The following is a 72,089-nucleotide window of genomic DNA, read 5'->3' on the forward strand; positions in this document are numbered from 1 at the left end:
AGTACTATTATCACTATGGTTCTAGCAAGGACAGTAAGTCTTTGAAATGTTAAGCAATTATCTAAAGTTACAGAGTTAGAAAAGTGGCTTAGCCACTATGCAACTTGAGTCTGACTTCAAAGCTTATGTTCATCCACCACATTGCCGGAGTTGCCTAATCAATGTGGCTGCCTGAATGAGTACGTGTATTTGAAGCTAGTTTCATAAACAATGGGCACAAAATTGAGTAAAATATGCATATGTTAAGTGTTTGCGTTTCACTGTGCCAGGCATTCTTTTACATACTGAGTTCTGATATGCAGATAAATCAGATTATGCCTTCAAGAAGCTTCCTTCCATTTAGTAAGATAAAATATATACATGAAAATTGTAAGACAAGGTAGAAAAAGGGATGTCACGAAGAAATTGAAAAGGGAGTCACATATTTTCTCCTTTAAAAAGGCACGAGAGGGTTGCTTGGGTGGATCACTCGGTTGAGTGTCCAACTCTTGGTTTCAGCTCAAGTCACAATCTCACGGGTCAGGAGATCCAGCCCAGCTTAAGCTCCATGCACAGCAGGGCGTCTGCTTGAGGATTCCCTCCCTCTGCCCCTCTCCCCCAATAAATAAATCTTTTTTTTTTTTAAGCATAAAAACCACAATATTACAGGTAAGTTTTATCAAACTCCTGTGACAAGTTTTTCTTCCTAAAATCTGTTCTAAAGCATTGAAAAAAATTTCAAAAAGGAAATGGGTACTTTGAGCTACAATTGACACAAAATTACAAGTTATACTAATGTTCTATTGCTGCTATAACAAATTGCCACAAACTTACCGGCTTAAAAAAAATACATTATCTTACCGTTTTGTAGGTCAGAACTCTGACAGGGGTCTCACTGGACTAAAGTCAAGGTGGTGTGTTCCTGCTGGAGGTTCCAAGGAAGAATCCATTTCCTTGCCATTTCCGGCCAGAGACTACCTGAACGCCTTGGCTCGTAACTCTCTCCTTCCGTCTTTAGAACCAGCAATGTCAGATTAAGTCCTGCTCATATCATAACTCTGAACCTCCTTCCACCACCAGCGTACCTCTCTCTGTGACTAACTGCAGCTGGAAAAGGTTTTCTCCTTTTAAGGCCTCGTGATTAGATCTGGCCAATGAGAATCCAGGATAATCACTCTATCAGGTCTTTCACCTGAAGCACTTGTGCAAAGTTCCTTTTACCAAGTGAAGTTGTTTGTTCACAGGGTTCCATGAAATGGAAAATCTTTGGAAGGCCATTATTCTGCCAACCTCACAGGCCATTTCAGCTATGAGTGCAAAACTAGTAAATAAAATACTGAGGAAAAAAACAATTAAAAGTCATATATTGACACCATTCAGTAATATCAGAGAGAGTTCTTTTTCTTCCAAGAATGAGTTCAGGCAAGGAATAATGTAAGTCACTCTATCCGCCAATTTAAGAGAGAAACCCTGTGATCATCTGGATGCTGAGAAAACCATTTATTAAATCCAATACCCCTTCATAAATAAGTTCTTAGATTAATAGAAGAAAGTCTTCTTAACATGACAAAAGAATTTACCAGAAGCCTATAGGAAACCTCATAATGAAGAAACACTAGAAGCCTTTCATTAAGGGCAAAAAGAGTAACAATGACGCATGCACCATGTTGTACCATGACGTACAGATTTAATGTAGTAAAATGAGATAAATAAATGAGGTATAATACTGGAGAGGAAGAGATAAAGCTCATTATCCATACTAACCATTGACTAAAAAGCATAAGAGAAATGACCAAAAAACTCGACTTAATAACAAAGTTTGGTAGGTTAGCTCTCCTATACATCATCAAAAACCAATTAGCAAATACCATGGAAAAAAAATACCCCATTCACGGTTGCAAAAATAAACAGCACAAAAAACTATGACAAATACTTAGCAATAAACTAAACATAAAAAGATATATTGAGACGTATATCAAGAATATACCAAAACTGTACCAAAGAACATAAGACAATAGCTACAGACGCTGCCAGGTCCCTGACGGGAAGACTAAATTTCAGAGATAAGTCTGTGATTTGGGGAGACGCCAAGATTTGGAAAGTCAAATCTCCCCCAAATTAATCAATAATCCACTGCAATCTCAATCAATTTCCAGATAAGATCTTTGTATTGATTTAATAAGCTGAAAAAATTTCATATGAAACAGAAAAGGGAGAAGAAATATTTAGAAAAAGAATAGAGAAGATATTGGTATAAAAAACACACAACCTTTACTAATATAAACAGTAAGGCATAGGTGCAAAAAAGATTAACAGAGCAGAATAAAAAGTCAGAAACTCACCAGTGTACTTGTAGATACTCAGTGCAGGACAAACGTGACATTTCAAATCAGCAGAGAAGAAAGGGCAATTCAATTGTGCTGGTAATAGACAATTCAATAAATAACATGAATAAAAAAGAGCAACAGTTAACATAAGGGAAAACATAAAATGACAAGCTCAACTTACTAGTAATGAGTAAAAACAACAAATTAAAGCAATAAATACAATTTTTCACCCATCAGCCTAAGAGAAATAAAAAATGATAATATGCACGATTGATAACAGGTATGGGCATAAGAATATTCTCTTTCACTATTGGAAGAAATTTGTTATATTCAGTCTTTTTGGTGAACAATACAGCAATATCAACATTCTGAATATGCACTTAATCCAGCAATTTCTAATCCATAAACATATCACAATGTTTTCAAACTTTACATATTCACTGAAGCATAGATCTAATAAAAAACTGGGAAGTCTAAAAGACCTTCAAAAGAAAAAATAGCATGAAACTTAGTACATCCATCCCATACCATTTAAAAACTTTTAGGGGTGCCTGGGTGGCTCAGTTGGTTAAGCATCTGCCTTCGGCTCAGGTTATGATCCCAGGGTCCTGGGACTGAGCCCCACCTTGGGCTCCCTGCTCAGCGGGGAGCCTGCTTCTGCCTCTGCCTCTCCTCCCCACCCCCATGCTTGCTCTCACACTCTCTCTCTACCTTTCTCTAATAAATAAAATCTTTAAAAAAAATTTTTTTAAACCAAACCCCACAAGGATCTCTGTGACCTGTCTTGAAAACATCTCCAAGATAATTGCTAAAAACAAAAAAACAAGTTGAATAACAGCAGAAGAAACATAACCGAATGAAAAACAAAATTACACATTTGCGTAAGAAGTCCTATTGACACATGGAAAGAGGATAAAACCAATGACTCACAAAACTTAGTAGGATTAAGAATAACCAAAGGGCAGCTTCCTAGGTGACCCTTCTCTGAGACTGTGATTCGGTAGGTCTGGGCTGAGGCACCGACACCTCCCTCTTTAACAAGCTCCCACATGATTTGAGTTAGAGAGTCTATGGCCAGCACCTTGAGAAATCCTGACTTAAAGAGATATAGTTTGATTATCAAAAAGTGACGGTATTTGCCTGAGCGACTTTGGCAAAGGACTGAAGGGGAACTTCTAAACTATACTACTCTGTATAATTTGTTTGCATTGTGTAAATTAGTATAGTTTGTACATTTTTTAAAAAAGATTTATTTTAGAGAGAGAAAGAGCATGAGTGGACGGGGCAGAGGGAGAGGATCTTAAGCAGACTCCACCCTAAACGCGGAGCCTGCGTCAGGCTAGATCCCACAGCCCTGAGGTCCAGACGAGAGCCGAAATCAAGAGTCGGTTGTTCAACCGACTGTGCTACGCAGGTGCCCTAGTTTGTACATTTTAAAGCAATTAAAACAACAACAAGGAAAGGAAAATACAAAAAAGAAAGTGAAGTGTCTTTAGTCACCTCACATAAAAGCTAGGAGAGTTCAAAGGAAGAAAATATTGGCACCTGGGCAATCAAGGAAAGTTCCTAGAGGAAGTGTCATTTAAAATGAGCTTTGAAGGAAAAGCTAAGATTAGAACAAGTAAAACAGGGAGAAGTATTCTAGGTAGAGGAGTGAGATAAGAACCCATAAGGGGAAATAAGGACTTTGAATTAGGAAATATTTCCATTTCATAGAATTTTGGGCACTGAAGAGAAATGGTTAGGAATTAAGAGTTTCATAGGTAAGGCAGTATTTTTGGAGAATCTTGGTTATCGGGCTAAAGATTTTGACTCGACAAATAGTCAAAAATCATGTAATAGACTAATATTCTAGGAGGGTTCGTTGGATACCAGGATGCACTGAAGGGCAGAAACTGGAAGCTGGAGGCTATAGCCCTTTGCAAAAGAAATGAGCACAAATCGTGGCGGACACATGGAGACAGAGGCAGAAGGAGGCAGGGCTCTGAGCAGAGAATACACGAGGGAGAGGTGAGGAAAGAGGAGTCCGCTCTGGGAGGTTCTGCATTTAGGGAAGTAAAAAATGTGGCCAGATTTCAGGAGAGCTTAAGGATAGGCTTGGGGTTTGGCAGCAGAGAAGTCAAAATTAACATCAAGATCTAGCTAAGAAAGAGGACCCAAATGGACTTCAGAGAAAAATCTATTTGGGAGGTAGTAGGCCAGTTTTTAAAACAATGCAAACACAGCAAAGAAAAAGTAGTCAGAACGGAGGATGAGAAGTAGAACATTGGTCTTGGTCAAGCACACCACCACCTCTCCACCACTACCCGCACTGGTCTGGAAATTTTAGTTTCATTTTTCTATTGGCTAGAAAAGTGGTTCCCAAACATTGCAGTTAATTAGAATCACCTGGGAATGAGGACGTTAAATTAAAGAACACTAGGATGGAGGGAGCAGCCCTACAACTTATTATTCAGTAGGTTTTATGTGGCATCTCAAAATCTGTATATTTAAATAGTTCCCTTACAGTTCGGGGGCCACTAAGCCAGATATAATTTGGGGTATAGTATGAAAGGAAAGGGAGCGAACACTGAAACCAAGTGAACCCACATAAATAAAGAGTAAATAACTTCCATAAAAGTTGTTACACATTTCAAAGAAAACTATTATATTCTTAGGATATGTGGGAAAGTAATAACTGGAGGAGAAAGGCAAAGATGAGCTATATTTCTTCACTTAAAAAAGTCAAAAGTTATTGTTTTGTCTTTGTTTTTACAATTAGATGTGACAAAGTTAAAAGAAAGGATATTATATTTTCATATAATATATACAATATATAATATAATATGATATATTCTATCCCCCTCCTTTTTCCCTGTTTCCTAACGAGGTTTCTGGCCCCATGCTGAGCTCGGGGTATTAATTAAGCAGCTTATCTGACAAATCAGAGAAGTGGAAAACTAAATGAAGCCCTGAAAGGCTATATTGATCTGTATAAAAATGAAAATGGCTTAGCAACTTACCCTACTCAGTGTTGGGCGTTGTTCCAAATACTCGACATATATTAACTCATTTAATTCTCACCACAACCCCATGAATAGATACTACTTTTATTTTACACATGGGGCTAGTCAGAGTTTCAAACGGAACGAAATTCAGACAGTGGAGCTCGAGAGCACTGTCTTAAACACTACCTTGTACTGCTTCTCATAAGAAATACCAAACGGCTAAGCCAAGGAGTGAGGCTGAGAGGACAAGAAACCAGCGCAACACTTGGGACAAGACATTTTGGAAAAGTGTATGGGGAAGGGAAAAATAAAAGGTATCAAATAAGTTCTCAGAAATTGAATTTATAAATGAAATATGTGAAGTGACAGGGGATATTTTTTAAACTACCAAATTAGGAAATCTTAATGAAATGGTCAATATTCTGAAAACATATCCATTACTAAAACAAACTCAAGGAGGAATAAAAATCTGAAAGACCAATGAGCACAGCGTATGTTATAGTAACAAAGAATTATCTCTCAAAAAGACATCTCTAGATCCACAGGCTTCAGGATTTAGTTCCTCCAAACTTAAAGAAAAGATGATTTACATACCAAGTAATCTGTTGCAGAAAATAGAAAAAAGGGGAAAGCTACCCAGTTTGTTCAACAGAACAAATATACCACTTATACCAAAACCTAAAAAGATAATACTAGAAAATAAAACCATGTACACTTCTCACTTAAAAACTTATTGATACCAAAAATAAAATCTTGAATACTTAACTTAACAATTCACTAAAAGACCAATGAGGATTTATTTCGGAATCACGAGGCTAGATCCATCATAGTAGTTAGCATGAGAAGTTAACCTATCAGTGCATCAACGAGGGAAAACCATATGAACATCTCAAAAGATCCTTAAAAAGAATTTGAATTCAAAACCAATATCTGAAACAAAACACAATGAAAAATTTCTTAGGAATGAAAAAAATATATTCTTTAAATATTCCCTTTAAATTAACCATCAAGATTATGTTTAACGATGAAAATACTAGAAGTGTTTCCATTTACATCAGGAACATGCCAAGACCTGCTTTTACCACTTACTTATACAAAAATTATTAAACAATGCTTTAAATCTGGCTTTAAAAAGTAGAGGCATAGCAAATGAAAGCAAATAAGTGATTATTATTTTTAGAAAAAACGTGCTTAACATTAAAAAATTTAGTGAGATGGCCAAATGTTTTGAAATCTAATATATTTTCTATAAAGTAATACTCAGAAAATATAAAACTCAAGAAGGCAAAATAAGCATATGCAATAATAGCCCCTTCCTATACTGACTCCAGAAGAGAATATGTTTTAAATCATCTGATATAAATATAGCTGCACTGAAAATTAGAAGGTAAGTCTCCAGAGAACCATGAGCCCTCTTTAAGAACGGAAAGCAAGCAACACTTTTTCAGTCTAAAAGACTAAAACAGGAAGACTCAGGGACCAGAGCTGCTGGGAACCTGCAATGGCAAAGCGAGAAGCTCCTAATACCTGAAGAAAGTCACCACCATGAAAGATGACAAATCCAACAAATGGAAGAACTTGGAAGCTGATGAAATGGAATAAAAGGAGCATTTAGAACACAAGTTAAAACATGTATGTTTAGTATCCTCAAAGGAGGAAAATGCCGTAAAATAACAGAGATAATTAAAGTGTAGCAGATACTTCAAGGAGAAAGAAAGGAAGGAAGGAGAGAAGGAGGGAGGGAGGGAAGGAGGGAAGAAAGAAAGAAAAAGAAAAAAGAAAGTAGAAGCCTAGGGAAAAATTTTTTTAAATAGCCTAAGAAATAAATTACTGCCGTAAGATTAGACTGAGGAATTCTTCCAGAAAAGAGCACAAATAAAGAGGTAAAAAATATGAAAGAAACGAAGATTAGATACATTTCCAACATATCTTAGAAATCGGAGTTCCTGATAAGAGAACAGAGAAAAGAGAAGAAAGGAAATGCTGGAAAAAATAATGCCAACATTTTCCCAGAATTTAAGAATGATTAAAATCCTTCAATAAAAAAGGATTGCTAAATAAAAATATAGGGTTTTTCTAAACTTATGAAAGTTTAAACATATGATACATATGAAATTTCAGAAGATTTAGGATAAAGACCGTTTTCTAAAAGCTAAGAGAGAGAAAAGACATATTACCTTCAAAGAAATGGGAATCAAACTGGCACCAGACTTTTTATCGGCATCTTTAGATTGCAAGAATCTATGCAATAAAAATGCATTATTTTTAAAATGTGAAATATTAGCAAAAAACTAAAATTTAAAGACAACACTTTCTGCTGCCAAAAATGTAGTTAATTGACGGCAGAACCACAGAATGTTTTCTTTCTGGTAAGAAAATCAGCAGTATGAGTTAAGAGCTTTAAAAATGTTCATATTTTTTAACCTATTAAGTATCTATTCCAAAAGGATGGTCAGAAATGTAACATATCACAAGTGCAATCAATGAGCCAAAGTTGTAGAATTTGATAACAAAAATCAAAAACATCCTAAATTTTCCAAATTAAGGGAAAGGTTAACCAAATCATGGCTGAGCCAGATGCTGCAATATTTGTTATTGTTAATACAAAGTAAATGCTAATGAGATAAGATGCATTAGTTGAAAGTGCAAGTCAGAAGTGTTTCAAACAATACTAACATCTATTATCTGACTTAAGAATTTGGGATGTAAGGAAAAATTGTAGTAAAGCTTTGGCAAACACAGCTTGCTGCCATCATTATTTCTTCTTCCTTCTTTCTCAGAAAGAGAACTCTGATTTTTTTAAAGATTTTATTTATTGATTTGAGAGGGAGAGTGTGAGCATGAGTGGGGGAGGGGCGGAGGGAGAGGGACAAGCAGACTCCCCACTGAGCGCTTAGCGAAGAGCCATCCCAGGACCCTGGGATCATGACCTGAGCTGAAGTCAGACGCTTAACTGACTGAGCCACCCCGGCACCCCAAGAACTCTGATTCTTAGATGGGCATACAGCTACCCCCAAACTTAGCACTTTCCCCAGATTCTATAAATACTAAATACCAGTCAAAGTGATGTAAGCTGAAGTGTTTCATGTAAGTTCCAAGAAGTGTCATTAAAGTAGGGGTGAGGGGAGTACATTTGCCTTTTGTACTTCCTCCTTTCTCTTGATTGGAATTCAGAAGTGATGCTGGAAATTAAGCAGACATCTTACACTATGAGGAGGAAGCCATGTTCTGAGTGGAAGGGGAACAAGAGAGAAGGAATCAGGATCTTTAAAACGGAGAAGCACCACATCTGCTCTAGAATACCTACCTCTAGACATTTTAGGTGAGAAATAAACTAGTATTAAGCCACAGTTGTTGAGCTTTTTGATATACACACCTGCACATAATCCTAAGATCTGGGCTCTACCCTTAGAGTTTCTGATTCAGTAGATCTGGGGGTGGGGCTGATAATTTGCATTTCTAACTAGTTCCCAGATGTTGCTGCTACCTCTGGTCTAGGGACCACACTTGTAGAACCACTGCACTGAAGAAGATAATAACCCAGTTGTTTTCAACACCTGCTTTACATTAGAATCACGGGGGGGGGGGGGAGGCAAGGAGGGGGCAGGAAGAGTATTTAATAAAGCACACCATCTACCTGGGACTCACTCCAGAGGAGACTGATTTAATTGATCCGCGCTGGGCCTGGGTATGGGTGTAGGTTAAACATCTTCGAGATGATTCTAAGGAGTATGCCAGGACTGAATACTGTAACCCTTTCCTGCTTCCCGTTTACAGCAATAATGAGACAGAAATACCTGTGTTCCCCCACAGAGGGAAATAGTATTTAGAAAGCTGCACTTGATGACCTAGAACCTGAAGCCAAAAGACTGAGGTTTAAGCCACTGCTCAGGACAGTGTAGTTTCTCTGGACCTTGGTTATTTTACCTGTAAAATGATGACGATATTGACATCATCAGATTTTGTAGAGATTGAATGATAGGACACAGGTGAAAGCACTTTGTAATCTCAAAGTATTGCACAGAAATAACAAGGGAGTAGACCCAGGAGATCACCTATGAGAGCCTGAGTTGGTTCAGCTCTGGAACAGGATTGAAGAATTGAAAGAAAGGGAGGAAAAACAAGAGAGAAGATAGGAAGAAATAATGCAGGACTCCTCTGTGACTCCCTGCCACAGAGGACTGAAATAGATATGATCATCCATTTCTCCTGCCACACGTGCTGCCTTCCCTCCTTCCCTTGATTTTTAAAAATGATATTTCCACAGGTGTTTCTAGTCTGAAATAATTCCTCTGCGTGAACTATTGGCCAGGAGCACACAGACCTTGCCTGCATAGCAGCCAGTGCTGAAGAATGCATGTTCCTGCTATTAGGACCATGACACGGCCCTCGCTAACTGCAGCTTGACATCTCCTGTCGCTGAGGTGGTTCCCAAGTGGCTCCGGGTGTTTGGCTGAGGATGTGCCGGATGTCAGGAACTGACCCTAATACTTTAGTTTCAGGATAAACGTTCCCAGGCAGAGGGGGGTTTAGTTCATCTCTGGAGAGCCTCGGGTGCCAGGCTAAGGGGTTTGGACTTGATTCTGTAGCCTGTAGAAGTCATTGGTTTTAATGTAAAAAGTGACACAGAACGGTGCTCCAAGACTATCAGTCAGTGTGATGGATTAGACGGGGGTGAGGCTGACATCAAAATGACAAACCACAGAAGTTACTGAGGTAATTCAGGGGTTAGGACCTCCACTAGGGTATTGGCAATGGAATTTGAAAAGAAATGATAAATGCAAGAAATGTAGTGAATGAAGACAACACTTGGCCTTCACAACTGGCAGGTTCTTTTAGTAAACGCTGGCAGCCTTCAACTACAGATCGATGGGAGCTACCCTCTCCCTTTACTATTAGGTCATGTCCTACAGTGAAAGCAAGTCTCAGACTTCATGCAACAACACAGATAAATATTTATCAACAAGCAGGCACAAAAAAACACTCCCCACACACAAAAAATTGGTGCCAAAGTACTAAACAGCATTCTAGACTCAGAGAGCCATTCTGAAGGCCGTCAGTATGCCATATTCAGAAGCTTCTTACACATACTCCATTTAGGCAAGAACAGAAGTGCCTGTACAATATTCTAGCCAGCCATATATCTTGAACACCTGTTATTTCCACAATGAAAAATTATTTATAATCTTTTATGTTAATTAACATACCTCTAGTGCAGATCAACAGTGATAGTGGAAGCACTTGTGCATCCAACTTCATAGTGAAGATTCCTGATTAGTCTTTCAAATGTTAATTATCCACCCTGGAGTGCGCAGATGAAAGTGAACTCTCAAACACATACACATCTCGCTGAAGTATTCTAAAGTATACTGACAAGATAACCAGCATCAAAGATAGTTTCAAGGTCACAAGGCTGTGGATCATGTTTGAGGAAGATGAAAAAGCACTATTCTAATGAGAGACCTTTGTGCTAAGGAACAGGAAACAGCTGTAGCTGATTGAAGCAGAAAAGAAATTTATAGGAGGATACTGGGTAGCTCTGAGGACGGCTGGAAACGGAGCTTGGACCTGCATGCTCAGAGAGTACAACCAGTAACAACACGCACTGAACTGATGGGAGGGGGCTCTAGGGTTGCTGCAGGCACGCACAGGCATCTTGAGTCACTGACACCGCTAAGCCTGGATGCTGGATGCCAACTGCTGGAACCACTCTCACTCTTGCCCCATGAATCTACCTTCCTATATTCCTGCAGTTACCCAGGAAGCATGGCTTGCTTTGTTTGCTTTTTTGAGTCGACAGCTCCCAGCCGGTGTACGTGATTGGTAGAACAAGAATATGGCGTTTCAGATTTAGCCACTAGACTCCTAACGTGGATTGGAGTTCTCCAAACACAGGATGGTGGTTCAGATGGTGGGAATGCAAAATCAACCTACAAAAAATATACATATATGTGTAAATGTCTATTAAAGGTAAGTTTAATTAGAAGCGATGGCAATGTATTCAAGTAGAAACATCTAGCAGGCAGTTGGAAATGTGACACGTGTTCCCCAAAGGGCCGGAGTTACAGATTTGGGAGTTGGGTAGTAACTGCTTTTGGAGTTAAGACAGAAGTCTGGACAGAATCTCACACTTTTAAATTACGTAGGAGGAATCGGAGTTTGAGAGTGTCTTATCACTATTGATCAGCTGCCCACCCCAACCCCAATGCACATTCTATCATCAAAGATAGGGAAAGTATAGATGATACAGACAATAAATGGGAGAGAACTAGTGATTGCTGAAGGCTTATTGTGTACTATCACTTTATTCAACAAATATTTAAGTACCAACTATCCTACTACCCCAGGCCTCATTAATGGTGAGCAAAACTGGACATGTCCTGGCATTTGAGGAAATGAAAACAGACTGGGGTGCAGACAACTGGGGGAGTGTTGTGGGAGGTTAAGCTGGAGGTAAAAATGGCCAGACTACAGAACTTGTCCATACCTGTTGAAGGATTTTGAGCTTTATCCCAAAGGGGATAAAACATCTAAAGGTTTTAAGGTATTTGTTTACATACATGATCTCACTTAATCCCTACAACAACCCTGTGAGGTGGGTGGTATTAGTATCCCATTAACACATGAGGAAACTGGGGTTCAGAGAAATTAACTGACCTAAGAGCTACAAGGAGCAGAAAATGATGGGAGGGATAGAAGGCAGAAGGGCAAGGCTTCTTAGGGGAAAGACATTCATACTTTTTGAAGGCCTACCTTCTGCCAGAAAAAAAAAAATATATTGTTACACAGTATCTTTGCAAGGAAGGTTTAGTTACCTTTTCTTTTTTTTTTTTTTTTTTTTGGACAGAGAAACACAGGTTGCACGTAGAAAAGAGGAGGAACCAGGATCCAGACTCCCTATGAAAGGCTGCCTCCCCCTACGTTTATTCAGTGAGTTCAGAGTACAAATGAGAATCAGGCCTGGGCGACTGATGAATCACGGACCCGTACCCCTGACGCAAATAATACATTATATGTTCATTTAAAAAATAAAAATCTTTTTTTTAAAAAAGAAGAAGGCTGGTGGACGTGCAAAGGATAGGTGGAAGAAGGGGAATGGAACCGGCCAAGCCTAAGGAGCTCTGGTGCTGTCGGTGGAGTAAAGACCCGGGCAGTGATTTAAAAGGAGTCTTAATTAGAAAAGGAGGCGAGACGGGCTTTGAAGGCGAGCCGAAGGAGCCTGGGCTTCTGCTGGTCAGCGGACACAAAGCCATGCATTATGCCATAGATACTAAAGAACAGCAACGCCTCCTGCGGTATTTACAGCCCACGTGTGGACCGTCCCGCCTGTCTTGCCCCAGTTTCGGTCCAGCCCGAGGCGGCGGCCTAGAGGCTCCATGGGCAAGGTCTGCGGGATCCTTCGTGGTCTTCCCGCTCCCTGTTCGCCGCCGATCCTAGGTCCCAGAAGGCAACGGAGGCCGGACTCAGCCGGCACCCTAGGTGGGGGTGCTGCGTGTGCTGTCGCTGCGCCGGGCACACCTGGAGCGGCGGCGGCTGGGGGAGTTTGGGCGGGGAGGGGGCCGGGCCTCAGGGAGGAAGTGCGCCGCGCGGTTTGACCCCGGCGGCGTTCCGTACCGTCGCGGATTCGGCGGCAGGAACATGGCGGCCGCGGTCGGGCCGGTAACGGAGAAAGTTTCCAACGAGACGGGCCTGTGTTAGTGCGTGTGGCCTCGGGCCCTCGACCCCCCACCCTCACCCCGGCGTGCCACCTCCCAGCTCCGAGTTGCAGGCTCAGCCCCAAGGGCCCTCCCTTTACCGTGTTGGCCCCAGAGCCGACTCCGGGGGTTGAGAGAGCGTTGGAGGCGGCGGCCGAGTCAGGTAGGGGGGTCGGGGTGAACAGCGGGGTGGCAAGACCAGAGCACAGACACCGCCCAGGGTTCTGCGTAGTTCGAGCCCCTAGTTCCGCACAGCCGGTCTCCCGGGGCCGAGATTGCGATACCTGCCCTGAGAGTAGTTGACGGTGGGGGTTGAAGGATGGAAGGTGGGGTGCTCCGTATACCCCGCGGTTCCCCAGACAGTTGGGCCCCGAGTTGTGGTTGCCTTCTCCCAAAGTAGAGGGGTGGTAGAGAACTGGCAGACTCTTTCTGGAAGAATTGCTCTTGGTGCCCCAGTACTAAGAGATTGAATATTTAAGTTGCCTTTTTACTTGTATGTAATGGGCCAAAGAGTTAACATGAATTCATAGAACCAAAGCACGGGAATTCCCCGACCTTGGGTGCTCAGATTGGTTCTTTCAGCTTTTGACGCTTCTCCTAGATGGGACGGAAATAGTTTCTGAGTCCAAAGCTGATGCAAGTGATACGGTGTGTGTATGTAGTGGCTCTAGTGAGCCATTAATGCCCTAGAAGTAGGACACCGAAGAGAACCAACTGGTTTGGAGGAATTTGGATGAATTAAGTGAAGGCTGAAGTAAGGCCAAAAGAGAAACATTCATGGACTCTCCCTTAGTTCTACTACTTATGAGCTGTAGGATATTATACAATTTTATTCTCTTCATGTATTAATAAGGGTCAAATAACTGGCATTATTATTAAATATAATTATTTCTGTAGTAGTCTCTATTTCTTTCACAGGTATTTGTTGAATACCTGCTTGGTGCCAATTTTTTTCCCAAGACATGGGTACACAGCATTAAAGACAAACTTTCAGAGACCTTGTGATCGATCCAGTAGGGAATGCAGAGCTTAAAGAAATGACAACATTTTGCTATTACAGAAGAAGTGCAGGGATCACATAAATGAGTCAGGGGTAATCTCACTAAGAAAATGATTTATGTGAGACCTGAAGAGTAGGAGTGAGCCAGGTGTGAGGACTGGGATGGGTCTAGGAGGAGGGAAGAAGTGTACCTGGAGAGGGAATAGCAGTGATGCACTTCAGAATTGAAAGGTCAGTATGGAATACAAAGTTCAAGAGGAGAAGAGATGCTGCAGGAAAGTTATTCACATCCAATATGGAGAACCTTATAAGGCGTGTTAAGGAATTTAGACTTTTTTGCTTAAAATGATGGGAAGCCATTGTAGGGTTTTTACATAACAGAGTGAACTAACAAATTTATTTTAAAAGAGACACTTCTTGGAGAGAGCACAGGTACATATAGGGAGACATTCAAGCATGAGATGATAGTGGCAAAAATTGGGATTTTTGATTTGGGGATGGAAAATAGAAATATTTGAGATGTGTGTAGGAAGAAAAGTGGATAGAACTTGGTGAGGACTAAATATAGGTGGTGAAGGAGAGGAGGGTTTGAGTAGTATGTGGGGTTTTATAAAACAGACTCTTCTGTGCTGCATTTTTATCTGTTTCACAAGTAATTTCTCATTCAATCAAAAATGGCAGACCAGTTGAAAAGATGTGATACTTTGTTTTACTCTCTGATTCAGCCATTTGTCCTTTGAAGAAGTTCAGAATGTGGAAAGACTTGTAAATTAGCCATTTAAAAATATTCTGCACGTTGATTTTGACAGTGTGGTTGCATATATACTGTGATAAGGATGTTATGGGTATAATTCACATGTTTACCTTTTTTCCTTTTTAAAAAAAAAATTATTGGTGAGCAAGCACAGTGGGAGTAGAGGGAGAGGGAGAAGCAGGCTTCCTGCTGATCAAGGAGCCAGATGTGGGGCTCGATCCCAGGACCCCAGGATCATGACCTGAGCTGAAGCAGCCACTTAACCAACTGAACCACCCAGGCACCCTTGTTTACCTTTTTTCTAGGGTTTTACCTCTAAGAGAGCTGGTGCTTTTATTTCTATCAGGTAGATTAATATATGTATCTAGTTGGGGAGAGAGAATAATTGAAGACATGGAAATAGATGAGATTGCTTATAGAAAGTGTACAGTGAGAGAAAAGCCTGGACCTGGGATTGAACATCTGAAGGATGGACTGAGAATCAAGAGTCTTCAACAAGACCAAGGAGGAGAAGTCAGTGAGTTAGGAAGAAAATCTGGAGGTTGGTCTTTGAAAGCTAAAGGAAGGGCAGGTTTCAGAAACTGAGAGAAGTCAACAATGTCAAAGGTTGTTTGAAGAAAGTGCAGGATAATAAGTGAAAAGTTCCCATTGGTTTTAGGAGCTTATAGATCATTTTAGAATTTGGCAGAGCAGTTTGTTGTATGGTGGGAACCATTGTTGAGTGGTGTGAGAAGTGGAGCAATTAAATAATAGCTATCAAAAGAGGACAGAAGATTGAACTTAGGCAAGAAGATGGGGGTGTGTGAAAATTGTTTTTGTTTCTGGGTTTTTTGGTATTTTTAAAAAGAACTTTGCAAATGTTTAAGTGCTAATGGATGAGAGAAGAGTGGGAGTTTGAAGAGCAAGGAGATTGTGAACTTCTGGAAGAGGTAGAGAGGAAGAGATATCCAGTACGGCTGAAAGATTTAGCCTTAGATAGGGAAGGGACACCCTTCTTTCCCTGTATCAGATGTCGGTAGAGGTGGGTTTGTGGTGTTGGAAACTCAAGTAAGCTCTCTTCTGACAACTCTTTTGGAGGCAGTCATCTAGTGAGAGTGCAGTGAGTGGGAAGTGGGTGTCAGAGATTTGAGGATGAGAGGTTGGATAGTCACAAAGAATGGGAGAGTGTTGACCAAAGAAACAGAAGGATGTCTCATGAATTGGGTGGCAACCATTGCGCCTAGTGTGTGTTTTTTCCTCCATCAGCGTTCAGTTGTCTAAGCCCAGACTGTACCATCAACCGTTTGAGGATCTATATTCCAACGTATTTGTTGAACGATTATATTACAGGAGTGATTTTTTTTTAAGAAATGCAAAGCACTCTAGATTTTTATCAATGTCTTACATAGGAGCAGAAAAGGTAAAGCCAAAATATACCAAAGGAAGACATTTTCTTTAGCAGTGTATGGTATCTTAAGAAATGACTGGATGAAGATGTAATTGAGGAAAATCAGAATACTGAAATAGGTTTATCTATAAAAAATATACATGTTGAAGTAGAATTAGTAAGAAGTAGATTTAGTAACAGTACTTAAACGTCCCAGAGACTGTAAGATTCTCACTCAGTAAAATTCTCCTCCAGTCAGGCAGGTAATTTAGGGTTAATTCCAGGTTATCATGTTTTTGTTAGGTCTTTCTTTTACTGTCCTATTTTTTTTTTTTTTTTAAGATTTAATTTGTCGGAGAGAGCACACGTGCACAAGCAGGGGGAGCAGGAGGCAGCGGGAGAAGCAGGCTCCCCGCTAAGCAAGGAGCCCAGTGCAGGACTTGATACCAGGACCCTGGGATCATGACCTGAGCTGAAGGCAGATGCTTAACCGACTGAGCCATCCAGGCGCCCCTCATGTGTCCTACTATTAAAGTATCAATAAGCTGTACACAAACGAGTCATTTTTGGAATTTTTGTCTGGTTGAGTTCTCCATGGGTATTTAATGTGACCATGAGCTGTTGAATGGATCAGTTCTGAAACAGTATACCAGAAACTTTGATTATCTCGTAGACAGTTAACATATTTTTTGACCACTGTCACATTTTAGGTGCAATTTGTGGAGGCACTCAAAGACTAAAATAATTATCTGGGTTCTTTAATGAATAATTGTTAACATTTTAAAACTAAAAGTTTAATGTACGGTAAATATTGGTTAGCATTCTAACTTTACAAGTTTAACTAGAAAGTTCAGGAATTGGCTTGCTATAGAGATAGTATTTAGGTCTAGAAAGGAGGTTTGATAATGCAAGTAATTAGTAGAGATAAAAGTACAGAGAAAATTATGGGTTAACTTTAGGGACTAACTTTAATATAGTTAAACTTTACTTCTGGTAAGTTTATTAGTTAAACAATGTAAAGACTAAGATTTTATAGCCTGTCAGAGCTGCCTTGTAAAAAGATGGAGAGGATTTTAGGCAGGTAGGAACGGTCGCTATTAGTGGATACTAGTGCTTTTCACATTAGATGTAATGATGAAGTCCATCATTCGGTTTAGCTGCTGAGTAATTTTTGATTGTGCCAAATCCATCTTCTACAATCTAAGCTAGGTTGAATATCGCACATTTGTGCATTGTAGCTGAAAAACCAACCATTGAAGTAAGAATGGCTTAGTCTTTGGAAAAACAGTTTCACTGATGGTGATTTAGTCATACTTCTTAGCATATGTTAAGTAGAAAGTGCTGTCATTTTTATTGGGATAAACTGAGTTTTTTAAACCAGAAACGGTTACCATTACGATACATGCAAGTTAAATTTAAACCTGAGTTTCAGAAGAAACTTAATTCTCACTTATTTATTATTTTGTACAAAGAAGAGAGATACAGAAGATAAATTATATAAAATTAACCCTGACATATTTTTTCTCCTTTTTAGATCACTATAAACAAAAAGTCCACCAGAGGAAATGCTGAAGTAGTAGTTACGGATACGCTGGATTTGCTGGATGAAAAACAAGCAGTTAATTTTTGTACCACGGGGAGAAAGCCCAGATTGCCAGATTACATGTGTAAATCACTGCGTTACTGCTTTAGTCATTGTCTGTATTTAGCAATGACGAGACTGGAAGAAGTCAACAGAGAAGTGAATATGCATTCTTCAGTGCGTTATCTTGGCTATTTAGCCAGAATCAATTTACTGGTTGCTATATGCTTAGGTCTTTATGTAAGATGGGAAAAAACAGCAAATTCCTTAATTTTGGTAATTTTTATTCTTGGTCTTTTCGTTCTTGGAATTGCCAGCATACTCTATTATTATTTTTCGATGGAAGCAGCAAGTTTAAGTCTCTCCAATCTTTGGTTTGGATTCTTGCTTGGCCTCCTGTGTTTTCTTGACAATTCATCCTTTAAAAATGATGTGAAAGAAGAATCAACCAAATATTTGCTTCTAACTTCCATAGTATTAAGGATATTATGTGCTTTGGTGGAGAGAATTTCTGGGTATGTCCGTCATCGACCCACTTTACTAACCACAGTTGAATTTCTGGAACTTGTTGGATTTGCTATTGCCAGCACAACTATGTTGGTGGAGAAGTCTCTGAGTGTCATTTTACTTGTTGTAGCTTTGGCCATGCTGATTATTGACCTGAGAATGAAGTCGTTCTTAGCTATTCCAAACTTAGTTATTTTTGCAGTCTTGCTGTTTTTCTCCTCATTGGAAACTCCCAAAAATCCAGTTGCTTTTGCATGTTTTTTTATCTGCCTCATAACTGACCCTTTCCTTGACATTTATTTTAGTGGACTTTCAGTGACTGAAAGGTGGAAACCCTTTTTGTACCGTGGAAGAATATGCAGAAGACTTTCAGTCGTTTTCACAGGAATGATTGAGCTTACCTTTTTTATTCTTTCAGCATTTAAACTTAGAGACACTCACCTCTGGTATTTTGTGATACCAGGCTTTTCCATTTTCGGAATTTTCTGGATGATTTGCCATATTATTTTTCTCTTAACTCTTTGGGGATTCCATACCAAATTAAATGACTGCCATAAAGTATATTTCACCCACAGGGTAGATAACAATAGCCTTGATAGAATCATGGCATCCAAAGGGATGCGTCACTTTTGCTTAATTTCAGAGCAGTTAGTTTTTTTTAGTCTTCTTGCAACAGCGATTTTAGGAGCAGTTTCCTGGCAGGTAAGCGTATAGTTTGTTTATTATGTCAATGCCTGTGATGTGTGATTTAATGCTTGCTTCAAGAGTTAAATTACTAGAATCAAAAAGTCACATTCCTGATTTCAAAAGGAGATTGTTTTTTGGTGCTTATTTTTGTTCATGGAAGTATTGAATGAATATTGACAGTATAATTTACTTTGATCTCTAGCAAAGAGGTACCAAAATGTTAGGAATACTCAGCAAGTTACAGGCCTCCTGCCTTCTAATTGTTCATTAAACACTTAGAGATTAAAGATCCTTAAATATTAACATTTGATGGGTGCTTAGAGATTGCACATTAGTCCTTTCATTTCACACAGGAGGAAACTGAATGCCTGAGAAGACGCATTCAGGGTCTCTGGTACTGGCCCTAAGCGGGTTACCTAGCTTCTATCTAGTCCACTGGTCTTTTCACTACAACACTTTTCTTTTATATAGACACTTCCCATTTATGTAAAGGGTGAGTAGATATATAACATATCAGGTTCTCAACTGTAGATCAGTGGCTCTCCTAAGAAAGAAAAATTGGGTTTTACAATACATTTGTTGCCCATGTATGTTAAAAAAATTTAAAAGTTCTTTTGTAGACAAAGATACTTAAATTGCATGGTTGGAGTTTATATTTATAGTATTAACATTCTTTGAACATTTATTGACTGCAGGATGTATCAGATATTGTACTGGCTGCTGGAGGTTGCAAGATGAAAAAGAAATGTCTGTCTTAAGTCACAATCTCTAATGGGCTAGGGAAGAGGCAGGCATGTAAACAATTATTACAGTGTGAGAAATGTTGTAAATTGAGTACATCAGATTAAGATGTAGGGCAAAAGGGAAGGTCACCTGTGCTTGGTGCAGTTGTCTGCTTTGGTCCAGTTACTTGCTATGGAGTGATTTCTAGATGTGAGTGTTTGAAGGGAGATGTAGAGACTTGCCTGGGCATGGTGCCTTTTTGTCAGCGTGGGCTAGGGCAGGGAGCCTGTGTGGGAGTCAACTAAATGATAAAAACATTGTGGGTGTTGCCTGAGGCTATCTTCCTCACTTTACTTGCTAGTGCTGGGGACTACCAGAATCATGATGATGGTGAAAGTTGATGTCAGAAACTGTTAAAAGAGTTCTGCTTCTTTCCCTCACCTTTTTCCTGCTAGCTCCTTTTCTGGCCCTAACTACTCCTCCCCTCCCCCCCCCCCAGTCAGCCTCATTCATGCTTGAACACCTTTTCAGATCATCAAATCCTATTAACCAGTTATTGTCTAAGCCACCATATCTGTCTTGTTTTCGTATACCAGTGGTCTTCAAATATGGTATGTGCACCACTGGAGGTACACAAAAGCTTTCCAAAGAATAGGTCAGCAAGAATAATTTTAAGAGAATCAATTTCCAGATTCTGTCCTTCCATTCTACTCTTTTTTTAAAGTTGATCTACCTCAGAATGCCTCTCAGTTTAGGTGTGGAGTGCTATCTCGTTGTGGTTTTAATTTGTATGCCTCCAATGACTAATGATGTTGAGCATCATTTAATGTGTGTATTAGTCATTCACTTATCTTTGTTTTTAAAATATTCAAATCTTTTGCCCGTTGTTAAATAGAGTTACTTCTCTTTTTATGATTGAATTTTAAGTGTTCTTTTTATATTGTGGATACAAGCCCTTTATCAGATGATTTGGAAATGTTTTCTCCCAGTCTGTGAATTATCTTTTTTTCTTATAAAACACATTTTGAAGAGTACAGGTTTTTAATTTCGTGAAGACTGATTTATCAACTTATTCTTTATGTACTGTGTTTTTAGTTTCATATCGAAGAAGACTTTGTTTAACCCTAGGTCACAAAGATTTTCTTCTATAGTTTTCTTCTAGTCGTTTTATTGTTTCAACTTTTACATTTAGGTGTATGATCTATTTTGAAAAAAATTTTGTCTATGGTATGATGTAAGGATCTAATATTTTTAAAATATGGCTTTCTAACTGTTCGAGGAAAAGACTATCCTTTCCCCTGTTGAATTGCTTCATAACTTTTGTCCAAAGTCAATGAAATATAAATATAAGGCTTTATTTCTGAGCTCTCTTTTTTGTTCCATTGATCTATATGTCTGACCTTATACTAGTACTGTGCTGTCTCACAAGATACTTTCTAATTACCTTTGAAATTTCTTCTTTGACCTTTGGGTTATTTAAAAATTGGTTGTCTGATAATGTGATATTTGAGGGATTTCCCACATTTCTTGTTACTGATTTCTAATTTAATTACATGTGATTGGAGAACATAGTTTGATTTTAGTCTTTTTTTAAGACACGTTTTGTGGCCTGGCATGTGTTTTATTCTGGAGAGTATACCATGTTCACTTGAAAAAAATGAGCATTCTGCTGTTATTGGGTACAGTGTTCTACAAATACCAGCTAAGTCAAGCTGGTGGGTTTTCTTCCTAGATCTATATGCTTGCTGATTTTCTGTCTATTTCCATTAGGACTGAGAGAGGGATATTAAAAATCTTCATTATAAATTGCTAAATTGTGGGTTTGTCCTTCAAGTTCTGTTATTTTCTTGTTTCAGGTAGTTTTGGGTTCTGTTCCAAGTACATACATACATCTTTAATTACTACACCTTCTTAATATAGAGACCTTTTTATCGTTATAATAAACGGCCTAGTTGAGTAGCTACGACAGAGACCTCATGGCTCACAAAACCTAAAATATTAACTCTCTGGCTCTTTACAGAAAGTTTGCCAACTCCTGTTGTAGGCCAGTGCTTCTCAACCTTTAACATGCATTGAAATCATGTGGGGATGTTGTTAAATTTCTGAAGATTGAAATTGATTTTGGGAGACAGCTTGAACAGTTAAAGGTGATGCAGAAACTCCTGGTCAAAAGTATACCCATTGAGTAACAAGGTATTAATTTAGCTATTTAAACACTAACTTGCATCTACCTGAGCTGTGTCTGCATTCCCCAGTTTAGTTGCTATTTGGTAACTGCTGCCTATGGTGTGGGCATTGTGTCTTTGATGCAGTTAAATTTTTTCAACTTAATTCTGATTTAATCTTCTGTTTAAAGATTTCTCAAACTGTGCTCTGCCCTGTGTTGGGTGAGATGTTAATGAGTATACTCAGAAAAAGTGTCAAAGAAAGGGAAACATTTACAAACTTACCATGAAATCCTTGCCTATACTCCTCATTAACCACCTCCTCCCACCACACCTATTAACCTGTGAAACATAATTTAGGAAACACTCCACTGGATTTATATAAAGTTCCAATCCTTTTGGCTGATGAAAGCATCAGAAAATTATGTAGTGAAAGGCAAAAAATTAAGAGTTTTGTAAGGCCAGGAGTATATTTGGCATAACATTACTGTTAATACAAGTAAATTCTAAGCCCTGTCTCACATTCTTTAAATTAGATTTTGTTTTTTTGAAATTGAACAATGTTTATTATTCCTAAATGATACAGATACTGATTAGCTTTTTAATAATATATTCTAAACCTATTTCTTCACATTTCTGTGAGTGTAATATTCAAGTGCAAACTGTTATTTTCCGTTGTCTCATTAAAATCTCCTTTAATGGATTTCCACTGGAAAAATAGTTCCACTGGTTGGGTGGGGACAGACTCAATGTGGCAGGAAAAAAAAAAAAAAAAGAACTAAACCTTTTGAGCAGATCAGTCAGCCAAAGATAGGATCAGTGAAAGTAGAGACAGCCTGAAATCAAGTGTAGCTAGGGGCAAAGATAAGGACCTGGACTAAGGTGATAGTCTTAGCCTTAGCACGCAATTTTTCTCTAAGATCTTGTTGAGAAGTATAATATAAAGAGAACTTGAAATAAGCTGATGAAAGAGTTGAACAGTGTTCTGACGTGGTGGATAGTCTAAAATGTAAAAAAAAAAAAAAATGTTGAAAGAATAAAGAGCAGTTGGGAATGTAGGATGATGGATTTCATCGAGTTAATGACCTAGCAGGCATTTGGAATGAACAAAACATTTTATAGTAGGTTTATTTTTTAAAGTATATTTTTAAGAAGTCCAATGTACCGTTATTTTTACTACAAGAGGAGTAAGACCAAACAAAGCAGGAGATTAATCTGTTGCATGGAGCACAATTGTAGCTTGGACCTTAATTTCCAAAAATGGGCTTAGTCACTTTTTCTTATTTTAAGCTTATTTGCATGTTAGTTTTGGGTTTTGTTAGTTTTACTTAGCTTAATAATATGTAAATTTTTTATTAAGGAAAAATTTGCCTATAGTAATATTAACCCTTTTTTGTGTATAATTTTGCAGTTTTGACAAATACATATAGTTGTGTGACTACCACTACTACAGTCAAAATATAGAGCAGTTCCATTATCCCCCGAGTTCCCTCCTGCTCCTTTGTAGTCAACCCCCAGTAGTTGACAACATCTGTTGTTTTCTGTCCCTAGACACTTTTCTTTTGCAGAATGTCATACACATGAAATCGTACATTATATAGCTGTTGGAATCTGGCTTCTTTCACTTAGCATAATTGATACAGATTCATCTGTATTGTGTATATGTTTATTCCTTTGTATTGCAGAGCAGTATTCCATTATATGGATATCTCACAGTTTATTCATTCCTCAATTGAGGGGTGTTGAAATTAGTTTTGGTAATTATAAAAGTAGCTAGAAACATTCATAGACAGGGTTTAAGGTAAATTTTTATTTTACTTGGTGTGGAATTGCTGGGTCATGTGATAAACATGAATCATTTTTAACTTTTAAGAAACTACCAGACTGTTTTCAAAGTGATTGTACCATTTTGCATTCCGACCAGCAATGTATAGGAGTTCCATCTGCTCCACATAATAACCAGTGCTTGGTATTGTCTATTTGTTTTTGTTTTTTAACTATTCCAATAGGTGTCTGGTGGGAATTCGTTGTAGTTTTATTTTCTATTACCCCAGTAACTACTGATGATAAGTATCTTTTCCTGTGCTTACTTGCTACAGTTAGTCTTCTCTGGTGAAGTACCTGTTCAGATCTCTTGGCAATTTTTAAAAATGTGGATTGTGTGTTTCTTTATAGTCAGTTCTGAGAATTCTTTATATATTCTAGGTATAAATCCTTTATCAGATATAGGACTTGGAAACATTTTCTCCCAGTGTGTGGCTTATCTTCTCTCTTACCATGTTTTCTGAAGAGCAGAAGTTCTAAATTTTGCCACATCCACTTTATCAATTTTTTTTCTTTTATGAATCTTTTGATGTCCTATCTAAGAAATCTTTGACTCAATTTGAATAGAATCTTGGCTAATCCCACACGGATAGTTTTGGTCTTCACTTTTCCTTAGTTTTATTGAGTTTATTAACATTCTCAGAATGAGTCAGTAGTATCATTCTAAGTCATTTACATTAAAAATCTGGAATTTACCATTAACTTCTGTTGTGTTCTATTCATAATCTCATTCTAACTTTAAAATGGAACATTACAGCTGTTGTTCCCTGCAATTTGTATTGTGTTTATTGAATGTACTATTTGCTTTCCTCTTTTATCCTTGTTTTTTTTTTTTTTAAATAAGTCAATTAGACTTAGTAACACAGCATTTGGTACTAGTATTATTGCTCAGCTATAGGCTATTCAGAAATTGTAATAATCGATAATTCATATAAGGATAAAAGGGGAGGAAAGCATCCAGATACCCAAGGAAGTATACCCCATGGCTCACTCTTAGGTTTAGAGATTCTCTGATATCATTCACACGAGATTTTATATGCCTTTCCTTGCCAGCCATTGTCATTTGCAGATTCCGTGGGAGTATGATGTAACTTTCTGTAGAAGCCTTTTGACCCAAACCAGAAAAACCATAATCACAGTTGATTTCTCTATAGGGAAAGCAATGGCAATCACTGGGTTTGACAGATGGAACAAGATCAGCCTCACATCCAATGAAGGGACGAAATCCACAGATGCAGCAGTTTCATTTCTAGCAAGATGGCAGGATCAGCCATATTACTTCACTTGGCATGGGGAGCAGGGAGTTTTCAAATCTGCTGCCAAAACTAAAAGTGCACGCGTTTCATAATTTTTTGTTTTGTTTCATTTCTATTTCTAAAGTTTTGAGCTATTTTAGTCTAGATGAGAGAGGGGGGACACTAATTCTTTTTAGCTTGAAGGCATTCTTTTAATTTGATATTTTCTCATTTCTGCCAGAACACTATGAAACAGGAATACTTTTTTCTTCCCTAAAAGACCAGCAATGGTCCTAATTTTGTTTTTCTTGAAGTAAAAACAAGGTTTTTCTTTTTCCCCAGATGATTTTCCAGCTTTTAAAAATTTTAATGACCTTAGAGAATTTTTTCCATTTAATAAGATTTACCATTTATTAACTGTTGTCTACATGTCTACACCATTCTGTGTACTGTCTTTGTTTACTTAATCCTCACGGCACTCTGAGATAGGTACCATTATTATTCCCATTTCATAGATAAGAAGCTTGCGTGAGAAATTAGGAAACTTGCTCAAGGCTGCAGAGCTGGTATGAATCCAGGCAATCTGCCTTCACAGCTCTTAACCACTTTACTTAGTTCCATGTATTTTTAGAGTTGGAAATGAGCATAGAGATTATTTAATGTAACCTCTTTATTCTGCCCACGGGAAAAGTAAAATTCAGTAGACTTCCTGAGTATGATTCCCATACCACCGCTGTTTCACCTTTATCAGGATTGTCACCTAAAAAATGTCTGTTTTTGCTATCTGTATTTTGAGATTACTCAAAAGAAGAAAAAAGATTTCTAATACATTTACTAGAGCTTTTACTCGACATCAATATCTCCTATACAGTAATAGTCATTTAGCTTTTTGTTGTCTTGCTCATAATGACTTCATTTCAATTTAAAAATGCTTCACTGCAAATTGCAGCTACCATTTATTGTGCCAGCCATATTCACATATTTCTTATCTATACTACAAGCTCACAAAATAAATAGTGTCCCCTTTTATAGATTGTGACTCAAAAGGTTAATTAATTTGCTCATGTACTCACAGATGGTAAATGGCTGAGCTAGGATTGAACCAAAGTCTAACTCCAAAGCTTAAGTCCTTTACACTAGACCCTGTTGCCTCTGTATAAAGAAAGCTCTTGACTTTAAAATTGTGAGGCAGCTTTCTTAATGTCTTAAAATTTCCTCTACTGAGCAAATCTTTGGAGGTTGCCCATTGTTTCTCAAATATGGGTTTCTTACATGAGCATAATACCTTCATTTATATATTGCTTTGTAATATACATTTTATATATTCTCTTAGTTGGACTTCATTTTCTTTAGACTTCCATGTATACTGTTTCATAGACTGGTTTACTTAAGATGACTCATACAAAAATACTTCTAAACAATAATTTTATCTCTTAACTAAATGCCAGATTTTTAAAAATGAAATTCCAACATTGATATCTGTATATTGCATAGAGATTTTGTTCCTATTATCTGAGATATTTTATGATATGAAAGTGTTGAATGTTTTGACCATGACTTGAAAGCCCAGCTGAACAGAGAATAGCTGGTAACTACTTTTCTACAAAGGATATTACTTAGAGTTGTTTATTGGTCTGCTAGTATGTTCAGATTCTGTCTGCTTTGAAATTTATATCATGTCCTATAGTTTGATAGTGAGCTTAGGGTGATCTGGAGAAATGGGGGAAGAAAAGTACCTACACTTAATAGTTTTGATTAGGTAAGTTGATCATACTTATTACAGGGAGTTGTTTAAAATATAAGGAGTACACCAAAGTCACAAATGACTTTTAGGTTAAAGCTGTAAATGTTTGCATGCCAGGAAAATTGAAGCTTTCTGAAAGTGGCAAGTGGACAAAACATCCTAAATTTATTTTTTCTCCCCCTGGACATATTTACCATCTGTTAAGATTGCTAATTTTTTGTGTTGCCGAACTGATCACTTTTATTTGTGTGTGTTATCCTGATAGCATATTTAACTGTTTAAGCTTGCTTACTCAAAATAACCTAATACAAATATTCAGTGTTTTCTGTTAAGTTGGACTTTTAAAAATTAATGTCAACATAAAATTATCAATTTTCTAAGATTATAAAAATAACAGATGATCTGTTGGATATGAGTTATCAGTAACCCTCTGAATATCTGCATATTTAATCCTATTAAATATTACCATCAGTGTTGTATAACTGACATGAGAGTATTAAATAACACCACTTTCAGTTAACATTTTAATTGGAATTTTAAATTATTTAATAAGGCTTCCTACTTGAGTCATGTACAGACTGATTTGCAATTGAAGTTTATCATTAAATAGTTTATAATTTAGCAGTGAACTACATTAACGCAGTGCTTTTTTTCTAATGGTAAAATGATGATATATTTTAATTTCACAATAAAAATCTTAGTAGGTTTGTAAAATTCTTTGGTAATACAGAAGTCAGTAATAACCACTGGTATTATATACATATGAATATTTAAAGACAGACTAGTCTGTACCCTTGACATAATTTGATAAGTAGGGCCATATTTAAATATTTCTGGGTCACTTTCAGAAATGGAAATTTCCATTCCCTTTAAGAAATAGGAAAGATGAGGAGATAGCAAGCTAATAAATAGTCTTAAAGGAAAATGGTTTGATTCAACAAAATGAAAAGTTAATATTTTTTCATGGTACAACATTCTGTTACAATTTACATGTTAAAATTTAGTTCCCCACTCTAGAATATCAAATTCCTTGCTTATGTCATGCAATTTCCTAGTAACTCATAGTACAGAAAGGCTGTGTACAAAACTGAACTTCTCATTCTTGCTTCTAGGAACTATCCTGATTTTTGTAATAACGTGCAGGGGCTTTTTTTGTTTTTAAGAGGGTGCTATTTTTTTGTAATTCTGTTTTTAAAATTCTGTTATGATGTCTGTATAGCAAAATAAATAAACATGCCTGTAAGATTGAGTAGACCAGCTTTATTTAGCCAGATTTTTAAAAATATGTGCCTTTAATAAGTGTGCCAAAGACAAATATCGTATGATTTCACTTATATGTGGAATCTAAACAAAACTAACAAACTCTTAAATATAGAGAACTGGTGGTTGGCACAGGGGAGCTGGGTGGGACGATGGGCGAAAGAGATGAAAGGGATTAAGAGGTACAAACTTCCAGTTATAAAATAAGTCTCAGAGATGAAAATACAGCATAGCTAATATAAATAATATTGTGATAATGGTGACTACATTTACTGTGGTGAGCACTAAGTAATATATGGAATTATTGAATCACTGTGTTATACAACTGAAACTAATATAACATTGTATGTCAGTTATACTTCAATAAGTTTTTTAAAATGCCTTAAAAAATATGTATGCAGCAGTGCATTTTCCTTTAGAATACTTACGACTATTTATTGCAGCTACTTCACATACCTCTTTTCTGGCCCCTGAAGGCTTTTGTGACCCTTGCTATAAATTCTAACAGTGAATTATTTAGCTTCTTACATTGCTATCTTGATCAGAAAAGTACTAGTTATGTAACGTTAAAGGTAGAAATAATAAAGTTGTCATATTGGTCATGTTATTTAGTAATTCTTTTATATGAATGGCTGACATAATGTAGAAGCAATCCTTTGATCAATTAAACCCATAAAACAAAAGATTTTTTGTTACCCTGGAGCAACATATGCAATAGAAGGTATAGAAAATAAAAAAGTAATGAAATTATTAGTATTTGTATTGTAAGATGATTACCTGGCAAACCTAAGAGTTAACTGGAAAATCAATTGAAAATGCTATTACAGTTGTGAGAATTATGCTGCCTCTTTAACATTGTGAACTCTGTCATAAAAGGTTGATTTTGTGGATAGTTATTAACCTAGCCACTATTAAACCTATGTAAATTTTCTTGGAATTATAGGAGGTAGGTAGTATAAGAAGAAATAGTGTATAGTGGCAATATATATTTTTAATACATTTAGGTGGCAAATAACATGTAAAGATATGAAAGTCAATATCCTGGAAGCCCATAATCAGAAAATGTAATGGAAATCATTCCATTCCACATTCCATTCCACAAACATAAAATGAAGAAGGTTTAAAAGAAACTTACAACATTTTTACAAAAAAATCTAAAACTCCACTGAAGGTTTCAAAAGAAGACTTGAATAAATGAAAATATGTATCATACTTTCTGGGATAGTAATACTCCACACTGTGCCCTGAGGAAGGAAGGTTTAAAGCTGAGCTGCACTGCTAGTGCCAAGAGGAGCAAAAATCAAAGCCCAGAGCTTCAGAGGTGGGGTCTCTGGTAAATTAATTACTCCCATTTTAAGACGACACACTGAAGGAAAAGGGTGGAACCGTGTTCATTACAGAGCTGTCATGAATTTACATCCTGACCCTGTGTCCTGTGAGTGAGCTGACCTGGATTAAGTGGTCAAACCTGGATTAAAATACGGAGTTGTAATGCCCCCAGCTCCCTGGAAGAAACAAACAAAAATCCTCTTGGAGAAAGGTATCATTATCTTAGGCCTGAAATTAGTCCTATAACTATAGAATTTTAGGCCTAGGATATGATGTGTGTGTGTGTGTGTGTGTGTGTACATATATATGCACACATATATGCATACATACATATATGCACACATGTATTTTTGCATACAGTGTTCAGCTCATAGATATAACCAGGTACACACACACACGCACGGCAAGAGCAATAAGCAGCAGGACCAACAGACGAGATGACCAGAAAGTCTTGAGATACTGGAATTATCAAAGAGTAAGCCATGTTTACCAAGTTGAAAGTAATAAAAGCAAAGATAGTATATAATGGTAGGAAGTTGGAAACTATAAAATAGTGACAAGCTAGATTTGAAAAAGAACAAGTTTTAGAATCAGAAAATAAACTACCTGAAATTAATTCAGTGTGCAAGACTAAGCAGACAAAGCTGAAGTGAGCATTAGTGAATTGGAAGATTCATTTCAAAAGAAGCTATGCAAGAAGGAGCACAAAAGAAAAATAGAGAAAATACAGAAGACTAAGACTGAAAGAGGATACAGATAGATGATCTCTATTTTATTGGAGTCCCAAAAGAAAGGAGGAAATAAAGGCCAAAGGAAATATTTGAAAGGACAAACCAATGGAACAGAAGAGAGTATAAAAAATCCCATAATACTTGATTTATGGCAGAGATGGCACTGTAATGTGGAATGGTTGAGATTTTCAGTGATTGGTAATTGAGTATTCAAATAGAAAAAAATGGAATTGGACCATTAACAAAAATCAGTTACATTTGGATTATTGACCTAAAAATGTGAAGGGCAAAACAGTAAAGACTTTCAAGGGTAACGTAAAATAATCTTGACCTTTGGGTAGAGGAAGTTTTCTTTAACTTACACAAAATGACATTACAGTTAAAAACACGCTAAGCAAGGGGCACGTGGGTGGCTCAGTTGGTTAAATGTCAGACTTGGATTCTGCTCAGGTCATGATCTCAGGGTCATGAGATCAAGCCTGTAGCTGTGCTCTGCGCTTTGCGTGGAGTCTGCTTGTCCCTCTCCCTACCCCTCTTGCCCCTCCCCCTGTGCATGTACACTCTCTCTCAAGTAAATGAATAAAATCTTTAAAAAAAGAAAACCATGCTAAGCAAAAAACAGCATTAAGGGAGGGGGGAATAGCGTTTGTCATATAACCCACAAAAGTTAAATATACTGAGAGCAAAACAAAGCTGTAAATCCATAAGAAGGCAGCCCCGTGGAAAAATGAGTAAAATATTTAACACTTCACCAAAGATGAAACTCAAATTATAAAGGGATTTAAAATAATAGAGAACTCAATACTTATTCTGGTTTTATTAAAATAGGAAATTAAATGGAATCTAAAGATCAATGATAGGGAATCAGTGAATTAAAATTTTATACATATGATAGGAATGCCACTTATTCTTTACAAATGATTAGCATTATATTAATAGGCTTACAGTATATTAGTATACAGAACATTACCCTGCTTTGATAAAAAAACATGAATATATGTGAAGTCTGAGAATATTTCAAAAAGCGTGTGTGGAGGACAGTACTTGGCAGTATTTTAATCACTTCTCTTTGAATTGTATTTTCTAATGTTTCTAAATTGAGCATGTACTGTATCTTATGCAGTTGATAGCAAACTGTCCAAAATAGGGCATTATATTCATTTTTCCATTATGGGACTCACCTATTTTTTATTAAAATTCTGAAGGAATCAGCCATCTCTTAGCATTAGAAAAATGCACGTTCACGCACAGAGGCGCATAACCACATAATATGTGGAGTAGTGACACAGAGAATGTGGGAGAGTGATAGTGTTGCGGAGCTTTCGCTCAGGACCAGGAGGGAGTGACCATCAGCCTTCCATTTTCTTTTCACTTAAATGGGTCCTTTATTTTTTCTGGTCTTTTTTTTTTCTTTCAGTTGCAATTACTACCCAATCTTGCCTCCTCCTTTTACTATTTCTTTTTGCCTCCTTTTTTCTCTTCTGCTTTTAGGATGCTTAGATGCCCTTTATGTATATAGAACATATATATACACACACCCACATTTTTTTTTTACAACTTTGAATATACAGAGTCTAGAGCTTTTCAAAGGAAAACTTTTAAAAGTTTAAATGTAAGTCTGGGATTCATTTTGATAGCTTTAGAATCTTAAGTTTTCTGTAAGATTTTATTCTCTTTAATTTTGGACTTTTCACAAGAAAAAAATGAGCCCTTTCTAAAGTAACTTTTCTGATAAAGTAAATGATGTTATTTGAAAAGTGATGTAGAATATGTTGGTTTTAAAAGGAAAGAATTTGTTTTCTGGCTTTTCCTGTCAGAGCAAGAGGGTTTTGTTTTTTTAGTTTGGGTAAGATGTTACCTGACAAATTTAAAAAATATGATGTCCTGTATTTGTTTTGCCACAACTTCTGAGAAGCTTCCAGATTAATTTAGGTTTTATTGCTCATCCATGTATACTTTCTCATATATACTGCTTCAACTTGGAATTGTTTTTAGGTTATTAATTGTTCTTTCTATCTTTTTGGAAGTAGGGGCGAAACATTTAAGTATACATTATATAAATATGTGTACATATGCACACACATAAGTGCAGTCACACACACTGTATAAATATGCTGTTTTAAATTTCTTTTAGCCGACAAATGGAATCTTCTTGAGCATGTTTCTAATAGTTTTACCACTGGAATCCATGGCTCACGGACTCTTCCATGAATTGGGTAACTGTTTAGGAGGAACATCTGTTGGATACGCTATTGTGATTCCCACCAACTTCTGCAGGTACAGTAATCCAGTATAATTAGCGGTGACTACTTGACTCTTAACATTTTCCTAATATTTGTATGAATTTGAATATGAAATGTGATAGCTCATTTTTTCAAAAGTGTAATATTTTCAAAATATACTGCTCTTGCAGTTTTTTCATTTACCCCAAATGCTTAAAAACTTTTATTTACTCTGCGTAATGATGTAATCTTCAGGATTCAATTTAAATATTTTTTTGATAAATGTAATTAGCTTACACTTAGCTAAAAATCAGAAAATATGAATGACAGTTCTAAGCAAAGGTCCTACCCTTTCTTTAGAAAAGGTTATCTTGTTTAAGAAAATGTCCTGTGAAACAACATGGTGAAATTTAATAGCAACAACATGGTGAAATTTAATAGAATGTATACTGGACCTCAGAGCCCTGAATGCTAGTTCTCTGTTAACCTAGGCAAATCATAACTTCTCTGAACTTCAGTGTTTTTACCTAAAATGCCAACGACAGGGGCTTCTGGGTGGCTCAGTTGGCTAAGCGTCCAACTCTGGATTTCAACTCAGGTCATCTTCTCAGGGTGGTGAGATCGAGCCCCAAGTCGGGCTCTGTGCCGGGTGTGGAGCCTGCTTAAGATTCTCTCTTTCCCTCTCCCTCTGCCCCTCCCCCCAAAAAATGCAAAGGGCAATACCTATTCTTCCCATTTCAGAGGAACATTATGAAGAGCTAATGAGAATATGAATGTAAAAATACTCTGCTCAGTGGAAAATGTCATACAAAAAATTGGGAATGAAGTTAAACACATATTTGTTTCATTGTAGTTTCATTCCAAAATAATTTTTGTCCCTAAATGTGTGGCAAATCTTTTTGAATCTGTAAATATTGCCACATTAAAATTTTTTTATAGTACGTAACTTTGAAATAGAAAAAAATAGTTCTTTGCTGTTAATACATTTTGATTACTAAGTAATCATACTTTCCTTGGTGGTTTTTGGGATGAGCGAGGGGGAAGACTTGAAATAAAAAATGTTTTATTTCAAATATTTGACATAAAAACTAGAAACAGACTATCTGTAGTAAATATTTTACTTCATGTTAAGGGCTTTATAAAAAGTTGCAAATTCTTATGAGAAGTAAATAGATTTAAGAGGGTCCCACAAAGTAAGATGTGACAGTTTAGCAGAGAGAATACATGGAAATAGTAATTTGCATAGATTTTTCTGATTTTTGTTAATGCACTGCTTATTCTTTTACTGTTTGTGACTGCTAAATGTTACAAATAGAGAACAAAGTGTCTTATTTTAATGAAAACTAGTGTCATTAGAATAGTACTCATAATATATGAAGCAAAATGTGAGGTTTTCAAAACTACTGGAAGAAATTCCTTTTCTGGATAGGAGTGATGATTTTTTTTCTTCCTCAATATTGATATTTCGATTCTGCTAGATTCAAGATGTGGTTTTTCATCTTTACTATAGTACCGTTTTACATTTGTTTTAGGATCAGATCTGTCTTCAGTTAGTGTTCAGTCGTATAATTTTAATAACTGTTACAAAATGTCATTTACTAACAATTTCTTCCGTCATTTATGTTCCTTAAGTTCGTAGAACTTGAATGCAACTTTGTAAAGACTGTCTTTTTCAATATAGAAATATAAAACATATTGCTTCCATATTTTGTTAAAATTTTTTTGTCAAGGAAAAAAAGTTCTTTCATTATAGTTCCCACCTGGGTGTTCTTGAAACACAGGGTAAAATCAGTATGATCTTGCTTTTAGAAAGTCTTATTCTGTACCTGTCATTTGGTAAAAGAGTATGAATACAGAACAAAGAAGAGTATTATCTACATTTGGAGATCTTTTCCCAGCTTTCAGTTTGGTGATTATTTTATTGGTTATATAAAAGTTATATAGAAATATAACTTTTAGAAACTTGGCTTTGATGTTTAAGCTTAATTCTTAGCACTTTAGAAAAGAGGATTTAAAAAAATTCTGCCATTTAGTTATCAGCAACTGTTATGATTCTTAGATAATTTTAAATGAAGAGTAAGAATGTGACATAGAATGAACACTCTAAACACCAAAATAATTTTTTTTTCAGTCCTGATGGTCAGCCAACACTTCTTCCACCAGAACATGTACAGGAGTTAAATTTGAGGTCTACTGGCATGCTCAATGCTATCCAAAGATTTTTTGCATATCATATGATTGAGACCTATGGATGTGACTATTCCACAAGTGGACTGTCTTTTGATACTCTGCATTCCAAACTGAAAGCTTTCCTCGAACTTCGGACTGTGGATGGACCTAGACATGATACGTATGTTTTGTATTACAGTGGGCACACCCATGGCACAGGAGAGTGGGCTCTTGCAGGTAAACGCAACTCTGGCAATTGCACTGTTATGAAGATAGACCTATTTATGGCAATCTGCCCTTCACACTGAAGTTAAATTTCCAAAATTCTCATTTTCTACCTCACAGTTTACTAAGTATACAGATGACTCTCTTTTGTTTTTCTTTTCTCTTGCATACCTGTTTAGCATGGTATTAGTAATCTCTAAAGGTTTTGAGGATTGTATCTTGTACTGATTGGAAGAAAAAAATCTGCTTAATCTGAGACATTATCGGTTTCCCTTTAATGTATTTTCAGATTTATTAAATATAGTTACATTTTTCAGAAGCTGATTAACTTGACTAGTACTTCTAAGTCTTTAAATGTTATGGTTACTGATTTCAATAGTTCTGCACATGTGCAGTTTTATTTATGTTAGAAAGCTCCCTAGGAGTTTAAACAGCAAGTGAAATGATATGGTGGGAGTAACGCTTAGGTCAGGAGACCTTGGTTCTGGTCCTGATTTTGTCACAACAGTGTTATTTTTGGCAAGTTACCTAACTTCTCTCAGTTTCACTTCTCTTCTCTGTAAAAAGAGGGGGTAATATTCAATCTTCTTGCCAGTGGTGAAATGAGATCTATTTTATATTTAAATTTGTTTGTTGGGCTTCCCAGCTAGAATAGAGACCCTGTAAGGGGCTTTGTTTTATGAATTATTTGCTTAGTGCCTAGAACAGAGCCTAGCAGATCCCCAGTAGGGATCCTTAAGTTACAGATAGTTGGAAGAAATCATTGAATGAATCATGAAAAAAAAAAAGGGGGTAATTTTCTTATTTTATGTTAGAAATAGTCCTTTTAGAACTTAATTCTATCCTGCTTTTTCCTTAAATATAGATGTTTTACACTAAGAACACCTACAAATAATAAAATAGATATAAGTAGAAATAGATATTCAGATCAAAGACAAATATAAACAGAAGTGTTATGGAAGGACAGGGGTCGAGCTCCCCACATAAGAACTACAAGTAGAGATGATTAAAGTTAAAGTAGAGATGATTTTAAAGCAGTCATGGTCTCACTAATTTCATGTTAGATTTGTAAGGAGGGTTTTATCGTAAAAATACTATTGTAATTTTTGGTTTTGCAAATAAATATTGAATAACTTAATGCTGTCTAGGAGTAAAGGCAAACATTTATCAGGCATATTTGAATCAGTTACTATGTTTGGTACTTTATAGACATTAAATTTAATCTTCATTTAAACCTTGAGGTAAGTACTATCTACCTCTATCATCTTCATTTTTCAAAGAATAAAATGGAAACCTAAACTTGTCACATATCTGTGGTTATACAACTGGTAAGTGATGGAACCATAATTCAAATCCAGATCTGGCTAACCCCTTAAAATGTATTTTTCCCCATTGTACCATGTGCTGCCAAAGGCTAAAACCATTAAGGTAGAGAAAATCCCATGTTCTGGTTTAGTACATGTTTTTGCTAGTCCTATTCACCCATTTTCTAAATACTGTTGAAGAAAGTAGTCAGCATCACAATTACTTGAATGTAGTTTGTGAAATCTTTTACTTGACCTGTAACTTTTTAATAACTCAATGTAGAAAACAGCTTTTTAAACCTTAATGGCGATTTTAATCCTAGGAGACATAGCCCTCAAAGGCGGACAGTACTCAAAAATAGTTCTGAACCGTCCTGCTCAGAGGAGAATGCTTTAATCCATTCCAGCCCACATGACAGGGAGCTTTGAGCTCTGAGAATTATTATCTTTCTGAAAACCTGTAAAATAGGAAACATCATGACTATATTTTACGTGAGTTAGCAAGTTAAGAGCAGGTCCAGAACTAAATACTGCTGTGAGAAAGAGAATCTGTATTTGCCCTTTCACCACATACCTTTACTCACAGTGCTTCTCAGAATATGTAGTCGTCTCCTTACATTTATGGAGTTTCATAATATGGAATCAGATATTTTTGCCTCTTTGAGAGTAAAAAACAATTATGATAATGACAAGAGAGAAATAAATGAAAAAAAAATGTAGATAATCTATAAAGCAGTTTATCACAGATAAAGCCTTTAAAAAGCAGTCTCAATTACTTTAACTGCATCAGATGGCTGTTAGCTGGGATAAATGTAAGTACTTTGCATCTGGGCCAAAAGCCAAATGCAACATAGAAACTATTCATAGGAGAAAGCGGAGCGAAACAAAACAGGAGAAGTGTAGTTAGTTGAAAAGGCTTTAATGCTCCTTTAAATCTCTTACTGACACCTAAAGAGCATGTATGTAAGAGAATTAGTGTAGAATGTGCTTTTAGAATAGTCACTGAAATAGTTGTAGACGGCAAGTTAGACAATGAGGTTTTGTGGCAGATGGATTTTTGTATAATAGCTCTTGTAGTCTGTGTCATCCTCTGATCTCTAGAAACTGAATAGAACTGGCAATAATGAAAAGTTAACATTTTACCATATAATAAAAGGTATCTTCTTGAGCTCTCTGTGAAGCAACACATTAATAATACGTGGGGACCATGTCCTGAAATAGCACCTCTGAAATAAGCATGAGTATAAGAACAATTCATGAAACAACTTTTTCATTGTCAAGAGTCTAAGATCTAGTAGGCTGATGAATAAAAGAATATTAATTGTTCGTAAAGACTGTGTTATGCCCTGGCTTCAGAGGTCAGATTACTAATAGAATCCAAATACTAAAGGTTTCTTTCTCTCTCTCCAGTGTTGTCATCTTGATCATTTAGCAAAGAGAATGGTTGCTCTAGGTAGAAATGTGTATCTGAAGTTGTTGGAGCTTGTGCCAGTAAATTGTACGATGTGAAGACTTTCTTCTACTCATAAAAGTAACTTATGCTCAACGTAAAAATGGTGGAAAGTATAGGAAAGTGTAACAAAAACCACCTGAAATCCAAACACCCTGTAATAACCACTCTTGTTTTTGTAGATACATTTCCATGTCGTGCTTTTTCTCCTAGTACCATAGACATTTTCTCGTCATTAAAATTTCTTTATAAATACCATTTTGTTATAATTCTCCCTCATTATTTATTTCCATCCCTCCTGGTTGTTTCAGATTTTACACTGTCTTAGATAGCAGTAGGAAGAAGATCTTTATATGTAATTTTTGCCCCCATTTCTGCCCTTTCCTTAGGATAAATTCCCTAGAATTGGAATGATTCTATGAATATTAATGTACCATTGAAACAGAGCCAGGAGTAGGGTGAGTAAGGATGGCAATTGCTTGGGTCACAAAATTTAAGAGGATGCCAAAAATTAAGTAGTCAAGGTAGTATTTTAGTGCAATATATTTAAAAATCAAAATTAATACAAAAAGACCTATAATGAACTAATGTAAAACCTAATAGCTTTAAGACAAATTTGCTTTAGACCTTTCTGGGTATGTTTTTTTTTTTTTAATTCTGTGTTGTTTTTCAGGTAATAAAACACATTTAAAAATCCATTCTAAACTCATTCTGGTACAGGTAGGAAGAGTGTTTCTTTTTCCTTTGATAGGTGCCTATGTAGGAGGCAAGGTAACATTAATTTATCGGTGATCAGTGGTTTATCAAAAGACTGACAAACTTTTTCTGTGAAGGGCCGGTACTTTTGCCTTAGTAGTCCTAAGGTCCCTGTTGTGGCTGCCCAGCTCGGGCGCTGCAGAACACAAGCAGCCACAGACAGAATGTAAATGACTGTTATTTATGGAAATAATAATAACAAATTTAAGTTTCCTGTGTTTTCACATGTCACAAACTTTGTTCTTTTGATTTTTAACCATGTAAAAATGTAAATCAGTTCTTAGCTTTCAGGCCACACAATCACAGGTGACCTTGCTGGATGGGCCTATCAGCCGTAATTTGCTCCTGTGTTACAGAATGTTAGCTTTTCATTTTTTTCACTAAATTTTAATTTTTTCACTAAGTTTAACTTCATAAAAACAATTTTCTTTATTATGACCTATTTGTTTTTTAATGTAACAAGGTTTTTTGTTTTTTTTTTTTAACCTGAAGTTGAAAGTCTTTTTTTAAAAACTTCTGACAAGATACTTTGAAAGGAAGGTTCCATCTGTTTTTTTGGCCTACATATTTAATTCCAGGAACTTAAACTAAACTTAAGAGGAGGCTTCAGAAATTATTACTCTGTTGAATTTTCTTTTGTTCACAGGTGGAGACGTACTGCGTCTTGACACACTTTTAGAATGGTGGAGAGAAAAGAATGCCTCCTTCTGTTCTCGCCTTATTATCGTATTAGACAGTGAGAATTCAACTCCGTGGGTGAAAGAAGTGAGAAAAATCAATGATCAGTACATTGCGGTGCAAGGAGCAGAGATGACAAAGACCATAGATATTGAAGAAGCTGACCCACCACAGCTGGGTGACTTTACAAAAGACTGGGTAGAGTATAACTGCAACCCCAGTAATAACATCTGCTGGACTGAAAAGGGACGCAGCGTGAAAGCGGTCTACGGCGTGTCAAAGCGGTGGAGTGACTACACGCTGCATCTGCCGACAGGCAGCGACGTGGCCAAGCACTGGATGTTACACTTCCCTCGCATCACGTATCCACTGGTGCATTTGGCAAATTGGTTGTGCGGTCTGAACCTTTTTTGGATCTGCAAAAGTTGTTTTAGGTGTTTGAAAAGATTAAAAATGAGTTGGTTTCTTCCTACTGTGCTGGACACAGGACAAGGTTTCAAACTTGTCAAATCTTAATTTAGAACCCAAAGTGGAATATTACTGAGAGTTCATACTACCAGTTATCACTAACTTGCCATTTTTTGTATATGGGTTTTTTATTTGTGAAAAATACCTTGCTACTTCTGTAGCTGCTCTCACTTTGTCTTTTCTCAAGTAATTATGGTGTATGTAAGATGTTGGGAATAAGCATTTTATCCTCCAAGTATGTAAGGCGTCATAAATGCTGATGCTGTGTAAATGCATAACGGAGGTTAAAAATAACAATGCACTTTGAGGAATGTTTGCATATGCCTCTGATTAGAAAGAAAACACTTGTCTGTGCTCTGCAGTGGCCAATGAAGAATTAATAATGCCTTATTTTCTAGGCATAGATTAGAGAATGTAGGCCAGTTTGTTTACTATTATAAGAAAATTTCTAATTTGCTTATAGAAGATTTTTTTCGTGAACAGTAGGTTTGAGTCCAAGACCATTTGAAGAATTACAGACTCTTTCTTAAAAAGGGATAAAGGGAGAAGCCTGAAATGAATGCAAAAATTTGCTTATACTCTACCATTCAGATGTCTTGGTTGTGGCCAGTTATCACTGTAGTAGTAAAGCCCAAACGACTGTTGAGATCAAAACATTCTTCATGTAGGTAACTGTAAGAAGCTAGAAGCCTACAAATGGCTCCTTCCTGCATCGTGGGGGTGGAGGGAGGGGCTCTGAAAGCACTGGCGATTTTAAGAGTCTTTCTCAGGGTAACTGTTTTAATGAACAATGTTTCCAGCTACAGATTCCTTCCAAATAAATTGTCTTCCCTTTCAAAAAGTAAACTTTTAAAAAATGTAGCAATTTCTCATTGATTTAAGCTATTTTCACTATTCAGAAATGATTTTGATCTCTATGGAATTAATGCTCTGCCATGAAAATTACCTTTCAGATCTCTCATGAGTGATGACATTTTTTTTTCTACTGAGGGTCAAAGGATTGGAAACAGGTCACTTTTTTTCTTGTATACATGTAATGTATTATGTAAAAAAAAAAGTATTCATATTGGCAATTTTAGTTATGCATAATGGTGTGGTTGTAATTTTTAAAACTTAATTCAGTGTTTTGTCTGATTAAAGCAGGCACTGATCAGGGTATCCCCTAAGAGGTAATTTACCTCCTATTCCCTTCCAGTAATCCTTACATTCTAAATTTTCATATCTGAGAAATAACAAGAGGGGAGTAAAATTAAATTAGGGGATAATCTAATCTTTGTTGTTTAAAGTGTGACTTCTCACCATTGAAGCCATTTTTCCAGCCTCAGAGAGAGGAAATAATGCCTCTACCATTTTCTACCTGGTGACTTGAAAATTGAAGTTTTTGTTAGGTAGAAGTCACTTAGCGTCAGGGAACTCGTATACCACTATCTATGCAGCGTTGTTACAGTCTGATTATTTCTGTGTTTTGAATATGATTTTCCTAATGCTTTGAATAAAATTTTAAAAATTAATTTGTCATGTAATGTGCAAAAAGCAGTTACTGAATAATTTTAATATATTACAAGTGATAGTCATAAAAAATGCCAACGTATTAGAGTTCATGGTTGGTAGCAGGTTGATTTGAAATTTTCCAATATTTGGTTACGTATGTATATCAACATTATCCAGATGAAATAGTATGTTTCATTACTATTGAGAATTAGTATAGCAGAAAAGTCAAGTGTTAAAATTATGAGTAAAAAAAGTTAAATTACCATTAAAATCTTTTAAATTTCCAAGCCAATTTTGAGCAAATTAGCTTTAATTAAAACATATATCTTTATTCTGAGAAAGCCAAATATAAAGGTATAGTCTGCATTCTTTATAAAGTAATATTAAGATGGTACTAAAAGTCAGATTCAAAGGTAGCAGACTTTACAGCCACAAAGCTAGTGTTCTGATATACATTTTCTATGACCAAAAAGGTTCTGAGCTAAAAATGTGACTTGAGCCAATTTATTAACCACAAAGTTACAGAATATCCTCTTTGATGAATTCTCCTCCCAAACAAAAAACTATAAAATGACAATTAAGAGGTGGCATCCTAAATTAAAGCTGCCATTTTAAAACATTAAAGTAACTGACAATATAATATGGAGAAAGAGTATTATAGGATGGATAAATTGATTGGTTACTCTAACTTAAAGATTAAAAACTAGATCTGATGATTAGTAAGGATAATTTTCCTACGGCTTTTATTTTATATACCATATGTTTACGAAGAAGTTACTGGGAGTGACAGGAATTACTTTAGGGCAAAACCTTATCACCCCACTAAAAAACAGTTAACATGGATATGTTTTTCAACATAATTTGATTTGTTTTCTTATATGATACCTTGCTGAAACCACAAAAGCACTACCCCCTAAAAACATCTTTTTAAAAAGTATATACTGTACTGTGATGAATTAAGGAGCCAAGTTCTTTCTCTTCCTATAATTTTTCATATAATTCTTCATATAATTCTTCATATAATTTATGCTATTATTTCATTAAAAAATTTTGTTTTCGTTTGCTCTGACTAAACTCTTCTTCCCTGGGATATTTGGATTTATCTTTGCATAGCTTTCTATCCTGCTCTTCTTAATAAATACAAAACTGTACAGAAGACCATTTTTATGACCAGTGTTTTCATAAGTCTATTAAAATTGCATTGCTAATTAAAATGCATTTATATTTAACGCATTAGTGGGTAGATTTTTTTTTAAGTAAAATCTTCATTAGAATCTATTTGTAATTGTACATTTTGTTTATAAATTTTGGCCTAAATATATTTGCTGTTTGGGGTACTGCCTTTTTATATGTATTCTTTCCCATTTAGAGTTTAGTCTCCTTCAAAGTAATGTTCTACATTGATCCTTTCCACAGAGGATCCTTTCCACAGAGGATAGCTAACATTATGTATGCCACAAGAAAATGGTTTGATTTTAAGACTGTTGTTAGGTATATTTCATAGTGAATGCTCAAAGGAGTTAGATCTGTCGGTACTTTTGAACATCTCCTCTATTGGAAACATACTAGATCTCCATCCCTTTTCAGGCAGGGACTTAACAGATTTTGGTATTTCTGGTGTACAGTTACCCAGAAGAGTGCTTTGCCCCATCTTAGGAGGTATTAAAAGAATATTTTTGACTGAGTGAACTTAGAATCCTAAGGAGAAATTGGAATAACTTGATTGTAAATTACTTCATTTTCTTTATAATTTTAAGTGGATATTATTTCAAGAGCCTCATTAAATTAATAATTACTAAAGACTATTACAGAATCAGTGAAAGGAAAACATCTCACATTTTTTAAAATATATTTTTCTTATTAAGTAAACTCCATGCCCAACATGGGGCTCAAACTCACAGCCCCAATATCCAGAGTCCCATACTGTCTACTGACTGAACCAGCCAGGTGTCCCAAACATTTCACATTTTAAAAAGTAGTAAGTGTCAGGATTAAAGAAGGAAAAACTCAGGTTTGAATGAAAACATAGCTGATGTCACAAAAAAGATAGCTTTCTGTTGGTTGAGTTCATTTTCATCAGGACTCCTATATGATAAAGATTGACTCTTTCATTGATTTCCCATTAGAAACGTACAAATTGGAGACTTATCACAAATGGAAATTATTAAAAGAAAGTGATGAACAAAGAAGAAAGTTGGTTATGCTCATCAGTGACAACTAGACTGGAAAGTCAGAAAAAATTGGCCTATTAACATAAACAGGTTCAGAACAAGCTAGGGAAAATACAAGTATCTCACTTTTGGGGTATCTTCCCTATTTACTAGTTGTAATACATAAAGTATGAAACAATGACATTTAAGTAATCGCTTTGAGCAACTGTTTTGTTGATAGTTATTTACATTTTTGTGTATTAGGAAGTACTATTGCTATTACTATTCTTACTTAGACCAAAGCTGATTCAAAATTGAAATCTGTAGGTTAATCACTAAGTTTTTAAATATTAATACATAAAAACCCTTTTGACTGATTAAAAAATAAAACTGACCAGTCATCTTGTGTGATGACCTCAGAGCATTTTATAAGTATTAACTTAAAATAATTAGAATAAGTAGACAGTTTTAGTAAATTTTTGTTGTTACTGTTTGGTCCATACCTATAAATATTGATCTATCCCAAACTGAAGATTTTTTTAAAGATTTTATTTATTTATGTATTTGTCAGAGAGAGAGAGAGAGAGCGTGTGCATGCACGTAAGCAGGTGGAGGGGCAGGCAGAGGGAGTAGCAGGCTCCCTGTTGAACAAGGAGCCAGATGTGGGACTCAATCCCAGGACCTTGGGATCGTGACCTGGGCTAAAGGCAGAGGCTTAACCAGCTGAGCCACCCAGGCATCCCCCAAACTGAAGATTTTTAGTAGTGTGCCAAGGATTAGAGAGGAACATGGTATATCTTCCTAGACCGACAATGTTTATTCCATGTAAAGTAAAAGTATTTTTGTATTAAAACAGATGAATGTATTGATAAGCAGAATTTACATTAATTTTTAGTGTAAGTCAGAAGACTTCAAAGCCATTTTATTTTTTGTAGCAGGTCATTTGTTCTACCTTCTGACTCCAGGACATTGAAGATTCTTTGGGTATAATACTGGATGTTAATAACACTCTATAGAGATTTTTTTTTTTTTAAAGAAATGCTTTGTCTTCTGGCTTAGAAACACAAATAGCACAGTGAATTTTTTCAAAACAAATAATTTGTTTCTGTATATATGGAATTTCAGATGGATGCCATTTTAATAGTTTTATAATAGACATTTCTAAGGTTCTTTGGAGTCCTTACATATATTGATTTCTTCTTCTACACAAGTAAGTATTCGTAAGGAAAATGGGGTGAGGATTTTAATTTGTAATCCTTATCCACTTACATTAATACCCATTCTCACCTATTTCTCTTCTACTATACTCCTTTTTCTCCCAACATCTAACCTTTGGATTCCTTTCTAACTAAAGCAACTAATACATCAATAACAATAAAAATGACAACGGCTATCATGTTTTGAATTTTTTTTTATGTTCTAGGCACTGTGCAAAGCACTTCTGTATACATGATTTCATTAAGTCCTCACAACCACCTGGATACACTTTCATGAATGAGTCGTATGGTATTTGTCTTTCTCTGACCTATTTTGTTTTTCGAGTATTTTGTCAAGGGGCCAAGCACCTGGCCACAAGCACATAAGCATACCCAAGAGGAGCAACTGGTCAGTATAAAGACCTTCAATTATTGATTGCACTAATATCAACCTCACATTTTAGCCCCTCCCTTAATTTCCCAGCAATCTTTGATGCTAGAGCCTTTCTGGGGTTGTCCTGGACTGGTCAGAGGTTCCTCCCTAGAAGCATCTTCTGTGAGGCTACTAGGCTATAGCTTGCTTCTCTCTGGCTCCCCAGTTCACTACTCTTCTATCCATTTTGTCTTCTGGATGTGAACTGAAATCACTGGTCTGGTGAGAAGGATCCTCCCTTTCTCTACATTTTGATGGTACCATATGCTTATTCCTTTACTAGTAATTTAATGGGAACTGGAGGAGAAGATACAAAGGCATATGTTCACTATCTTGAACTTGAAGTGGATATAAATTTCATTTTTAACAAAAACATGGTGAAATTGACCTCCACTTATGGTTAGGATACAAAATACAAAAGAACTTTGATTCAGTGGAAACATGAGAAAAATTCCAGGTAAAATAAACATACAATTTATTGGAGTTATTGCAGAGTAGTATATACAAGCAAGTCTAGGTGAAATAAATCCCAAAGAGAGAGGAGCTCTTCATAAGTAAGCAGAGACTGGAGCAGCTTCTATACCTGGGGCATGTGCCTGCCTGGGCAGTGGTGACTTAGAAATGGAACTGCCACAGACAAGATGATTTTGCAGAAAAAAAGAAACTGGCTGAACTTTTGAGGATATTGTGGGCTGGTGAGATGGATCTGAAAGGTTGTTAAAAGCTTGACCCAACAAGCATGTCCCCTTGCCCTGGAATTTTGCCAAGAAACTGGCAGTGGAAGAGGACTTAGAGGCCAAGAGAATTTATGTAGCTTTGTGCATCACACTTAATTGCCAGAGTTGGAACCACATTTGAATCCAAACTATCTAAAAGTGAAACAGCATTCTTAATCCAGTTCAAACACTAAAATAATCACATTGTTCAATCTCTTGACAGATGCAGCATGGGAGATTAGGGACTGGGTTAACTGAAGGTAAATTCAATCTAATTAAAGCTGCAGCCCAGCTCTAGCTCAATTCAACTTATGGAGAATCCTGAAGGGTGAGTTCCTCACCCTAATTGCCATAGAATGAAAGGCATGCACTCCCTCAACAGACACAAACTTACACTTTACTCTCCACTATTCTTTTATGTACAATACAGAATACATTTTTAAAAATTCTAAGACATCAAGAGTGGAGGAATTGGACCTATTATCAAGAGTAAGCAGTCAACAGGAAGTCCTAGCCATAGCAATCAGACAAGAAAAAGGAATGAAGGCCATCCAAATTGGTAAGGAAGAAGTAAAACTTTTACTAATTGCAGATGGCATAATACTATATAGACTCCACCAAAAAAACAACTAGAACTGATAAACGAGTTCAGGAAAGCCACAGGATACAAAATTCATTGCATTTCTATACACTAATAATGAAGTAGCAGAAAGAGAAATTAAGAAAACAGTCTCATTTATAATTGCACCAAAAAGAATACCTAGGAATACACTTAACCAAAGAGGTGGAAGACCTGTCTGACAACAATAAAACACCGATGAAAGAAATTGAAGATGACACAAAAAAATGGAAAAATACTCCATGCTCATGAATTGGGAGAACAAATATTATTTACATGTCCATACTACCCAAAGCAATCTACAGATTTAATGTAATCCCTATCACAATACCAACAGCATTGTTCACAGAACTAGAACAAATAATCCTAAAATTTGTATGGAACCATGAAAGACCTCAAATAGTCAAAGCAATCTTTAAAAAGAACAAAACTGGAAGTATCACAATCACAGATATCAAGATATACTATAAAGCTGTAGTAGTCAAAGTATGGTAGTGGCACAAAAATAGACACATAGATCGATGTAGTAGAATAGAGAGCCCAGAAATAAACCCACAATTATATGGTCAATTAATCTTCAACAAAGCAGGAAAGAACATGCAATGGGAAAAAGCCAATCTCTTCAACAAATGTTGTTGGGAAAACTGGACATACAAAGGAATGAAACTGGATCACTTTCACCATACACAAAAATAAACTCAAAATGAATCAAAAACCTCAATGTGAGACCTGGAACTATAAAAATCCTAGAAAAGAACACACTTGTAGGTTACTAGCAGACAAGAATGTTTTAAAAAACTAAGGTATGTCGAGGAATTTACAGGAAAGGATGGATACATGGGCAAAGAGGAAATTTTAGAACCAAATAGATATTCTAGGACTGATAAATATATTAGAAATTTAAACATCCCCGGATGGCACTCATGGCAGGGTGGGTAGTCCATGGCATGGGATGTCGTAACATGTTAGAAGCACAAAAAGGGGTGATCTGGTATGTACTAAGAAGGGCACAATAGGGATAGGGGAGAGAGGGAGAGAGAGGATAAAAGGAGATTGGTTACACAGAAGAGATTTATCAAATATAAAAATGCATTAAGGATGATAGGAGCATATTTTTCTGTTCAAAAGGGAATTGCAAATATGAAAATGCAGAGTCCTAGAATAACCTCTAAGATGTTGGGTTGGAAAAGGAAGTAGTTGATAGAGAAATTAAGAGATGTAATTAATAGATTAATATATTATTATATATTAATATATTATATTAATATATATTATAATATATTAATATATTATTAGAGATAATTGATCAATAGAGATGTGTGTATTTTTTTTTTACATATGAGCCTTAGCTTTGCCTATGAGAGAGCTTGAGTTTACTAGTGCCCCAAAAGGAATGAATACACCTAGATCCCGTATTGTGACTTCTTAATATTATTCTCCACTGAAAGAAACCAGGGTTCTTTGGAGAAATAACTGATTACTTCTTGTAACTTCTGCTGGAGCAGCAAAAGAACAAGATAAGCCTGGAATATCTATTAGTTCCAGAAAGCAATCAGTGCTCAAAGAATATGAGGTAACAGTTAAAACGGCACAAATGTTAGCTTAAATCAATTTCCAATGGCCAGAGCTAAGACAATTTGAACAATAAATAGTGATAATGGCAGACTATAGCCCATTGAGTAAAATAGGAAACTATGTGCCCATACTGATATAAATACATGCATACATAAAAACTTTGAAGAACAAGATATATTAAAATAAAGAGGCATAATAAAATAGAGATAGAATGTTTTAAAAAAAACTTGATTAATTCAAAAGAAGGTAGGAAGGGAGAACAAAGAAACAAAGAACCAATAAGACAATAGAAAACAAATACCAAGATACCAGATTTAAAGTTAACCTTATTGAATGTAAGTGGACTAATGGCTTCAATTAAAAGTCAGAGATTCTCAGACTAAATCAGAGTTTGTCAGCCTCAGCACTATTGACAGTTTGGACCACATAATTCTTTGTCCTAGAAAACTGTCCTGTGCATTATAGGATGTCAGGTAGCATCCCTGGCCTCTACCACTAGGTACCAGAAGCATAACCCCTTTCCCTTCAGTTGTAACAACCACAATTGTCTCTGGATAGTTCTAATCTGCTCTGGGGAACAAAATCACTCCTGGCTGAGAAAAACCTGACTAGATGAAAAAAGATCCAACAATGTGCTGTTTACAAGAAATATATGTTAAATATAAAGACGCCAATAGTTTTAAAGGAAAAGGAGGGGGAAAAGATGCAAATATGAATCACAAGAAAGCTGCTGTGACTATGTTAGTATCAGATCATGCAAATTTGAAAACAAAGAGCATTTTCAGAAATAGAGATATTTCAAATTGATAAAAGGACCCACCTATCCAAAGAGCTTAAACGTGCATGCACCTAATAACAGAGCTTCAAAATACATGAAGCATAAATTGACAGTAACAAAGGAAAAAGATCTATAATCATATTTGGAGATTTAAACACTGCTCTTTCAGTAATTGCTAGAATAACTTGATGAAAATCAGTAAGGTTATAGAAGATTCAAACACTTCTAAGATTTATTTATATTATTATTATTATTATTATTATTATTATTATTATTTAGAGAGAGAGAGAACGGGTACACACAAGGGGAGGGAGCAGGGGGAGGCGGAAAAAATCTCAAGCCGATTCTGCACTGAGTACGGAGCCCAACAAGGGGGTAAATCTCACAACCTGGAGGGTCATGACCTGAGCCAAAACCAAGAGTGGGACACTTAACCAACTGAGACACCCAGGTGCCCCTGAACAACACTTCTAACCAACTTGACTTAAATATTTTCAGAAAAGTGCACTCAATAACTGCAGAGTATATATTCTTTTCAAGTGCACCCAGAATATTCACCAAGATAGAACATACGCTGGGCCAAAAAACAAGTCTCATTAAAACACAGTGACTGCCCTCAAAATATTTTCTATGACCATAACAGAAATAAATTAAAAATCAATCATAAAAGGCATCTAGAAAAATCCCCAAATACTGTAAAGTAACAAACTTCTCAGTAAATCCGGGGTCAAAGTCACAAGGGAAATTTAAAAACATTTTTATTAAATATCAAATGTCTTCAAAATACTTTGTTTTTGTACCCCTGCTTTGCTGGAACTTTAAGCAAATGCCAGAGTAAAGCCAGCACTGAGGCAAAATTATTTACACTGTCCATGAACCGAATGCAGAAATTCACTTTTAACTACTCTTACAGGTCAAATGATATCAGCAGTTTGTCAATTAATATATACGGTAAAGGCATATTCTAGATAACAGCCAAATCAGAGAGATTTCTCCAAGGATATATATGAGAAACTTGAAGCCATTTGCCAATCCAGGATCCCTGGGCCCCCCTCTTGTGGAGGACTACAGAGCCAGGAAGGATAAAACCTCCAACACGCCAATGAAAGCAGACCCTCCTCACATGGAGCCATTCTATCTCTTGAAAGAAGACCATGTTTCAAAAGAATGCCGGGGCTGACTTTAGGAAATGATTCTTCCCTTTGCTGAAGTTACTGAAGACCCTTATGAATAGGACCATTTACCAAGAGATAAGCCGAGTTTCTTCTGGCACTTAAAATTAGACGTTCCAACCAGAGGCGAGGGATGATAGCTTTGTCCTGGCTGAGATAAGAGACTTCTAGGTAAGAATTTCTACAAAATCCACGATCACTTCAGAGTATCCCTGAAGCATGTGAAGTTACCTGCTCGGTTCTGGCCCTCTGGATAATGCACATATGCAACCATTTAACACTGGTCATACCTGGTCACACTTGCTGCAGTCGATTTAAAAAATGTTTTTCAGGCCCAACAGGCTTTCTGTAGTCAAAGAGAGTTCAATAAAACCATTCGATTGCTTTTCTTGCATCCTTGGGCAGTCGCTTACCCTTCATTTTTAACCCCCCGCCTTAGGAGAAGAAAGCTAAAAAGAGGACTAAGTGTTCTATTCCCATTCTGTCATTCTGAAGAGAGGTGGAAAATAAATTTTAAAATTTCAATGTTTATTTTATAAGTCAAGAGATCGTTTTCTTTGAGTGTAGTTGGTGTTAAGATTGTAGGAAATGGTGGTTAAAACTAGATTTTTGCAGATGGGGGTTTCTAACTAGGAATGATCTTACAACTTTAGCTATGATGTGAAAAGGAATTATTTTAGTGATAGATTCTGATCAAGTTGAGATTTTTAAAAAATCTACATCCAGACTTTCATTATGAAATTGCAGAAAAAACAAAGAGAAACCTAAAGCAGTTAGATCTTTTCTTTTTTTTTTAAAGTAGCTTCCAAGAGGCAGAATGTACACGAATACCTCTGTTTCAGGAACAGCAACAAGAAAAATCAGAGGACAAAAAATTACAGAATCAGTGTGGTGACAGGAAATAATGACCAACATCTATACCCAGCAAAAACATCCTTCAGGACTGAAGATGTAGTAAGGACATTACAGGCAAAAACAGAATCTGCTACCAGCAGATCTTCAGGAAGGAAGGAAGTATACTCTTCGGGCAGAAGGAAAACGACACCAGTTAGAAGACTGACTGCAGAAGGGAAGAATTCCAAAGACAGCCGTATATACGTGGGTGAATTTAAATGAACACAGGTTAATAATAATAAATCTTGTGGGGTGTAAAATACGGAGAAAATGAAAATAAAGAACATATGCAAATAATAGCGTATTTGTTGTATTTTCTTGTAGTAGGGTTAAAATACTAATTAACTTGTAATTTCTAGGGTAAAAAATGGCATAAATTTATTCCCGTAAAGGAACATTCTCAGACTGCTGGAAGAAAAAAAACAGAATAAAAACAAAAACAAAAACCGTGATTCCAAAAGAAAGCAAGAAAGGGAGAAAAACAACATAAAAAAGGCATGGTACATAGACAGAAGGTAGATTTAAACCCACATTTACTGTTGTAAGACTTTTGAGGATAGTACATGGGAGTATGACAGAAAGAGAGCAATTGACTTAGTCAAACTGTTTGCATTGTCCTAAGACATCCTTTTTAATAAGATCCCATAAAGTTTAAAAATCACTACTTCTTGAATATTTCAGGAACCCAGAGCACCAGCCAGTCACTCTCATCTATCCTGTCTTTTTATCGTCACCATGAACCTGCAAGGTACGTTTTTCTAATCCCTATTTTAGAGATGAGGCTTGCCTTAGGTTGCTCAGATAGTAAATGACAAAACAGGATTCAAACCAGTTCAAATTCACCCCAACCTCAACACACATCCCCCTACGACACAATTTCCACCATTTAGTAAACACACATTAGTCACGTTATTTAAATATATCCTAAGTTCTTAATTGCCTACAAGAAACAGATGGACAAAAGTTTTGCAACAAACCCCCCTTTTTAAAAATTCAAATTCCTGAGATTTGTCAAGTTACAAATAAATAGACCCTTAAAACAAATGTACCAAACTTAGCCTATAGTCCTGTGTGCTGCTACTCATATTCAAAGCATTTTGGAGACACCATGCATCCTCTATTTTTCCATTTTGTGGTCCGCAATGCATATGCATTTCAGTTTCTATTTGGATCTCCATTTAATTCTGCTAAGAATATGCATTCATTTCTTGTTAAAACTAGAGTTTTCATTTCTGAAATGATTTATACTAGAAGACAATGTAATTACATTAGAAGACATTTTAATTTGCAAATTCGTTTCCAGCCAAGATTTGTCCAAAATGAAATCTAATTTATGCCAAAGAATATCAAACCTGCTAATCAATTCTCTTTTAATGACTTCCCAGGAAGAAACTGATGTTGGTTATGATTCTTTACACAGCACAGTTATAGTCCAACCACATTGCTTTTTAAAAGTATTCAATCTATTTTTATACTCTTTCAGAGATGAAGAATGCATTATCTACCACAAAATGAGAACTTTGTTGCCCAAATGATAAAAAGGAAGACTTTGATGGTTTTCCTGCAGGTCTCTTATTTCCAGGTCCATTCACATTTATTCTCTTCACTTTTTTTTATTGTTTAATTTCTAATGCCTTCTATTCTGGTTTGTTCACTGTATTTTAATAGACAATACAATGCTGAAGAGACTGTAGCTTGTCCCAAAACTATTACAAGAGAACAAGTTGGAGAAAGAAAAGTTGTCACTAGAAAAAATAAATGGATGACACACTGGCCCTTAAACTCTGTTTCTAATGGAAAATCCCATGCAATAGATGAAAAATTACCAGAAAACATGAACTGCCTCATTAATTTTATGCCCAAGCTCTATCAGCAATTGATTTTTAATGCCTATGTTCATCATTTATGAGCCTCTACCATTCTTTATATACATTTTAAATTAAGCTTTATCAGATGAACTAGTTACATCGTGATGCTCTCTGTATTATCTATATAAAGCATCCCAAAGAATAATTCACAAAGACACAAAAAGCTGATGAGCCAGTGTTGTTTTGTGATACAAATTACTAATTATGAAATGTCAAATGTGGCAGCTATAATTGCTACTTGATTTGAAATGACCTTAAAAATTGGCAACATATCGTGAAGATACTTTTGGAAAATGAAGTTACCATTGCTTTCTTTGTGTTTCCACGGCATCTTTCAGCCAAGCTTTCTGACAATCTGCAGGCAGGCCACCTGCCTCACCAGGTATTTGTTGTTTATAGAAAGTTAACAGGTTTGAAAATTGTTGCACATGAAAACAAAGCAGATTAAAATGAGTCCAATACATTAAGTTTCAAAGTGGATTCTGGAGACGGCAATTCTACACACTTAGTAAACAATTCATTGAGCTTTGTAGTGTTCCTTGGAATAGTTTTTTTTTAAAGTCATTTTAAAAAAAATAAGTAGAAAGTAAGGTTTTAAGCATGGTTTTGTAAGTTTGCTCTCAATGTGGGGCCAAACTGTTAAAGCTAGCTTTGCTGTTACTGGAACTAAGATAAAAATAAATTTCCAGAAGCCAGATTGATTTAGGAGATATTTTTGAATTTGCCACTAGAGAATAGCTAACATTGACTAACAGCCAACCTCTGTTGAAAGCCATGACATATGTTAACCCATTTAATCTTTTCAACTATCCTATGAAGGAGGTACTATCATTATTGATATTTTAGGGATGAGAAAATGAGGCAGGAGATAGCCTAACCTGCCTACCTCGCTCAGCAGGAAAAGGTGGGCTCTAACCCGGGTGGTCTTGCTCTCTGAAGCCTGATTCTAGCCATTGTCCTAAGCAGTCTCTCTTCAACTGAAGTGTTCAAATTGAGTGTAAAATGTTTTCTTTCCTTAAAGGCAGAGAAGAATATGTGGTGAAATTCTAGCATATGCAGGAAGCCTTGAAGAAAGTTCAAAATGAAGTTAATCATTAATTGGACTACTGGACTTTCACTGGCTTCTTCCTTAAAAAAATACCCTGTAGACTTTCAGCCTTTGACATTTAAATTCTTGCTCAGGACTCGATCATCTCATTTAATTCTCACAACAACCCTATAGACTACAGTGGACTATCTTCATTTAAACTGACACATGAGGGGCACCTGGGTGGCTCAGTCGGTTAAGAGTCTGCCTTTGGCTCGGGTCATGATCCCAGGGTCCTCGGTTGCAGCCCCGTATCGGGTTCCCTGCTCAGCGGAGAGCCCGCTTCTCCCTCTCCCTGTGCCCCTCTGCTCATGTTCTCTCTCTCTCTCTCTCTCTCTCTCAAATAAGCAAATAAATAAAATCTTTAAAATAAAGAAATAGACACATGACATGGATATTTTGCAAATGAGGGCAGAGGACACCACAGATATTCTAAAAACCAATGCTTTAATGTATTTCTACATCTTTTTTATAGATTTTCTCATGAAAAGTTTTACCTGAAGTACTTGAGACCACAGGGGCACCTGGCTGGCTGTCGGTAAAGCATGTGACTCTTGAGGTCGGGCTCAGGAGCCCGAGCCCCATGTTGGAAGTAGAGTTTATTTAAAAATAAAATTAATTAATTAATCTTAAAAAATGCAGAACTTGAGACCACAGCAACAAAGTTAATCTGAAACTAAGCTTTTCTAACATAGATAATTCAGGAGAAATATGGGATAATAATGTTTAGATAATGTGGAAATTGGGTTGACTCAAAGACTGTTTTTCCAAGTCAAGAGTGTCTGAAACTGCAGGAGTAGAATACAAATCTCATCAGGAAAAGGAAAGCCCTCGGTTGGGCTGCTAACCTGGCAGGATGAAATTTTTTAGCTGTATTACAGAAAAATTAGAAACAGGAGCCTGTATCCAGGGCTCTGTCCCCAGAGAAGTGCCCTTTCCCAGGGCAGCGCTCTGCTCCTGGCAGGTTCTCTGTCTCCCTGTGCCCACTCTTTGGGCAGCCCCACAGGCTCTGCTCTCCAAGTCCCTTGGCCCTGTCTCAGCATGACTAGTCCTTGCCCTAATTAAATTTTGTCCTCATTCCTATTCTGGTGTACAATCTAATAGTCCCTGTGGCAGATTCCAGTCACACTGAGCTGCCTGCCTTGATGGTTTAATGATTTTAATCCCCTGTTATCAATGTGTTTTCTTGTTGTTGTTGTTGTTTTTCTGGTGGTGCTTATTAGTACTCTGCTTATTGTTATTTAAGGCAGTTTGTAATGCAAAATAATAAAAAAAAATCACAAATATCATCAGATGGAAAATCTTTTTGTACAGGGGTAACATCTTTTCTGATATTCCAATTCTCCACCTCCATGTTTCCTTCTTCCACTGGTTATAAACCTGGTGTGTGGGGGGAGGGCAGATACCAAAGTCACCTAGGAAAAGTTTTAAATAAGCCATACCTGTCTACCCTTCCCTTCTACAAGATTATATTATGTTGGAAACCACCATTCCTTAAAAACAAAACCCCACCATTCTTGTAAAATACGGAGTATAGCCTGTATTTCCCTAATTCCTCAACACTCTTAAATGTAACAAGAGTTTCAAGATCCTTAGGAATTTATAGACCATACTTTTTTATGACTGGGAGGAAGGCTCTATGCTTTTTAGGAAGGACATATGTAACAAGCTTTCCTTAGCATAAGTAAAAACATCCTGGTTTATGTTAAGTACCATCATGTAACAAGATGTATCAGTATATATTTTTGCAGCAATTTTAAAGATTCTTTCACACCTGAATTGACAGATGCTGTTAGTTTTTAAAATGTTGGTTAAAGAGGGAAAAGTAATTAAAGACTCCTTTTAATGCACCAAAGACTATTCTACAGTATTCTGAAGGTTTTCAGAGTAAAATTATTTCCACCTTGCTTTTAATTTAAAGAAATCTTAGCTCTATTACTTTACATACATATGTCCTTGGTCATTTTCTATATCTCCAAAGTGACTTTTCCATCCAGAATTTGGAAGGCAGTACACGTTTAGGCTGGGGGCCCTCAGGTGATTGGGAAATGCAGGTGAGATTGAAGAAATGCTGTGTCTGTTTGCTCACACTGTCTTTTCTTTCTTCCATCATCTCCTGCTATCTAACTTAAATAACCACCATTAGAATTGCACTCCCCTCCCCAGGTCAGACGCTTAGGGAATTGTTGGGAATCTCTATTATTAGCTTAGTTTTATTTATTTACAATTTATATTCCATGTATCTCCAACGTATTTGAGTTGGTTAATAAAATTAGGTCCATAATGGAAATGAAAAGCAACCCCTTCCCTTTCTTCCTACTCATCCCTCCAAATAATAGAAAGTCTGAGTCAACTTTGATTCAACCTTTGTTAAAATTATAGGAAATCATAAACCACAATACTATTTGATTATTTCATATTGGAATATCCCAGTGATCTCAAGTACATAGGAAACAAAGATAGCGGATGGGTAGGGGAAAGGTTTTATTGAGAGTTAAATGACTATGTCAGTTCCTAAGTTTTTGTTTCTTGGCACCAAATCTACCCTTTCTACTGTGTTACATGATGTCAGAATGCGGACTTTGCAAGCCACATTTCTGCTTTGCCAGCTGGCTCCCTATTACGCTCTGCCAACTGCAGTGTGTGGGTATGTCTGTGTTTGTAGTAGTTGTATATGTGATGTGTGTGTGTATGTGATGTGTGTGTATGTGCTGGTGTGTGGTGTGTATGTACATGGTCGTGTGTTGTTGTATTTGGTAACGTGTGTGGGGGGTATGTGTATATGTGTATGTGGAATGCATGTGTGGTGGTTATGTGGCGGTGGCAGTAGTATGTGTGTTGGGGGGGAGGGTGTGGGGAGGTGTTTGTGTGGGGAGGTGACAGAGGGAGAGTGTTAGGCAGAAGTAGAAAGAAGAAACTACTTGCTTTCAGTGTGCTTCCTGTTCCTGGGAGTATCAGCTCAGCAACCCTTCCACACCCCAAGATGGCAGATCCTTCCCATAACATACACTTGCACAACCATAAGAACACTTCCTATAAGCACACTTCCTCAGACACACCCAGGACCAGTGGCCTGGAGACCCCTCTTTAGAAATCTGAGTTTCAGTTCCATGTGGCTTCTTCACCAAGCTTTTACGTTTTCATACATCTACTTTTCCCTTTGTTTACCCAGTCCTACGAGTGGAAGCTGCTTCTTGTAGTGTGACTGTCTCCTGACTGGATCTTAATGGATAGAATGGATTCCAGCCATGTCTCTTATTATGTTCATGTCTATGAAACAGCATGCCTTCTAAGACAGTCACATACTCTTCCTGAGCTGTTAAAAAGATGTGCTCATGATATCCAATTTTTGTTTAAAAAAAAAAAAAGAAACAATATATTTAAGATTTTATTTATTTATTTGACAGAGAGAGAGACAGCCAGCGAGAGAGGGAACACAAGCAGGGGGAGTGGGAGAGGAAGAAGCAGGCTCCCAGTAGAGGAGCCCAATGCCGGGCGATCCCAGAACGCCAGGATCATGCCCTGGGCCGAAGGCAGATGTTTAACAACTGAGCCACCCAGGTGCCCCATAAATATATTGTTTCTTTTAACAAGGAAGCATGTAAAACAGTTTTACTCCCTTTTTAATTTTTGGTAAAACGCTTATTATAAAGATTGTAATTTGCATTCTTTGAATGTATAAATGAGCTGTGTTAAACCCATGACTGCAGGAATCATGTATGGGTCAGAAAAGCCCCACACCCTAGGGCTAATTTTTATATTTGATAGCTTGGTAAATAAAATGAAGACAGTGGTCCTAGCAGCTTAAGAACTACATCTAACCAGAAGTCTGGTTTCTTTAATAATTTGCTATTAGAGTATTTAAAAACCAAAAATTTAGGAGGTTGGTAGAAAGATGGCTAGTTCTACAAAGAAAGAGGTAATTGTGCCAAGAGTCAATGATTATATTTTCTCATGAAGGTTTTCTGGCAAGTCATGGCAATAGCATTGCTTTTATGAACAAGTAACAAAGTTATTTTCTTCCAGAGATTAGTCTATGTATAGTGGGGAGGCACGACTGCCTAGGCTCAGGACTTTTCAGGACTAATAGGAAACACAGGCCAAGAGAGCCCAAAATAGGGTGGTATAAAGGCCAGAACTGTAGGCTAGAAAGGACCTGGATTTTGAGTTCAGAAAGAAGATGGAAGCCAAATTTGCTTAGGATTGCCTTCGCAGGGGAGGGAAGACGACAGTAGAGGAAAATATTCAAAGTACTGGAGAAAAAACTACCAGCCAAGAATTCTGTACCCAGAAAAGTGTGATGGAACTTAGATCTGCCTAAAAAGAAATATTAAAGAAAGTCCTTCATACTGATAGGAGTGACTCAGGATGGTGACCTGAATCTACAAAAAGAAACCAGGAGCGCCAGAAATGGTAAATAAGTGGGTAACTACAAAAAAAAAAAAAAAAAAAAAAAAAAAGTGTAAATATTTTTTCTCTCCTTCTTTCAATTACTTTAAGAGACATGAGATTATATAAAGCAGTAATCATAACACCGTACTGCTGAGTTTGTAAACTAAACGGAAGTGATCTATACGGCAATGACAGCACACTGAAGGGGAAGGAAAAGAAGCTGTCTTGGAGCAGAATTACTTTATTTCACCAGAATTAAGTCTATATTAGCCTGACACAGATTGTGATAAATCATGACATATATAATCTCTAATACGACCACTAAGAAATTAACTCCACAAGTATACTTAAAAAATCGGCAAAGGAATTTCAATGACACACTCTATGATATTTGACACAGAAGGCCGTAAAGGAGGGACATATAAACAAGAAATACATGAAACATCTAGAAGGCAGCTAGCAAAACACAGACCTATTTCCAACAAAATCAGTAATTACATTATTGTGATTACACTTAACCAAAAGGAGTTGTCAGGCTAGATTTAAAAAGCACTACCCTGTTAAATGCTGTCTATAAGAGAAACAATACATATTGCAAGACACAAATAGTTGAAAATAAAAGGATATTAATATAGCTGGAGTGGCTACATTAAGATAAAATGAACTTTAAAAATTCTTACTAAAGACAGAGATATTTTATAGTAATAGGAGTCTACCTATCATAAAAATAAAGCAATTTTTAGTTTATACTCACCTAACAAGAGAGCCCCAAATCGGAAGAAATAAAAACTGACAAAATTCAAAGGGCAGACAGACAACTATAATTCGAGATTTCAATGCCCCGCTCTCAATAGTGGATAGAATGAATAGACATAAAAAGCAAAATGGATATAGAAAAATTGAACACTATCAATCCATTTAACCTGATATAGATTATAATAAGTTAAGATGCATAAAACCACACACCTTCCACCCAACAGAGAAATAGAGTCATTTCAAGTACACGTGAACATTCTCTAGGACAAACCATATGGTAAACCATAAAATAATCAGAGTATGTCCTCTGACCTCAATTAAATTCAATTACAAATCAATAGCACAAATAAATGAGAAATTTCCAAATACTTGGAAATTAAATAACATGCTTATTATTAATCTATGAGACTAAGAAGAAATCACAAGGCAAATTAGGACATTTTTTAACCCGAACGAAAAAAGCACACTTCAAAATGTAGAGAATGAGGTTAAGACAGTACTTAAAAATAAGTATATAGCTCTAAATACCAATATTTGAAAAGAAGTGTCAAGTCACTAATGTAAATTTCTTGCATAATAAGAACAGACAAAGAGCAAATTAAACCCAAAACAAACAGAAGAAAAGCAGTAATGAGCAGGAAAATAATGAGGAGGGAAAATTTCTAAACTCATTCCAAGAGGCTAGTTGTACCTTGATACCAATAGCAAAGGTTTCATAAGAAAGGAGAAAACCAGACTCGCATAAAAAGACACAAAAATTCCTAACAAAATACTAGAGATTAAATTTAGCAACATATTAAAAAAAAAAAAAAAAAAAACACCATGACCAAGTGGAATTTATCCCAGGAATGCAAACTTGGTTAACAAATGAAAACCAACTAGTGTAATACAGCATATTAACAAATTAATGCAAAAACACACAATTATCTCAATAAACTGAGAAAAGCCATTCAACAAAACCCAGCATCAATTCACAACAAAAACTCTTAAATTAGAAGATTGCTTCCTCAGCCTGATAGAGGGAATCTACACAATATAGCAATTGCCTCCTATTCGCCCCATTGGTGAGGAGAGATTACCATCCTAGGATTCTGGGGGGGGACTGAACACACAAACCTGAGCTCGACAGAGGAGATCAGTGGCAGTTTATTAATCACATATGCTCACAGCCCAGGGGAGGAGGACACTACATGCCACTGAGGGCCACACAGTAGTTGCTGTGGGGAACAGAGTGAATAACCAGGGGCTGAAGGACTCAGGCTTTGGAGTATCAAAAGGATGAGGTGCCCCATGGTGCCTGCAAGAGAATGTGACTGGCTCGTTTGAATGAATCCATGGGCTGGCAGGGAACTGAAACCCTATACTGAGAGATAAGCATGAACTTCACCTGCTCTGTTTGTTGGGAGGATTGTTAAGCTACGGGACCTTATCCATGGCAGCAGAATGAGAAGAAGAACTTTGAGTTAGGCCATTTGAGATCCTCCTAATTTTACAAGATAGCACATAATGCTGAAAATGTTAATCCTTACATAAGCAAAAAAACAAAAAACAAAAACAGAAACAAAAACACAACCCCACAAGCCCCGCCCCCCAAAAAAACCCAAAAGGCACAACCACATAGCTAGCATAGTAGTTCACAGTGGAAGAATGAATGTTTTCTTCCTGAGATCAGGAAAAAAGGAAGGATATCCACTCATATCGCTTCTATTCAACATTGTAGCAGAGGGTTAGCCATCCTAACAATGCAAGAAGACAAGTTAAAGTCATTCAGATTAGAAAGGAAGATGTAACACTGTGTCTATTTGCAGATGACATGGTGTTATATGTAGAAAACCCTGGAGAATCTATACACACACAAAAAAAACTACTTAAACTAATAAATCAGTTTAGCAGGTTTTCAGGATACAGAACATACAAAAAATAAATTATATTTCTATGTGCTAGCAGTGAATAATCTGAAAACAAAATGAACAATTTCATTCACAGTATCATTAAAAAGAATAAAATACTTAGGAACAAATTTAGCAAAAGGGACATATACCTGTACCCTATGAACTTTGCAAAAAGAAATGAAAGACCTAAATAAATGGAGACACATAACATGTCTGTAGATTAGATGACTCAAAATTGTTAAAATAGGAATTCTTCCCAATTTGATCTACAGAGTTGACTCAAATCAATGTCATTAAAACTCAATCAATGTCTCAAAAACTCAGCAAGGGGGCCACCTGGGTGGCTCAGCTGGTTAAGTGTCTGCCTTTGGCTCAGCTCTGGTCATGATCTCAAGGTCCCGGGATCTAGCCCTACATCGGTCTCCTTGCTCAGTGGGGAGTCGAGCCTGCTTCTCCCTCTCCCTCTGCCTCCTGCTCCCCCTGTTTGTGCTCTCTCTCACGTGCTATCTCTCTCTCTCTTGGTCAAATAAATAAATCTTTAAAAAAGAAATATTAAAAGAAAAACTCGGCAAGGTTTTTGTTTTCTTTTGTTTCATAGGAATGAACAGGTCAATACTAAACTTATACGGAAATGCAAAGAACCAAGAAAAGCCAAAACAATTCTGAAGGACAAAAGCTGGAGGCCTTACACTTTATTTCAGAGCATACTGTAAAATTACTGTAAGATTACAGTAAGATTAGAGAAGATAAAGTTTAGAAATAAACTTTCGCATTTATAGTCAACTGATTTTTCACAAAGTGTTAAGCAATTAAATAGGAAAAGTCTTCTCAGCAAATGATGCTAAAACAGTTGGGTATTCATAGGCAAAAAAGATTAACTTAGACCCTTAGCTGACACCATGCAGAAAAATAAACTCAAAATGAATCATAGACCTAAACAGAGGAGCTACAAATATAAAATTTCTAAAAGAAAATCTTTGTGATATTGGGTTAGAAAAGATTTCTTAGACATAACACTAAAAGCATGATCCATCAAAGAAAAAACTGGTAAGTTGGACTTTAAATTTTTAAATTTCAATTTAAAACTTATGCTCTTCAAAAAGTATCATTAACAAGATAAGCCACAGATTAGTAGAAAACATTTGCAAACCATAACTGATAAAGGGTTTATATTCAGTATATATAAAGAACTCTTAAAACTCAATCATAAGAATAAAAGTAACCCAATTTAAAAGTGGGCAAAAGGTTTGAACAGATAATTCACTATGAAAATATATGAATGGCTAATAAGTCCATGAAAGGATACTCAACATCTTCAGTCATTAAAATGCAGAGTAAAGCCACAGTGAGATACCACTCCATACCCATCAGAATGACTAATAAGAAAAAGACTGTGAATACCAAGCATTAGCAAATCTGAGAAAAATCTGGAATCCTCTTAGATTGCTGGTGGGAACTGGCACAGCCAATTTGGAAAACATTTTGGCAATTACTTCAAAAGTTATACACAAACTACTATGATAGTTAACTTACAATTATCTAACAATTTTTCCCCAAGGTATCCACCCAAGAAAATGAAACCTTATATCATATAAAGACTTGTACGTGAACATGTGTCGCAATATTATTCATAGTGGCCAAAGACTGGAGATAATCCAAATGTCCACTGGCTAGTGAATGGATAAACAAAGATATAACATATTTTCATCAAGACAAGGACCCATATGTTGCCTTTTTCTAACCACACTCCATTCCCTTTGCTACTGTACCTTCTGCCCTGCTCCCTTCCTCCATCCCGTCTGCCCCCCAAGCACCACTAATGTGTCCTCCATTTTTATAATTTGGTGATTTAAAAAATGTTATATAATGGAATCATATACATAGTATGTAACCTCTTGGGATTGGCTTTTTTTCACTCAGTGTAATTCCCTGGTGATTCATCTAAGTTGTTCTTATCTCAATAAACCATTCTTTTTATTTCTGAGCAGCAAAGGTACCAGAGTTTGTTTAACCACTCACTCCATGAAGAATATTTGGTTATTTCCTAGTTTGGGGCTATTATGAATAAAGCTGTTATAGATATTCATTTATAAGTTTTTATATGAGAAGTTTTTTATTTCTCTAAGATAAATGCACAACAGTGTAACTGCTGGATTGTATGGTAATTGCATATTTAGTTTTTTAAGAAACTGCCAAACTGTTTTCCAGAGTGGCTGAGAATTATTATCTTTCAAAAGTAGTTGTGTTTACTGTCAACACTGACCATACAACAGAAAGAAAAGGAAAATACATTTGTATTCGAGCTTAGGTCTTTTATAGGATAGGAAACTAGAATTCTATTCAGACCCTCTTATCATACTGTAATTAATGAGAAAAGATGACAGTGCAATATTATGAGGTATCTTTGAAAGAAAAGCAATTTATTAATAATGCAAATAAAGATTTCATAAGTATTTTTAACATTGACCTAGGAGCTCAGTATGTACTTACATGATATATTGATGCGGTATTTGGCATGGAGCAGATTCTGAATGTTTAACCTAACATCTTTAAATTAAAATACAGGAAACATATTCCATATGTTTCCAATATGCAAACCTGTTCGTCTTGGTTTACAATGACTAAAAAACAAGCTCTCGGAAATATAGATGCATTTTCTGTTCCCAAAACAAGATAAACTATATCATTTGAGGTTGAAAAATAAAAATTTCAGAAGATTTCTGAATAACTTAGAAAGTTCTAAACCCTGAGACATAACGTTCCCATTATGAAATCGTTACTGCACAGCAAGTAACTTGGCCCAGTCTACTCTCTTGAAATCTGAAATCGAAAGGAGGTACGAGCAGAAGATGTGCACGCTCTACCTGCACAGGGCAAGTCCCAACCTCGGAGCTTTTCAGCTCCTAGGTAGTTATCCCTTCTAAACCACATTTAAAAGTCGTCATGGGAAGCAACCTGCACGCACACTATTCAGTATTTCCTTCTCTCTCTATTTACTAGCTGCTCGGCTCCCCCCCATTCCAGTTTAGCATTTTGTGCTATTCTCTAGACAACTCTGTTCAACCACATCTGAATATCTGAGTGTAGGGAGATCACAGCTTCAAAGACATTTGGTGCAGCACCGGTCCCTAGAAATGCCATTAACAATCACTGTGAGGTTTGCCAGATCCTTTTATAGAAAGATCACTTGCCATCCTTAATGACATTTCTACCATCAGTCTTTCCAGGTTGGAGCTGCTTCAATGTTTTTCTCTGTTCCTATCACTCTCATTCATTATCAACATTAATTTTCCCCTGTAACATATGTATTCATTCACTCTTGTCACCCAGACAATAAAAGTTTTATGTTATTTTTTCTATTTAGCCCACTAGTACCCCTTCCTTTTCCATAATTACACCCTTCATGGTGAATTATTTCTCATTAATGTGTTATAATAGTGGCTTAATTGAAGGAGTTATAGCTTTTCCTTGTATTTAACCAATGTAACACATACTCACTGAGTGGCTACTATTTCCACTGTGATCTCTCTGCAAAGTCTGTGGTGAGAAAGCTGAATACAGTTCCTGCCCTAAGGGAGCTTACAGTCTAGTGGTGGAGACAGACAGTAAGCAGATCATCACAGAGGTAATTAATTACATTGTTAGCAAGCATAAAGAAAAAAAATACTAGGAATGTATACATAAAGAGACTCATGCTGATGTGGCAGCACTTGTAGACCAGAAAAAATGACCTTCATCCTGAGATTTGAGCATGAATCGAGTCAAATGGAAGAGGAAGAATATCACTCAAGCGAAAAAGACTGGCAGAGGTAAGATCGCACTGAAAGTCACTGTGCCTGGAACTCAGAGAAGGAGGAAAAAGTTGGGGAGAAGAACAGGAGCCAGATCCTCCTGGGTCTGGTGGGCTCTACATTTTATTCAATTTGCATTTGAAAAAATTTTAAGTAGGGGATTGTCACGATCAGATATGCCATTTAAAAGGATCACTCTTAGAAAATGAAATAAAGTATCCACTCTAGCTTAGAATGGAGGAGAATAAGAGCAGATGAAGGGAAGCCAGTTGGGAGCCTTTTATAGATGCTCAGGAGAGAAGCGACGGATTTCTTGGATCCATGTGTTGGCACCAAAGAAGAAAAATACCTGAGAGGTAAATCTAGTAAGATGTGGTTTTTAGCCAGAGCAACTGAGTGGTGTGGATAGATTGAGGGGATACGGCTTCAGTTTGGGACATATTGGTACACGGGCTAGAGTGTGAATTCCACAAAGACAGGTTTTTTGCCTCTTTTTTCACTGCTGCATCGCAGTGCCTCAGGAGACAGTCAAGTGGAGATGTTAAATAGTCAGATTAATTATACAGATTTGTAGCTCAGAAGAGAGGTCTGGGTTGGAATTTAAAATGTGGGCGTCAGCCGAATACAGACGCTCCCAGGAGCCAGGAGAATGCCAAGCTCCACTGGGGAAGGCTGCAGAGTAGAAAAGGCAAGATCAAGGACTGGTGTCCCGCTGACTTGCTAACAGCTCCCTGCACCGCCACGTGCTTGCCAAAGCATTAGTGATCGGTCTCCTCACGTTGAGAGGAGTGAGACCCCGAGTAGTCCATGCTCAGAAGGGGTCCTGACACTGTTTAGGTCCCAGTGTCTCCCATGTGCATTCAGCTTGGACATGTCCTACAGGAATATGAAGCTCTTTGTCCTGTGTTATTATTCCTCTCTCCCCACTCCTTCTTTCAGAAGAAGTGGGTGGGAAGAAATTAGGAAAATTTATAGTCTAAAATGCAACATGGTTGTATGGCTGAAATGTCATGGAAGATAGATTTAATGCTTTAACCTTTCCAACTATCGGTTCCCAAGTTACGCCAATAGGATATACTATTAGCCAGGAAGGCATTTCTATGTCCTTTATTAACTCAGCTGTTTTCTCTGTCTGCATGACAAAGTCTTTCCTTCTTCCAGTTCTTCTGAAAGAAGTCCTCTCTCCTATTTCTCCCTCTTCTTACGCACCCAGAGCAGAAAGAAGTTTGGCAATCTCCTACATACACTTGACATATGTTAACTAAATTTATTGTGGGGGAAGAAAACACTGCCTTTAGACATTTAGTGTTATTCTTTTTACACGAACATGGTTGTCATCAGCATCCTTGATATCTTACTGATCAAATGCGTTTGAATGCATATTTTACATTTAATTTCTCCTTAATAAAATATTTAATAAAATTATATCTTTTCATAGCTTGACCATTGTTAAAGATGCAAAACTTCTCAAAACCAAACCGGTCAAAACCAGTTTAGAACCAGTTTCATTTTTACAATTACTTTTTTTTAAAGAGAGAAAGAAAGAGAGAGCATATGAGGAGGGGGAGAGAGAGAGGGAGAGAGAGAATCTTAAGCAGGCTCCATGCCCAGCACAGAGCCTGATGCAGGGCTCAATCCCATGACCCTGAGGCAAATCAAGAGTCAGACACCCCAAGAATTACTAATCTTCTATAACAATTAATTTAAAAATGTAATTTGTTTATTCTATCCATGTCTCAATGTCATTTTCTAGGACAATGTGTTTGTTTGAATGTAAACTGTCCTAGGTAATCAATATTAATCATTACCAAAATGGAGCAACCAGAAGTCACTGAAAGTTACATTTAAAATAAGCAACCCATAGAACCGTCTGCTCTGTGTGTACAATAATTAAACATTTCTTTCATAATCAAGAAAAAAATTTCTTCTCCAAAGATAGAGATTATAGACACATTGTTTAAGATCCTCTTGTCAGTATATGACCACCTAAAAATCTCTAGTAAATAAAGTTCATTGAATGAATGTGACTACTAGCATAACTGATTTTATATCGTTAGTTGAGCAGATTTTAAATTTTCCCAAATACTATTAGCATAGTTATTACATGATCTTTAAAAAAAAAAAAATCCTGTTGGTCTAATGAACGTATTGTTAGCCCAGTGAAATGCAAACGGGTTATTCTATAAAATGGGAATAATGATGCTTGTCTCATAACTGCTGTGAGAATTAAATAAGTTAATGTTTGGAAATCACTCAGAACAGCCTCTGGCACATAGCGAGCCAAAGTAGCGTTGGCTGCTATGGATGCTGTGACCACTTACAAACATAGGTCATGTTTATCTGCATTTGAGGTCTCAGGGTGGGGATGACAGCTATGCAGGAATTACAATTATTATTTTAGGATAGATTATACTGGTTACTAAGCAGAAATTCTGTATATAAATCAAACCATTTTTATGGGACTAAAGAGCCACTATTCAAAAAACTTCTTTAAGCACAGACCTGCCTTGTCAGGAATGCTGAAGATGCCCTTAAGAAAGTAAATTTCCCTCCTGTCACTACATTCCTCTAGCAGCCCCTTCCCTTTGCCTCCATGACAGCCTGCTTGAGGACAGTCTGAGTGTGGGTTAGAAGGGAGTGTGTTGCAAGACCAGAGATGGCAAACACCCCCGGGTAATACATTTTTCAGGTCTGAAAACTGCTTATTTACTTTTTCCATTATCAGTCATTCTTACCTTTCTTAACATGGTCATATGCTAGTTCTCGGTCTCCTTTCCCACCCCTAATGGTTATCTCCCATGCCCTCTCAGAGTTTGTCCTCCTGACACTCAGCCAAAGTTTGTCCTGCTCCCCTTAATGTTTCCTGGACTACCAGGTCAGGATGACCACTGGACTTTCTCTCTGAACTGTTTGACCCTCTCCCTTGATTCCATATGCTTTAATCACAACTTGTGGCTGTAGTGCTGGTCCTGCCCTCCTGTCTCTACAGTTCTGTCTGTTCCTAGCGGCACCCTAGTATGAAAGATAGTTGAGGAAATTGCTGTGGACCCACAGGTTTCTTTGATGAGTTAGAAGTCCTCCTGAACTCTTGCCTTACTTCCTGTCCTGGATCTTTTTCCCTCACCTGAGCATTTTATATAAAAAACCCAACGGATGACAAGCATGCTTGTGGGTAGTTACGAATGATTGTTACCTATTTCAAAGCAGTTTTCTCCCCCTGTCTCTCCCCATGTAATATAATCTTTACTGAAGAGCTCAGTTATTTTCTCTCTGGGCTCCCATGATAAAGAGGGACCCAACCCTGGCCGGAATGAATTGACCAAGTTTTTCACAACAAATCAAGAAGAAAATCCCTCAACGTGGCTCAATTCCCCAACATGCACACCAGTGCAAACACCAGGGAGCACAGCCCACTGGCTGGGTTTTCTGCCTCACTGCACTCACACACTAGAACAAGTTCGATCCACAGTCTCACGTCCAGTAAGAGCTTTACTCACTCCCATGGGATGATCCAAACTTAAGAATTATTGATGCTTCTGAATCCACACAGACTTATGGCTGTTGAGTCAAATCTCAAGAAACAAGTAAAAGTCTTTTCATCTCTTCCATTGCTCTTTAGCTGCAAAATTGCTAGCGCCCACTCGGCTGGAGAGAACCTACCACTGATTTGCTCAAGTGAGCCAACCAATGGAACATTCAGCAATAAAAAGAAATGAATTACTGATATATGCACCAACATTGATGAAGCTTGATACAGTTATGCTGAATGGAAGTCAGACAAAATAAGAGTATATACTGTATGATTCCACTTACATAAAATTCTAGAACGTGCAAACTAATATATGGTACAGAAAGTTGTCACACAAAGTTGTGGAGGGCCCACAAGAAGGAAAAGGAAGAGAGGATCACAAAGTGGCACAAGGAAACTTCTGGAGGTGATGGATATGCTTATTATTTTGACCTTGATGCTGGTTTCATAGGGTTGTGTGTGTCAAAACTTACCAAATTATCCAGTTTTAAATATGTACTATTTATTGTAGGTTAATTTTATCTCCATAAAGCTATTTAAAAAGTGTACATCCATCCCCAACTATTAATAAGGCATATGATATTACTAAATTTCCTAATATTAAAACAACATTCTTGAAATAAATCTCATGTGGTCATGAATATTAATTTTTTAATGTAGCATTGGATTCTATTTGCTAATATTTCATTTTTGCATTTTTTACCTTTCATTTCTTTAAATGACTATTTTATAATCAATATTAGATAATTCCATTTTCTGAATGCCTTATGATCTAGACCTATTGTGTGTCATGTTTGCTGGCTTTCACTCATTAGAGCTTGTTTTCTTACATCTGGTAACTTTTCCCTGGGAATTTTTATTTGTTTTCATCAAATATATAGGAATCCTGAAGGCATCAAGTAGGAGAAACTTTCTCTAGGATTAGTATTTGCTTATGCCAAGCACCAGGGAGCACTTCCAATCCCGTAATTTCTCAGTTTGGGATTTTCCTGCTTGTGGGTAGTATAGATTCAACACAGAGTATCAGTTAAAACCCCCAAATCACCAACGGATAAAGTTAAAAATTCTCAGAAGAGATATGGTTGTTTTCAGCCCATTGCTACAACCCAGGCAGATCTCCTCTGAGCTGCTCTTTGCTGACTGTTGGATATTTCTCTTACACACTATTTCGTTGAGGTCATATAGCCCTTTCAACAGGTTATAACTTTATATGTGTGTTTCAAGTTCTGTTTCCTTCTTTTTCATGACCATAAGTCTGACGCTTTCATTTCCTTATTATAAATCCCAGTGCTCTGGATTCCTGGTCTCAGTGTTTGTCCGGAGGATTCAGGCCTCTATGTTCACTGGCCGCCCCGAAGTCAACACGTAGCCATTTCTTTTCATTCTTGGGAATTTTCCATACTTTCTTGCAAACTCAACGATTTTTTAAAGTATATTTGTTGTTTAGGACCTATGAGTATTTCAGCAAAATGAACTGTCACAATATTTGACCCATAATAATGCTAAAAGTGGATCCCCACTCTTTGGTATGAAACCTTTCTCTTCACTCAGGTAGACCTCTGTGTAACATTTAATCTGGTCAGAAAACAATCAGGAAATGACTACAAGTCTCATCCACATTTCTTAAGGCTATGCCATTGGGCTTTTTAAGCTCCTAAAGACCTTTAGATTTTGATGATTACTCTTTCCAGAATTTTCTGGACAGCTGATTGTGGCCAGTGGGGATGGAAGGCACAAACATCAAATGGTAATGCTACCATCAGCTACCAAGAATGAAAGTTGTATGCTTTCCTAGAATGCTACCAAGTATGCTACCAAGAATGAAAGTTGTATGCTTTCCTAGAATGCTACCAAGTATGCTACCAAGAATGAAAGTTGTGACTTTTTCAGTTCTTATGATTCTCCCCTCTTGCTCGGTTAGGTACTGGTCATTAGGATTCACACACTTTTTTAACTACTCATTCACTGCATTGTGACTGGTGGACCATAATCACTATACCACTAAATCAATGAACTCTATGTCAGAGGACCAAGGAAGTCCAGCTGGCTTTCTCACAGTAAAACATTATCTTTGCTTTGGGATCACTGTGATTTCATTGAAATCTGAAATATTCCTAAGAGGCTGAACTGGATAAATCAAGTAGTTCTCATCAACCTGCCACAAGGGGCGCAGATCATGTGTGAGAAGCAACCCTTCTAGTTTACAGGTCAATCAAAGTTTTCATTTTCCACCTATGGTGGAAAATCCTAGCCAGAGAGAGGGTCAAGACCAGCTTTGGGGCTTGGCATGGTACAATTATTAAGGGCCCCTATTAAGAGCCACAGCTGTTTTTAGTTACAAAGTCTTGAATTTTTTTAAAAAAAGATTTACTTATTTGAGAGAGAATGAGAGAGCGCACAAGCTGGGGGAGCGGCAGAGGGAGAGGGAGCAGAAGCAGCAGACTCCCTGCTGAGGATGGGGCTCAAGGCAGGACTCGATCCCAGGACCCTGAGATCATGACCTGAGCTGAAGGCAGACGCCTAACCGACTGTGAGCCACCCAGGTGCCCCTGAAATCTTGAATTTTTTTAAGCCATTCCCAACTACCTTTCCCTGTGTGTGTGTGTGTGTGTGTGTGTGTGTGTGTGTGTTTCCAGGCTAAATCTGACCAGAGACAGAATATTCCCATCTGAAAAAGAGGGGAACAAAGCCAAAGAGAGAGGACACTGTGCTCCGTCAGTGCCTATGGCCTGACCCTGCTGCGGCCCAGCCTCTCCTCCTCGTGGCTGACCTCTTCATCTACTGGTACTCAAATTGTTGTATGCATTAAGATCACAGGAACCTTGCAAAAAATGGTTTTTTTAAAGGTCCTGGTTCCACTTTAAAACTAGTGAGAAACTGAGGGTGGGGTCTGGAGTGTTTAGTGAGTTTCTGAGGTGACCACACAGCTGGTCCCAGCACCACCCATTGAGCAAGTCTTGGGCCTGGGTTCTGGATGCTGGAGCTACTCTGGGCCCTCTGGTATTTGCTCACCTTGTTTGCCTGACCTCCTATGTATGTCTTTTTGAACGATCTATTTGACCCTGCCCCCCGTTTCCCCTCCAGCTTTTATCTGACTGGGCTATAGGTCCTTGCTTCAGCTGCCCTGCTTCCGAGCCTGCCTTACGCACGCAGCCCGGCACTGCGCCCACAGCTGATCCCGCCGGTGCTGGCTGAGGAGTCCAGCTCCTGACCCGAAACCTACTGGTGGTTTTGTGATAAAAGCCTTCACTGATACTTCCATTTTGGCCTAGTGCTTTAACTGGCTAGGCCAAAACCTCACAGCTCAGCTCCCTCTCCAGGTAGTCGAGATCCTGAGCCAAACACCTGACTTTCAGAAACTGGGGGACGATATAATCAATTGTGGGTCCGTCAGGTTTTCAGCTACTCGTTTGTTACCCAGCATTAGAGAGCCAATACCACTAGCTTTCTCACCTTCTTGTGTACATGTGGACTTCGAACCATTTCAAAGCGGTTTTCACACCTGTTATCCCACCTCTTCCTAAATACGATAGCTGACATTTATAGAAAACTCAACTTTGTGCCAGGCGCTGTATTAAGTGTTAAACAGGCAGTATCGGGGTAAATCGCCACAACTCTCTGACATGGGTCCGTTTACTGCCTCTGATTTATTGAGAAGGAGACGAAGGCAGTACATGCTCAATAACTTGCCCCACATTTCTGTCTACGAAGTGGAGTCAGCATTCAAACCCTAGCTCTTACCACTACAACAAACCATAGCCCACGGAAATGAGGCTATTTACATAAGGCCACACAGCAGGCTAGTGCTGGAGGCAAAACCAGGACTCCAGTCCCAATTCCCCTCCAGGGCTCTGGAAGAACTGCTAGGGACCGTGAACAGGCTTGGAAAGGACCATCAGCTGCCAGCTAGGCAGAGAGACCTGCTGAGAGGGTTGGTGGCAAGAAGCCTCCTTAGGTGGCAAAGTCTTCTGCACCTCTGTGTCTTCACCCAAACCCTGGGGACAATAATCTGACTGGTGACCGGGATCAAGTCTTCTCACATCTCTAGTACTCACTTCAGCATGACAGGAAAGATACTAAGGAATGAAGCATACAAAATAAAGATACCCATGAGCTGATGTACCCCACGGGGGTACCGAACAACTGCAGAGGAAAGAGGGATGGTTTTCTGGAACTGAAAGTTCACCAATTTTAGACTTATAAAACTGGAATTCAGGATCATTCTGGGGAACACGGAACTAAACCTACACATCACGGAATAATAAGGAACTGTGTTTGTCCATGTATTTACAGGATACTTTTAAAGGGACTGCTTCACTTTTTTGAGATAACAAAGACTAAAAATTCTTAAATTCCTTGCAGCACTTGAAATGCTCTCTCTGGAATCAATCTGACAGGGCTCTAAAGGGGAGTTTGCACAAAATCAGATTCCTAGGCTTTACTCTCAGATCCTGACTTCATAGACAGCCTGTGGGCCTGGGAAGCTAGTTCTTAAAACACCACCAGGTGATTCTGATGCAACTCGTCCATGCACAGTCGTTTAGGGATCTCTGCTAATTACACAGCCATGCCCCTTCTCCATTT

The 72,089-nt window shown here is 37.1% G+C and overlaps 1 protein-coding gene across 1 annotated transcript; it reads left to right on the forward strand.

Annotated features, from left to right (window-relative positions):
• The first annotated feature begins 13,022 nt into the window (after positions 1-13,022).
• On the forward strand, positions 13,023-41,886 carry TMEM168 (transmembrane protein 168). Its single transcript, XM_008686518.2, has 5 exons — positions 13,023-13,150; positions 17,642-18,898; positions 32,029-32,171; positions 34,248-34,522; positions 38,667-41,886. The coding sequence occupies exons 2-5, from the start codon at positions 17,771-17,773 to the stop codon at positions 39,212-39,214; spliced, it is 2,094 nt and encodes a 697-aa protein (XP_008684740.1). The 5' UTR covers positions 13,023-13,150; positions 17,642-17,770; the 3' UTR covers positions 39,215-41,886.
• Positions 41,887-72,089: the final 30,203 nt, after the last annotated feature.

The sequence above is a fragment of the Ursus maritimus genome, unplaced genomic scaffold, assembly GCF_017311325.1.
Source record: "Ursus maritimus isolate PB19 unplaced genomic scaffold, ASM1731132v1 scaffold_3, whole genome shotgun sequence".
Taxonomy (NCBI): Eukaryota; Metazoa; Chordata; class Mammalia; order Carnivora; family Ursidae; genus Ursus; species Ursus maritimus.

Bases quoted from the DNA above. Each gene is read 5' to 3' on its own strand.
- TMEM168 (XM_008686518.2), top strand. From the start codon at position 17,771: ATGTGTAAATCACTGCGTTACTGCTTTAGTCATTGTCTGTATTTAGCA. The intron at 18,899-32,028 runs GTAAGCGTATAG...AATTTCTTTTAG, and splicing joins TAGGAGCAGTTTCCTGGCAG to CCGACAAATGGAATCTTCTT. The intron at 34,523-38,666 runs GTAAACGCAACT...TTTTGTTCACAG, and splicing joins AGGAGAGTGGGCTCTTGCAG to GTGGAGACGTACTGCGTCTT.